General features: G+C 39.3%; 3 protein-coding genes across 6 annotated transcripts in view; all 3 read left to right on the top strand.

The window, feature by feature from the left end:
• ZFAND1 (zinc finger AN1-type containing 1) overlaps positions 1 to 4,694 on the top strand; it is an 18,888-nt gene extending 14,194 nt beyond the window's left edge. For 3 of the 4 annotated variants that reach the window (XM_033203580.1, XM_033203579.1, XM_033203577.1), the window contains exons 7-8: positions 3,231 to 3,386; positions 3,484 to 4,694. In XM_033203580.1, coding sequence (XP_033059471.1) covers positions 3,231 to 3,386; positions 3,484 to 3,654 — 327 coding nt within the window. In that variant the 3' untranslated portion in view covers positions 3,655 to 4,694. The remainder of the gene's footprint in view (positions 1 to 3,230; positions 3,387 to 3,483) is intronic. The other variant, XM_033203578.1, reaches the window with a different exon arrangement.
• A 7,326-nt stretch (positions 4,695 to 12,020) lies between these two features.
• SLC10A5 (solute carrier family 10 member 5) lies at positions 12,021 to 13,671 on the top strand. Its single transcript, XM_033203575.1, has one exon. The coding sequence runs from the start codon at positions 12,086 to 12,088 to the stop codon at positions 13,415 to 13,417; it is 1,332 nt and encodes a 443-aa protein (XP_033059466.1). The 5' UTR covers positions 12,021 to 12,085; the 3' UTR covers positions 13,418 to 13,671.
• A 4,647-nt stretch (positions 13,672 to 18,318) lies between these two features.
• IMPA1 (inositol monophosphatase 1) lies at positions 18,319 to 44,510 on the top strand. Its single transcript, XM_033203576.1, is given in 11 exon segments — positions 18,319 to 18,361; positions 18,364 to 18,429; positions 18,432 to 18,469; positions 21,163 to 21,249; positions 21,940 to 22,073; positions 22,960 to 23,064; positions 25,924 to 25,969; positions 28,261 to 28,369; positions 31,151 to 31,259; positions 41,323 to 41,474; positions 43,159 to 44,510. Coding segments are annotated over 11 exon segments (990 nt in total). The 5' UTR covers positions 18,319 to 18,333; the 3' UTR covers positions 43,275 to 44,510.
• Positions 44,511 to 72,089: the final 27,579 nt, after the last annotated feature.

The raw sequence follows: 72,089 nt of genomic DNA, 5'->3' as shown, positions 1-72,089 counted from the left end.
TTGGAAAATTGTACTCATTTTCTCTCTAAATAGTGCTACTTCATTTCTTCTTTTCTGAATCTCTCGTTGACATACTTTGGGGATCTATAATTGTTTTTGTTTTTTTTTTGAGACGGAGTCTCACTCTGTCACCCAGGCTAGAGTGCAGTGGCACAGTCTCAGCTCACTGCAGCCTCCACTTCCTGAGTTCAAGCAATTCTCACACCTCAGCCTCCTGAGTAGCTGGGACTACAGGCATGTGCCACCACACCTGGCTAATTTGTCTATTTTTAAGAGACAGGGTTTTGCCATGTTGGCGAGGCTGGCCTCAAGCTCCTGACCTCAAGTGATCTGCCCACCTCAGCCTCCCAAAGTGCTGGGATTACAGTTGTGAGCCACTGCACCCAGCCTATAATTGTTTCTATCTTGTATCTCTTTATGCGGTATTCTGGATGACTTCCTCGTATCCATCTTATAATACATTAGGCCTTTTTATTGAGGATTATAGAAGTTTATCTATAATAAATTTTCAGTGTTTTACTCCAGAAACTATTTTTTAATTTTCATTTTTTGACTTGGATCTTCATGTCTTTTATGTTTTATTTGTGCCTATTTTGGTTTTTTAACTTCCCAGTTTCCTTTTTTATCTAATTGTGCATCCTAAATACCTTTTTTTAATGTCTTTTTAAAGTTCAGCTGTCTTCATTTGCCCATAGTGAGTTAATCTTCAGTTTGTTTTGAAATTTCAGTTATTGAATTTAACATGTTCATCTTGAATATGAGGTTCTTCCTATATCTCTCCTTCCTCTCACTCACAGATCCCTGTCTAGCAATTTTATACTTCAGTCAGCATTCAGCAGTAACGTTAGCTGCCCTTCCTGGAGCAGAGGTCCCACACACTCTTCTGCTTCCGAGCAGGGAGCCTGACCCAGGAGCTTTATACATATCTCCCTGTGGTGCTGTTACTTCCCGCTTACCTATGAGCTGATCTCCTCCTCTTCTGGAGCCCTGAAAGCCTGTGACTCAGCCAGCCTATCACTTTGCATTTCCGTTTCACTTTTGATCCTCATACATATTTATCTTTAAAAAAAAGATAAGGCTATATCCTATTAATTTTCTCTTTCTGTATTTATCTTCTTGCTACTTTGTTTTTAGAGCAAGTAATATTTGATTATAGAGGTGGCTCATAGTTTGAATTTCCAGTGATTTCTTGTTTTTTCTTTTAATACTTGTTACCTGTAATAACACAACCCACTGTTGGATTTGTCTTCAACAAATCCAAATCCCTTAGTGCTGAGACGGGAATTGTGTTGAATTTATTATTTCTCAGAATAATTGTGATCTTTCCCCCACAAGTTAGAGATGCTCCAGTTATGCCAACATTTTTGTTTTAGCAAGAATTGACCTGTAAAGCCAGCACTTTTTTTTTTTTTTGAGATGGAGTCTCGCTCTGTCACCCAGGCTGGAGTGCAGTGGCGCCATCTCGGCTCACTGCAAGCTCCGCCTCCCGGGTTTACGCCATTCTCCTGCCTCAGCCTCCCGAGTAGCTGGGACTACAGGCGCCCGCCATCTCGCCCGGCTAATTTTTTGTATTTTTTTTTTTAGTAGAGACGGGGTTTCACCGTGTTAGCCAGGATGGTCTTGATCTCCTGACCTTGTGATCCACCCGTCTCGGCCTCCCAAAGTGCTGGGATTACAGGCTTGAGCCACCGCGCCCGGCCCAGCACTTTTAAAAAGCAGTTTTTAGGAATCAGTGAAGAACAAAAGGCCAAGACTTCTGCTCCTACTCATTCTTTCCTGCTTTTTTTTTTTTTTTTTTTTTGAAATAGGGTCTTACTCTGTTGCCCTGGCTGGAGAACAGTGGCACGTTCACCACTCATTGTGGCCTCGACCTTCTTGGGCTCAAGTGATCCTCCCACCTCAGCCTCCAAAGTAGCTGGGACTACCGGCACACACCACTATACCCAGCTAATTTTTTGTGCTTTTTGTAGAGATGGAGTTTTACCATGTTGCCTAGGCTGGTCTTGAACTCCTGGACTCAAGCAGTTTGCTTGCCTTGACCTCCCAAAGTGCTGGGATTATTGGCATGAGCCATCATGCTCAGCCATCCATTTGTTAATTAGGCAGGAAAATACAATATAAGGAGAGGGCAAATAGGATATAGAATACTAGAGAAATCCTTTCCAAGTCCTTTCTTTTATTGATAAGGTGCTTGGAGTTTGGAGGTCTTTTTCTATCTTTTTTCTTTTTCTTTTTCTTTTTTTTTTTAATGTTTCCTTGTTCCAAAAAGTCCTTCTGTCTAAATACGTAGTGAGGTCTTTCACACAAAAAGAAATGTTATATGTGTTAGAAATCTTTGAATTGCAAGTGACAGAAACTTGATTCCAACTAGGAAAATCAAAACAAACTTTTTCCCTCATGTAATGGGGAATAATGAATTGATCTGGTCTTAGGGGATGAATAAATTCAGGAACTCAGATTATGTTGAAAGAGTTCATCTGTTTTCTTGTTATTTCTCTTTCTCCATTGACCTCATTTTTTCCCATTTGAGGAAACTTTTTCCACATTGGTTCAGGAATGACTGTGAGGTGACAGGGTTCACTGCAGGCAACTCCAGGTTTAATTTGATAAAACTTAAAAAAATTAAGGAGAGGCTGGGTGTGGTGGCTCACGCCTATAATCCCAGCACTCTGAGAGGCCGAGGCAGGTGGATCACCTGAGGTCAGGAGTTCAAGACCAGCCTGACCAACATGGTGAAACCCCGTCTCTAGTAAAAGTACAAAAATTAACCAAGCGTGGTGGTGCGTGCCTGTAATCCCAGCTACTCAGAGGCTGAGGCTTGAGAATCACTTGAACCCTGGAGGCAGAGGTTGCAGTGAGCCAAGATTGCGCCATTGCACTCTAGCCTTGGCAACAAGAGTGAAACTCTGTCTCATAAATAAATAAATAAATAAATAAGACTGCTCTTTGTCTCCTAAGCTGTTGAACATAAAATCCCAGGAACAGACCCTGATTGGCCTAACTTAGGCCACATGCCTGTCTTTGCACAGATCACCCTGGCCAGGGTCTTTGTCCTATGCCCATGCATTTATGTGTCTTTTTGGCTACTGTGATTAGTATTCCAAATAGCAGATACCCTGTTAGAGGGTAATTCTGCTCTGACTAGAAGAGGAGAGGAAGGGTTGGTACCAGACAAAAACTGATGTCTATTTTGTCTATGTAATGGTTGTTTTAACTTTTTCTTTTTACAGACAGAAAGAATTTACTTTCAGGTTTTCTTACCTAAAGGGAGCAAAGAGAAGAGCAAACCAATGTTCTTTTGCCACCGATGGAGCATTGGAAAGGCCATAGACTTTGCCGCTTCTCTAGCCAGTCTTAAAAATGACAATAACAAATTAACAGCTAAGGTAACATCTCGTTATAATAATATTTCCATAAAGGTTTTATGATATTCCATTCAAGCGTGTTCATTGACTACAGTATGACTTATTTCTCCCTTCACAGAAATTAAGGCTGTGTCACATTGCTTCAGGAGAAGCCTTACCCTTGGATCATACTTTGGAAACCTGGATTGCTAAGGAGGATTGTCCTTTATATAATGGTGGAAATATAATCTTGGAATATCTTAATGATGAAGAACAATTCTGTAAAAATGTTGAATCTTACTTGGAATAGTCATTCAATGATTCAAGTCAGAAATCACAGGGAAAATTCTATTATATGTTTAAGTCCATTTCTTTTACTACAGATACCGTTTTTGTAATTTTTTAAAGTTACTTTTTAACTTATTTCTCCTTATGTCACATTTTAAATTATAAGTTTTCTATTAGAATTTTTTTGTTTTAAGTTTAAGTGTGTACTGATCCTCAATTATTAGCAAATTCTTATATTTAATTAGCTTTCATTAGGTTATGCTGTAGTGACAACAACAAAGATGTATTTCCTGGTGGGTGATGTCAGCTGTTAATTGGCTGTGGCACTCCTCTGTATCATCTTCTCACCACGATCAAAGGTGCAGGAAGGACTCTCTTTTGGGACACTGTCATTGTTTGAGCAGAGAGAGAAAGAGATTGAAATACACTTCAGTTTTCTCTTAAAAGATGCATGTATCATACTTGCTTTAAGCAAGTCATGTGGCCAAGCCTAGCATCATGGAGCCAGAAAGTATAGCCTTGCTGTCTATGTACATCATGATGTATAAATTGATATATGTACATCAATTATAGAAACTTAGAGATCATCTTTATTCAGTCTTATAATTTTTACATGAAGAATCTTAGACCTAGGAAAAGAAAATAATTTTCTTTCTATTACCCAACTAGATTGGGGCATATTTCTGATAAAGACTCACCTCTAGTGAGATTCATCTTTTTTGTTTGTGTGACTATATTACATATGAGAAGAAAGATGGGATAGCTCAACTTCATTATATACCAAAGCAAAACACATGCCAAATGATGACTACATTTTACCAACAAATTTAGATGAGTATTCTTGACTAGTATTTACTATCTATACCCCCAAAACTACTACTATATGGACAGAATAGAAATTATTTCTAGTTGTCCTTTTGTTTTTTTCTATTCTAATTGTCATGGACATATGTAGTGGCTATAGGTTTACTTAAAAGGAATAAACTTGGATTGCTCATTTGGTTTATTTGCTTTCTAATTCTTCATATTTTTATGTGAGGAATGGAGATAATTTCCAACTTTTATTATGTTCTTATACTTTCATTCATTAGCATAGTTATTTGAGTTCCCATGAAATGTAGAGATTTGTCTCTAATTGCCATGATTAATACAATAAGATGTGTATACATACAGGTATACCTTGGAAATATTGTGGGTTCAGTTTCAGACTACCACACAAAGCAAATATTACAGTATATTGAGCCCAATTTTTTTGTTTCCCAAGGCATATAAAAATTAAATTATGTTTACACTATACTATAGTCTGTTTAATGTGCAATAGCATTATGTCTAAAAAAATATGTACCTTAAATAAAAAATGCTTTATTGACACAAAATGCTAATAATCTGAGCCTTCAACCATTTGTAGTGTTTTTGCTGATGGAGGGTCTTGCCTAATTTCAATAGCTACTGACTGATTGGGGTGGTAATTACAGAAGACAGGGGTGGCTGTGACAACTTCTTAAGATAAGACCACAGTGAAGTTTGCCACATCGATTGACTCTTCCTTTCATTAAAATTTCTGTGTAGCATGCAATGCTTTTAATAACATTTTTTTTCCTGAGTAGAATTTCTTTCAAAATTGAAGTTAATCCTCTTAAACCCTACCACAGCTTTATCAACTAAGGTTATGGAATATCTACATCTTTTGTTATCATTTCAACAGTATTCATAGCATCTTCACTAGGAGGAGATTCCCTCATTTTTTTTTATTTATTTTATTTTATTTTTTTCTGAGATGGAGTTTTGCTCTTGTCACCCAGGTTGGAGTGCAATGGCGTGATCTTGGCTCACTGCAACCTCCGCCTCCCAGGTTCAAGCAATTCTCCTGCCTCAGCCTCCTGAGTAGCTGGGATTACAGGTATGCACCACCACGCCTGGCTAATTTTGTATTTGTAGTAGAGATAGGGTTTCTCCATGTTGGTCAGGCTGGTCTCGAACTCGTCACCTCAGGTGATCCGCCCACCTCAGCCCCCAAGAGTGCTGGGATTACAGGCATGAGCCACAATGTCTGTCCGAGATTCCCTCTTAAGAAACCACTCTTTGCTCATCCATAAGAAGCAACACCTCATCCATTCAGCTTTTGTTAAGAGATTGCAGCAATTCAATCACATCATCAAACTCTACTTCTACTTCTTGTTTTCTTGCCATTTCTACCACATCTACAAGTATAAGATCATGAATTGCAGATCACAATAACAGACGTAATCATAATGAAAAAGTTTGAAATATTGAGAGGATCGCCAGACTGTGAGACAGATACACAAAGTTAATGCATGCTATTAGAAAAATGGCTCTGGTAGGCCCGGCATGGTGGCTCACACCTGTAGTCCCAGCACCTTGGGAGGCCGAGGTGGGTGGGTCGCTTGAGGTCAGGAGTTCGAGACCAGCCTGGCCACCATGGTGAAACCCCGCCACTACTAAAAATACAAAAATTAGGTGGGCGTGGTGATGGGCACCGGTAATCCCAGATATTGGGGAGGCTGAGGCAGGAGAATCACTTGAACCTGGGAGGCGGAGGTTGCAGTGAGCCAAGATTGTGCCACTGCACTCCAGCCGGGGTGACAAAGCAAAATAGACTGCATTTGATTTATTCTGATGCAATATAAAATGAAGCGCCATAAAATGTGCTATGCTTGCACTTATATGCAAAGTAGTGTTGCAGATGCTAATTTAGTAGATAATAAGTATGGCTATGTTCCAATAACCCTTTTATCAGAAAGTATAACACTTGGCCAGGCGCGGTGGCTCAAGCCTGTAATCCCAGCAATTTGGAGGCCGAGACGGGCGGATCACGAGGTCAGGAGATTGGGACCATCCTGGCTAACACGGTGAAACCCCGTCTCTACTAAAAAATACAAAAAGCTAGCCGGGCGAGGTGGCGGGCGCCTATAGCCCCAGCTACTGGGGAGACTGAGGCAGGAGAATGGCATAAACCCGGGAGGCGGAGCTTGCAGTGAGCTGAGATCTGGCCACTGCACTCCAGCCTGGGCGACAGAGCGAGACTCCATCTCAAAAAAAAAAAAAGAAAGTATAACACTTAAATATATCCCCAGATATCAATAAGTTTTAATGACAACTAATACCGTAATGTTTATCACAATTACTTGCACATACGAGAAGATCAACACATGGTCATGCAGTTGACTAAAACTATGCCAGAAAAATAATAACAAAGTTGAGAAGTGGGGAAGTAAGGCTGACAGGACTTGAGTTAAACCTAAGGAGAATGAAGAAGTCCTATCAATGATTAGATAGTAAAAAGGCAAGGCAGTCTGGATGGAAGGACTCATATTATTAATATTAGCAGGCTTACTGGTGGTAAGTTAGGTGTGGTCCCAGATAGTGGAGCAAACTTGTCTGGTGGAGACAGGAGCTAGCATCCTTAGTACTGGGACTGGTGCCTGCAGCAGGAGCCATCTCCTAAAGAGAACAAGGTGTGGGAGAAAGAAAAGACTCAGTTTCTAGTGCTCTGTTTCTAAATTACTCAGCAGACAACTTTCTCAGGCTTTCTATTAGGGTTTTCAGTTGAGGATGCTTAGAAAAATTTTAAAGATTCACTCTCCGCACTCCACTCTAGCATCTTTCCACCTGCTTGCAGACAAAATTTTAAGTAGGAAATCCACAAAGAGAATAAAAGTGTTTTACATTTGCGTAAGTAGTGCAAATAACAATATAATACAAATGAGTTCTAGTTTAAAAAATCAGGCAGCAAATGCTAGGGAACTTCAAAAAGTTCATGGAAAAACTGAAAGATAAAAATAGACCAGGGCTGGGCACAGTGGCTCAAGCCTGTAATCCCAGCACTTTGGGAGGCTAAGGTAGGTGGATCACTTGAGGTCAGGAGTTGAAGACCAGCCTGGCCAATGTGGTGAAACCCCATCTCTACTAAAAATACAAAAAACTAGCCAGGTATGGTGGTGCACGCCTGTAATCCCAGCTACCTGGGAGGCTGAGACAAGAGAATCACATGAACCCGGGAAGCGGAGGTTGCAGTGAGCCAAGATCATACCATTGCACCCCAGCCTGGGTGACAGAGCGAGCCTTCGTCTCGGAAAAAAAAAAAAAAAAAGCCAAGTGTGGTGGCTCACACCTGTAATCCTGAAACTTTGGGAGGCCAAGGAAACAGGATCACTGGAGCCCAGGAGGTCGAGGCTACAGTGAGCCATGATCTTGCCACTGTACTCCAACCTGGGCAACAAAGTGAGACCCTTTCTCAAAAAAGAAAACAGATAAAAATACAAAACATAAACTTTATTTTTCAGCATAAGCTCCATCGAGTTTAAGACACTTTTGTAAGCAATGATACCATCTAGTTAGTCCATTCCACAATAAATGGTGGTCCTGGATATTTAATCATGTTATTGCAGTCTGTTTATTAACTAAAGAAAAATGGGTGCCCTTTGAAGTTATTTTTTTTTTAAAGATTAGGAAACAAGAAGTCAGAAGAAACCAAATTAGAATTCTAAAGTGGAAGTCTAATGATTTACCGTCAAAATTCAAAATTGCCCTTGTTTGATGAGAGGAATAAGCAGGAGCATTGTCCTAGCGGAGAAGCAATCTCTGGTGAAGCTTACCTGGGCATTTTTCTGCTAAAACTTTGCCTGTTTCTAAACACTCTCATAATTTTTTCTTTTTTTCTTTTTGTAGAGGTAGGTTTTGCTATGTTGCCCAGACTGGTCTTGAACTCCTGGCCTCAATGTATCCTCCTGCCTTGGCCTCCAAAAGTGCTGAGACTACAGGCATAAGCCACTGTACCCAGCCTCAAAACACCATTATAATAAGCAGGTTATTGTTATTTGGCTCTCCAGAAAGTCAACAAGAGCATCCCAAAAAACAGTTGCTATGACCTTTGCTTTTGACTAGTCCAGTCCACTTTTATTTTGACTGGACCACTTCCACTTCTTGGTAGCTATTGCTCTGTTTGTGCTTTATCTTCAGGATTATTTTGGTAAAGCCATGTTTCATCTCCTGTTACAATTCTTGGAAGAAATGCTTCAGGATCTTGATCCCACTTGTTTAAAATTTTTATTGAAAGGCAACTAAAAAAGTAGAAAACCCACAGAGAGAACAAAAGTACTCTTCTCTGTAGCTGATCTGGGTGCAATAGTTTCGGTACCCATCAAGTGGAAAGTTTGCTCAAGTTTAATTTTTCTGTCAGCATTGTGTAAGCTGAACCAACTGAGACATCTATGGTGTTGGATATTGTATTAGTCCATTCTTGCACTGCTATAAAGAACTACCTGAGGTCGGGCACAGTGGCTCATACCTGTAATCCCAGCACTTTGGGAGGCCAAGGCGGGTGGATCACCTGAGGTCAGGAGTTCGAGACAAACCTAGCCAACATGGTGACGCCCCGTTTCTACTAAAAATACAAAAACTTTCTGGGAGTGGTGGCAAACGCCTGTAATCCCAGGTACTCACGAGGCTTAGGCAGGAGAATCACTTGAACCTGGGAGGCAGAGGTTGCAGTGAACCGTGACAGCGCCACTGCACTCCAGTCTGGGCGACAAGAGCAAAACTCTGTCCAAAAAAAAAAAGAATTACCTGAGAGTGGGTATTGTATAAAGAAAAGAAGCTTGACTCACAGTTCCACAGGCTGTACGGGAAGCATGTCTGTGAGCCTCAGGAAACTTAAAATCATGGCAGAAGGGGAAGAAAGCACATCTTCACATGGCCAGCAGGAGACAGCATGTGAAGAGGAAGGTGCTACACACTTTCAAACAACCAGATCTCGTGAGAACTCTATCATGGGACAGCACTAGGGCAATGGTGCTAAACCATCAGAAACATGCACATGATCCATCCTCCTCCCTCGATGTCCCTCCTCCAACACTTCCTCTCATTACACTTCTACACGAGAGTTGGGTGAGGACACAGAGACAAACCATGTTAGATATTGTCTGTGCTATAATCGCTGGTTCTCTTCAATGAGGGCACAAACAAGATTGATTTTTTCTTCACAAATTGCTGTGAATGGTCTGCTGCTGTGGGCTTCATCTTCAACATTGTCTCATCTCTTAAAATGAGTTATCCATTTGTAAACTGCAAATCTCCTTGGGGTATTGTCCTCATAACCTTTATGTGAAGCATCAGTGATTTCACCATTCTTCCACCCAAACCTCACCATAAATTCGATGTGTGTTCTTGTTTCAATTTTAGCAGAATTCATGTTTCTCTGATAAAAGAGCTCTTTTCTAAATGTCTTATCTTTGTTAGTGTCTCTCACTAGATCCTGTTGAGACATGTTGTAAAAAGTCAGTTTATTCTGGTGCAAAAAAAAATTGAAATTCACACTTTTTTATAATATATATTTTCCTTGAAAATTTTGAAGAATCCTTATATAGATGAATGATAGATTATCAAAGTTTTCCTAAATTTGTCAGGCTTTATTCTTCACAGTTTTCAAATGAAAGGGCTTGGAGAAACCGAAGAACTAAAAGGGTTGCAGATAAGAGTCCTAAAGGGAAAGAAAAATTGATATACTTACATCTTCGACCTGGGCAACAAAAGTTATGAGTCAAGATATTTGGTCACATAACCATAAAGATAAATTAGGTTTTATGACATTTTTGTTTTTTGTTTTGTTTTTGTCATTTTAAAATAGGGAGGTTTTAACTGAAATATCAATGAACAGTCCCATTCCCTATTCTCACCATTGGTACAGTGGATCTTGTTTTTCTTAATGTGGTACATATTAATAAAATTTATGAGATCTAAGGTCTATTGCATTTGAAAGATTAACCAACATAAACAGTACACTTTTATAAAACTCGTTAAAATGACAAAAACGGTTTCAAGTTTTTGAGAAACAAAATGATCTAAAATACTTCATATGAACTGGCATTACCTTGAATACATTGCATCATGATTACATGAAAGAGCTGCTGAAACGGTCATGTGTTTGGAGACGACTACATCTGTAGGCTTTTTTTTTCTTTTTTTTTTATTTATTTATTTATTTTTTTTTTGAGATGGAGTCTCGCTCTGTCGCCCGGGCTGGAGTGCAGTGGCCGGTTCTCAGCTCACTGCAAGCTCCGCCTCCCGGGTTCAGGCCATTCTCCTGCCTCAGCCTCCGAGTAGCTGGGACTACAGGCGCCCGCCACCTCGCCCGGCTAGCTTTTTGTATTTTTTAGTAGAGACAGGGTTTCACCGTGTTAGCCAGGATGGTCTCGATCTCCTGACCTCGTGATCCGCCCGTCTCGGCCTCCCAAAGTGCTGGGATTATAGGCTTGAGCCACCGCGCCCGGCCCCATCTGTAGGCTTAATAGTAAACAGTTGTTTGGTTGGTTGGTTGGTTTGCTGCTTAGCATCAGGACACCCACTCCTTATGTGGGAAATATACAATTGTGTGAGTCTATGGGTTGAAACCCAAAAAGCCTGATGCTTTTTCTCATTCCTGGCAACCGAGGGATATGACCAAATTGGGTCAATTGAATGCCCTTGCCCCTAACTGTGAACAGAGACTAGTGTTACAAAGAAAAAATAAGAGATTGGAATCAATGCCAGTGTCTTTCCATTGCCCCATCGCGTCAGGGTCCAAGTGTCCAGGAGCTGTGGTCCCTTAACCAGCTTGTACCTTTGGCCATGGCACCAGCTACCTACTTTCCCTATGTTCCCAAGTTATCTGGTAACCATTCAGGAAATTATTTTCCTACTTAAGTAAACAAAAATCAGTATCAGTTTTTGTTTGACAGATTCAATCATTCTTCAGAGATGTAGGAAAACTATTAGCAGCCAAGCGATGCTGCCAAGGCCAGTGTCTGGACTCTGCAGTTTTCTAACTTGTGATATTGGGTCACCCCACTAAGTTACAGGAGAGCAGCAACTGCATCTGGCTTAATCATTATGGGATGGCCAGCTCCCAACTCCATGCCCTAGGCAAACAGACATTCAGTGAGTATTTATTTGACTTTGACTTGATTGAAGAAAATAGTAACACTTGAACTCTAGGTGTCCTCAGTATCGATTACAGATTTCTTGATCCTGACTGCTTTTAAATTTTTAATTTTTTAATTTTTTTTAGCAAGAAAACTAACGAATGATGACACTAAGCTTTAAATTCAAGTAAATAGGAGGCTGGGGTTTTTTGTTGTTGTTTGGGTTTTGTTTTGTTTTTTTGTTTTTTTTTGCATAAGCAGAAATGAGGAAATCAAGAGGAAGAGATTAGATTTCTGTTGTGATAAATCGAATCTGCTAAATGCCATGGCTTTTTAATTGTCTTAATCACAAGTTAAACCAGTTGTATTGCTGCCTAGATGGCTATATATTTGTTTAAAAGTACAACAGTCCCTCCTACTGGACTTTGATCCTGCAAAAACAACTGTTATCTAACTCACCCTCAGACTATCACTGGAACACCTGCGTGAAGAATGTTCTTTCATTTTTTAAAAAAGATTTTGCATATATGATTTATGTCAGCTTTCAAAATGATTAGAAAACTTTTTATTGTTCTACTTTTGCTGCCTGTGACTATAGAAGAAGCAAGGATGTCATCTCTCAGATTTCTGAATATAGAGAAGACGGAAATACTATTTTTCACAAAGACTGAAGAAACCATCATTGTAAGTTCAAGCTACGAAGATAAACAGCCTAATTCCAGCCACCTCTTTGTGAAAATAGAAGATCCTAAAATACAACAAATGGTGAATGTGGCCAAGAAGATCTCATCAGATGCTACAAACTTTACCATAAATCTGGTGACAGATGAAGAAGGAGAAACAAATGTGACTATTCAACTCTGGGATTCTGAAGGTAGGCAAGAAAGACTCATTGAAGAAATCAAGAACGTGAAAGTCAAAGTGCTCAAACAAAAGGACAGTCTTCTCCAGGCATCAATACATATTGATAGAAATATCCTAACGCTTATATTACCACTAATACTATTGAATAAGTGTGCATTTGGTTGCAAGATTGAATTACGGGTGTTTCAAACAGTATGGAAGAGACCTTTGCCAGTAATTCTGGGGGCAGTTACACAGTTTTTTCTGATGCCATTTTGTGGATTTCTTTTGTCTCAGATTGTGGCATTGCGTGAGGCACAAGCTTTTGGAGTTGTAATGACCTGCACGTGTCCAGGAGGGGGTGGGGGCTATCTCTTTGCTCTGCTTCTAGATGGAGATTTCACATTGGCCATTTTGATGACTTGCACATCAACATTTTTGGCTTTGATCATGATGCCTGTCAATTCTTATATATACAGTAAGATATTAGGGTTGTCAGGTACATTCCATATTCCTGTTTCTAAAATTGTGTCAACACTCCTTTTCATACTTGTACCGGTATCAATTGGAATAGTCATCAAGCGTAGAATACCTGAAAAAGCAAGCTTCTTAGAGAGAATAATTAGACTTCTGAGTTTTATTTTAATGTTCGTAGGAATTTATTTGACTTTCACAGTGGGATTAATGTTCTTAAAAACAGTTAACCTAGAGGTGATTCTGTTGGGTCTCTTAGTTCCTGCTTTGGGTTTGCTGTTTGGGTACTCCTTTGCTAAAGTTTGTATGCTGCCTCTTCCTGTTTGTAAAACTGTTGTTATCGAAAGTGGGATGTTAAATAGTTTCTTAGCCCTTGCCATTATTCAGCTGTCTTTTCCACAGTCCAAGGCCAATTTAGCTTCTGTGGCTCCTTTTACAGTAGCCATGTGTTCTGGATATGAAATATTACTGATCATTCTAGTTTACAAGGCTAAGAAAAGATGTATCTTTTTCTTACAAGATAAAAGGAAAAGAAATTCCCTAATCTAACAATTAAAGCATTACTGAATTCCTACTCTGGGTAGGGCACTGTGGGAGAGTAAAAGAATAACTACAATGATACCTGCTCTTAAGCCACTTATAATCTAATTAAAAATCTGACATGGGGGTAGAGAATACACACACACACACATATATATGTATATGTGGGTGTATTTGTGTATACACACACACACACACACACATATCCATACATGCTAAGTACTCAATGAGTGGTGGAGATGATAACATGAACGTTCAGAGGAAGGAGACAACTTTTTTTTTTTTTTTTGAGACAGAGTCTCACTCTATCGCCCAGGCTGGAGTGCAGTGGCGCGATCTCCGCTCACTGCAAGCTCCGCCTCCCAGGTTCACACCATTCTCCTGCCTCAGCCTCCCATGAAGCTGGGCCTACAGGCACCCGCCACCACGCCCAGCTAATTTTTTTTTTTTTTTTTTTTTTGTAGAGACGGGGTTTCACTGTCTTAGCCAGGATGATCTCGATCTCCTGACATGGTGATCCACCCACCTCAGCCTCCCGAAGTGCTGGGATTACAGGCATGAGCCACTGCACCTGGCCGGAAGGAGACAACTTTGCAACTGTGTTGGTTTGAGAATGTTTTGTAGGCTATGATGTGAATATGATACTTTCAGTGGTCTCCTATATGATCAATGTTAAATTTTAGGAAAATTAATCTGACAGTGAGTAGAGGGTGGAGAGAGAGGCCAGAAGCCAATTTAGAAAGGTTTAGGGAAGAAGCAATATAGTGCAAAAAAAAGTGATAGCACTGAGAATTGAGAAGAGCACTGGCAATTGAATTATAGGCTGTTTCTGTAGGAAATACATTCACTATAAAGAAAGAAAGAAGACAGAAGAGAAATGAGGTCGAAGAGCTGACCCTGTGTTGCAGGGTAAACAGTAATGCCTTTGGTAAGTTACACGGAAGACAAGAGAAAGCTCAGCTCTGAGGGCAGAGATGCCACATCTACTTTAAAACATACTCATTTTGACGTGCTACTGAGAGCTCCAAATGGAAATTTACAAATTCATTCACTGAGTGAGAATTTACCAAATGTCTGCTATATTCCTTCTTTAAATACTTAGGATATATCATAATCACTAAAGAAGTTTTCTATTGCTCCCTCCAAGAGGGAAGTCCCCTTAGGGAAGGTTGGAAGAGTGAGGAGCTGGACATCATGCCAGGAAGCAGAGTCTGTGTTGCTGTCCCCTGCTCCCCACAACCACCTGGGCACAGCAGATATTCTTAGGTTTGGGAGTAATGGCTGCAGATGGGACTGTAGTTTTAAAACTGCCCCTTTGGGAACTCAGGGGCCATGCATCCTGTACTGAGGTCTCTGCAGCCATGTGAACTACCTTCACAGCACCAGAGAAAATATCCTTTGGATTTGTGAGACCAGTTTCCAGCCCTGCTATATTCGAGCCTGAACACTAAGACTTCCCTGTGCACCAGCAGATTTTTACTTCCTTCACTTTCAGTAAGGCATTTGGAAGCCGAACAGCCTCTTTGGACTGAAAAATACTGAGTTACCTCAGAACAAATGTGAAGTAGACGTTGAAGTGAGGCCTCTTGGAAAAACTGGACTTCCTGCTCACCTGACATAGGAAGCTTGAAAGGTTTTAATTTGAAGGGATAAGATATTTGATATTTAGTTTATTTTACTTCAAACTGTTTATGCTGATTTTAGCAGTTTTTTCAAGTCACTGAAACCATATTCATTTACATAAACTTAGATGACTGATGACTTTTCTGCCAAAACTTGGGAAATATTAGTTGGTTACGAATGAACACTTGTCAGCATGCAGTTGGCAATATTTTTATTTTAAGAAGATTGGCAATGAAGAACCGAAAAACTAGCCTTGGAAGCCTTTTGTTTTTTTTTTAATTTAAGAAAATTAAAGTATCATTTGATAGGCATCCAAACCAGATACCTAAAGCATCACTCTTTTTTGATTAAAGACGTGTATTGGTCCTTGTGAGGTGTGAGAATTGAGTCCAGTCCAAATCACTCATCTCTAAGACATTTCATCTGAAACATATTGGTGACATTTTGTCTTTTGATTAAATAAAGAGAAACACTAACTTCCTAAGCGAAGAGCCAACTAACTAACTTACTTTCCTGGTCCAGTTGTAGCTAGGACATCTTATATCTGTGCGATGCTTTTTGCACTATGATGATGTATGGACCACGATGCCACTCTTTCTTTCTTTCTTTTTTGAGATGGAGTTTTCACTTTTGTTACCCAGGCTGTAGTGCAATGGTGCTATCTCAGCTCACTTCAACCTCCACCTGCTGGATTCAAGCGATGCTTCTGCCTCAGCCTCCTGCGTAGCTGGGATTATAGGCACCCACCACCATGCCGGGCTAATTTTTGTATTGTTAGTACGGACAGAGTTTCACCATGTTGACCAGGCTGGTCTTGAACTTCTGACCTCAGGTGATCCGCCTGCCTCGGCCTCCCAAAGTTAATGGGATTACAGGCGTAAGCCACTGCACCTGGCCAACTCTTTCAAGAAGAAGAAACATTTTAAGACCATAACTAGTCCTTGTACCTCATATAATGTGATCTGATTGTGCCATATATTCCCAGTGTGTAAACTTTTGTAGGGCCAAAGAAAAAACTTCCCTTTTGTCCTCTGAAGGTTTGCTGAACATCAACCAACAAAGGCAGATAAATAGAAGAAAAGGATTTTATTTGATCATAGTTTTATGTGACTTGGGAGCCTTCAGAATGAAGACTCAAAGGTATAAAGGGGCAGTCCATTTTATGCTTAGTTTCAACAATGTATGGACAGCTGTGTAGAATATGGTTGGACAAAGAGAGTATAATCTAATGCTATTAGACGGGGAAATCCAGTAAGACCTGTCTGCTTAGATTCTTCTTGGCCTCTCTCCATAGGACCCTCTTTGGAATGGGGGTCTTATGACCTAAACTCAGACAGGGTGAGTCATATAATTTCTTTGTGGTCAGATTTTACATAGAAACACAGGGAGAATGCTACAGTTTATATATATATATATTTTTTGAGATGGAGTCTTGCTCTGTCACCCAGGCTGGAGTGCAGTGGCGTGATCTCGGCTCACTGCAAGCTCCACCTACCGGGTTCATGCCATTCTCCTGCTTCAGCCTCCCGAGTAGCTGGGACTACAGGCGCTGGCCACCATGCCTGGCTAATTTTTTTGTTTTAGTAGAGATGCGGTTCCACCGTATTAGCCGGGATGGTCTCAATCTCCTGACTTCGTGGTCCGCCCACCTCAGCCTCCTAAAGTGCTGGGATTACAGGCGTGAGCCACCTTGCCTGGCCTAGAGTAGTATTTTAACGTTTTATGGCTGGCTTTATAAAAAAGGGGTCCTGATTTCTGGGACCTGATGTGGGAAAGAGGAATTCTAGTTTCTGTGACTAGTCTGGGGAAGAATGTGGGACCAGAGACAGGCGAGCAAAAGGAGTCAAAGAAAAATTTTTGCTTCTAAGGCTGCTTCTGAGGCCTTCATTGTGGGGTATCATTTTCTGAACCCCAAAACTTTGAACTCAGTGTGTTTCACTCTCTGCTCTTGCTGTGTGACCTGAGGACAAATCACTTAACTACCCTGAGCCTCAGTTTTCTCATCTGTCTGACAAAGCTAATCATACCTTTTTCAAGAAACTGTTAAAACTTTAAGGAAAATAACGCATATAAAAACACAATTCGGCCAGGCGTGGTTGCTCACGCCTGTAATCTTTGGGAGGCCGAGGCAGGCGGATCACTTGAGTCCAGGAGTTTGAGACCAGCTTGAGCAACATGGTGAAACCCCGTCTCTACAAAAGAAACAAAAATTAGGCGGGCGTTGTGGCAGGCGTCTGTAATCCCAGCTACTCAGGAGGCTGAGAGGCATAAGAATCGCTTGAAACCGCTAGGCGGACGTTGCAGTGAGCCGAGATCGCGCCATTGCACGACAACCCGGACGACAAAAGTGAAATTCCGTCTCAAAAAAACAAAAAAAAACCCCACACAATTGATTGAAGCATAGTAAGTCCTCAATAAACAGTATGTAAGTAAATTATCAATAATTGGGCAGATGGTCCTGGTGATCAGTTATTTTTATTATTCTTTTTTAATCTAGTATAGGTTTATCAGCTTTAGGTTAGCACCTAAAAGCTGCACAATCGGAATCATATCTGCAATCTGGGTTTTGTCAAAATAGTACTATAGAGTAAATGGGAGAAAGAAGAAAGAAAGCTAAATGGGAAACTGTGAATGAATGGAGGATGAAAGAAGAAAAAGGCAAAATAGAGAAGTAATTTTTAAAACTTGAGAGATGAAAAGGCAAGCAGGAGAAAAGAACCAGAAGCGATAAAGAAGAGGCAGTGTCTGATGCTCCAGCGCGGATCAGAACCTGGCCGGGCCTGGCAGAGGCTAGCAGGGAGCAGCTCGGGGCGGGGCCCAGCAAAGCAACCACGCCCCCTCAGGAACCGAGTTTTTAAAGGCGGAACTTCCTGTTGCGAGTAGCCCCTCTACCTCCGGAAGAGCCGAGCGTGATAACACCGGGCACAGAGCTAGCCGGACGTGCTCTTACCCAAGGTGAGACCATTATTTTCCTCACGCTCCCCTCGCCACACCCTCCGGGTTCAGCGGGCGCTCTGTGTTTCCAGGGCGGCCCCTTCCCTCTGCAGGGGCGGGGGCGAGCGCTGTGCGCGGTAGGCGCCTAGGGCGGAGGCCACCTTTGGGTGACCCCTGCCTGCCGCGTTATGCGGAGCTGCCCTGGGCGACCAGGAACAGTTCTGACATTGGAGTAGCGGTTCGCTCACGCGACCTCACTTAACCTCTGTGGCGGCTGCTATGGAATAATTGCCCCTTTTCATGTCCCCAACTCCGAAAAGCTCCGAGAAACTTGGTGTATCCCCAGGCCCAGGTAGTCACTCTAAGTGATGGGGCAGCGCCCAGGTCCTGTGCTGCCGCAGTCGCGCTGCTGGGACAGGTGGCCTGGCTCCCACGCTGGAAGGCTGTGACCAGGACTGAAACAGCACAAACAGTTCAGGTGTTTATGGCTTTGGGAAAATGAAAGTGAGTAAACTACGGACCCTGCCCATCAATAAATGTACTGTGATTTATATAGATATAACCATATATAAAAAGATATATAAAATGTACTTATATACTTTATACATAGTATATAAGTATTCTTATGTATAGTATATTTACTTATATATAGTATATAAATATATAGTGTGTGTATATATATATAAGTGTGTGTGTGTGTATATGGTTTTCATCCACCATTCCTGGCTTATAACTCCCATAGCCCTTGACAGGAATCTTGGCCCACCTTTCTGTCTTAGAACTGACCATGAAGAAATTCTCTGACCTACCTTGTCTGGTTGTAGATCTTAAGACCCCCATTTCAGTAGGGGTCTTGCCCCATATACAGGAGAAAGGAATGCTGGACAGAGGCCAAGATGAATCTGAAGACAGTCCTTGCTGGGTTTCCACAGTCAGTCTGTTCCATTTGGATCCTACTGATTTTGTGGGATCACATTTCTACGCAGTTGTCAATCATGCCTATCCAACCATGTCCAGACTCAGGACCTCAGTTGCTGTCTGCTCAAGTAACTTACATGTTTCTATCTGCAGGCCATACCTGTGAGCTCAGGATCCATGATTCAGCTGACATATTTTGATTTTACAGAGGCCTCTCATCTTCCGCTAATTAAACTCCTAATCTCTCAAACTCCTACCTATATCCCAAACTTGACTCTTTTTTTTTGTTGCTCCCTGTTTCACTAGACTGTGACTGTTATCCATACAGTTGCCAGAATGGGAAATCTGGACTCTTCCTGTCCCTGGTACTCTGTAGCCAATCTGTTACTCATTCCCTCAAAACAGGTATCTCTTGACTCTGTTAACTCTTGACTCTGTTACCAGCAAAACTTCCCTCCCAGGTTTCAGCCAATCATCAGGTGTCCTCCCACTACTGCATCCTGAATGTAAATCTGCTAACCCTCTATCCACACTCACTTTCTAGGCTTCTGTTCAGTAACCACAATGAAGTGATTCCTGAAGCCTCTTCAATCAGTGTCTTATCCCTAAGGCCCACCTGTAGGGGATGATCCCCACTACCTCCCCAGCTTTATTCCTCCTGTTTCCCTTAATCTGAGCTGTCACACTTAGGCCCTTCAGTTAGTCTTCATGCACCAGGCATCCTGCAGTTGAGTGAGTTCATGCGTGTTCACTTGTTGTTCTCCTCTTGGTTTAATCTTGTCTTCAGGGAAACCTGATCTGATGCCTAAGTCCAGGTGAAAGCTCCCTTTTAGATGCTTCTCATTGCACTTCTCCTTCTTAACTTTTATTATTCCAGTTGTTATTTTGCATGTAGTCTTTAGTTTTTTATTAATATTGAGTCCCTCCTAGAAAGTGTGAACAGGACCTGATTTTCCTCCCCATGGTGCAGTGTATAACATATAATAGGTATTCAGTAAACATCTCTTGAAGGGTGAAGGACATAGTGACTTCTGGGTGGAGAATCCCTAGAAGAGACAGTAGCTTTTGAAATGGGTCCTGAAGAATTTGTAGAGTTACATTAGTGCTGTTAGAAGGCGGGAGTGTGAGTGGCTTGAGCTGTTTCTGGCAGGAAAGCACGTACAGCTTGAGAACATCTAGTTCTGTTAAGACTAGTGGAGCAGAATGGGAGTAAGAGTGAAAAAAAAAGTTTGGAAAGAATTCGTGAAGCGCTTGAAGGAGTTGCTTATATGACTCACAGAGTGGCTTCCTTTAAAACAAAATTTTAAAAAATGCTTTTATCAGGAAGAAAAAGCAACAGGTAGAAATTCGGCATGTGGGTCTTTTGCCCTTCCTTCCACTCCTGTCCTCTTTCCTATAATGTGGGCCCCAAAATGAATAGTCTTCAAGATGTAACTCTGTGTCTATTATTTTCTATTGGAAAGGAGACAAAATCAGGGTTGCTTTTTAAATGGTGCTACAGTTTTTAGTCTGACAGCTTAAAAAGCTTTACTGTGCTAGATGCAGACTTCAGAGTGTGATCAAGCCAGTGGTGAGTTATTTTAGTCTTCAGAAGTCAGTGGAAAGCTGGACAGTTTGGAACACAAATATATGTTCTTTTTTTTTCCCCCCTCTCTGAAACTCAGGGAAATAAATTTGCTTTTTGACTGTTTTTTTTTTTTTTTTGTCCTGGAATTTTCTTTTCTCAGAATGTTATAATACAAAGAACAATGGACTTTAAAATCAGAATTGAGTTGAAGTTCTGTGTCAGTTGCCTGTAATTTTGGGCAAATTATTTCTCATCTCTGAGCGTTAAGTTCTTCATCTTTACACGTAATTTTTTCAAGTACCTTTTGCTGTTTCCCTTCAAGCTTCTTTTTTAGTATTCCCAGTGTTCTTTCTCTTGTTTTCACTTTATTCTCCTCCCAAATATTATGCTAACTTTTAAAGTATTTCTTGCGTTGTTTCTTATCTATTCTCCAAACGAATGTTTTGGTTTTTTTTTTTTAAAAAGTGTAATATGGTATGGACACACTGGGAAACAATTTCATAGAATAGTGTTTATTATGAAAATATTTTAATATAGAAATGAGGTAATTTAGGTGAGAAATTTTTTTACTGGGTATAGGCATAAATCTTGGGAAAAACTCTAGGGCAGGGGGTGAATCCTGAAATGACAGTCTGTTTCTAATTAAGATGCCTTTGTGAACTAACTATTCTATAATTAAGAGTACTAAGACAGTTGTAACTACTTTGTACAGATATTTGTCAAATATTTTCAGAAGATGGCTGATCCTTGGCAGGAATGCATGGATTATGCAGTAACTCTAGCAAGACGAGCTGGAGAGGTATGAGCTAAGATTTTGTCAGTTATAATGTGATTGGTGGGGACACTGTGTTGTTGCCTTGTTTTGTTTGTTTTGGTTTGGTTTCTTTTTTTGAAACGGTCTTGCTTGTCACCCAAGCTGGAATGTAGTGGCGGGATAATGGCTCACTCCAGTCTCAACTTCCCAGGCTTGGGCTCAAGCAATCCTCCCACTTCAGCCTCCTGAGTAGCTGGGACTGCAGCAGGCATGAGCCACCATGTCCAGCTACTTTTCATTTTTTAAATTTTTGCTTGGAGATGAGGATCCAGGCTGGTCTTGAATTCCTGGACCACCTTGGCCTCCCAAAGTGCTGGGATTACATGTGTGAACTACCACACCCAGCCTGCCTTGTTAAATAAAATACACACTTTGATCAATCTACATTTATTTTCATTTTACTAAATACTTTAAATAGAGCGTATACCCTGATTTTATATGATCAGCGTTTCTGTGATGACAGTTGTGAATCTAAAATAAGATGTAAGTTTATATAATTTTTGTTTTTAGAAAGACGTAACTATTAAAGGCTTATTTTATAGATGTAAGATATTTTTAAGAATGTCTTTAAAGAATATTATTTAAGACAGATTGAATGACTTAAACCATTTATGTATTTTATCTCTTTGTTTAAAATTATGCCTTTTCTATTTGCTTACCAAAACCTCTTTTTAGGTAGTTTGTGAAGCTCTAAAAAATGAAATGAATATTATGCTGAAAAGTTCTCCAGTTGATTTGGTAACTGCTACAGACCAAAAAGTTGAAAAAATGCTTCTCTCTTCCATAAAGGGAAAGTATCCATCTCACAGGTATTTTGATTTACTCTGTATAGGAAATGTTTATCATCTCACCATTGGGGTTCTGCATATGAGAGTAGCTTGACTACATGGTTCTTGCCAAGGTCTTCCATGAAGTTACAGTCGAAGTGTTGGTCAGGGCTGCAGTCAACTGAAGGTTGTACTGGAGCTCAAGGATCCATTCAGTCATGTGATTGTTGGCAGATGTCAGTTCCTGGGGGAGTTGTCTGCTGGTAGCTTCTCTCAGTTCCTTACTATGTAGCCTCTTTACAGAGTAACTCACAACGTGGAAGCTGACATCTAGTCCGGTGCAGGTGGCACAGGGAGGGAGAAACAGTCTGAATCAGATGCAAATTAGAGGGACATTTTGTGAACTAGTCTCCAAAGTTTTGTATACTGTCACTTACACTTTATTGGTTAGAAACAAGTATCTGTGCTTAGCTCACACTCAAGGAAGGGATATTAGGCTCTGCCTCTTGAAGGGAGGAGAGTATTAGAGAGTGTCTGGACCTTTTTTTAGACAGAGTCTCACTCTGTCACGCAGGCTGGAATGCAGTGGCGCGATCTCAGCTCCCTGCAACCTCCACCTCCCAGGCTAAAGCTATTCTCCTGCCTCAACCTTCCAAGTTGCTGGGATTACAGGTGCCTGCCACCATGCCTGGCTAATTTTTGTATTTTTAGTAGAGACGGGGTTTCACCACGTTGGCCGGGCTGGTCTTGAACTTCTGCCTCAGGTGATCTGCCCACCCCAGCCTCCCAAAGTGCTGAGATTACAGGCGTGAACCCCCACGCCTGGCCTGCTGTGTTTTATAGTATTCTGTGTAGCTAAGGAAATGTTATGATTTGGAAATTGTTGAAATCAATGTAAAGATTAAGAGTTTGTCCCACTTGCTTTTAGTTTCATTGGTGAGGAATCTGTGGCAGCCGGGGAAAAAAGTATCTTAACCGACAACCCCACATGGATCATTGACCCTATTGATGGAACAACTAACTTCGTACATAGGTATGTTTTAAAATTTCTAATATAATTACTCTTTACGTATTAACTGGATTGACCTGTAGATACTCTGTTTAGGAACATGTACACTTTAGAAAATTGTATACTTTGTTTATGCTTCTTTACTCTAATAAAGTGCATATAAAATGTAATAGTGGAGCAAAATGTATTATGCAGACTTATCAGATATGGAGGAGGTAAAGAAATATTAATGTGATCTTGTCCTGTGGTGTCAAGTGCCCTGTTCACCATTCTTTTTCCCACTGTTGGCGCTATCTAAAAAGGGAAGCAAACAGCATTGCAGCTTTGAGAGTGGGAAGGGCACTTTGCCCTGAATGCCATTTTCTGTTCTTTGAGTGGCACATACCATAGATTTATATGGATCTACTAATATGGATCTATTAGTAGTAACTATGTAAAAATATGTTTTGCTTCTGTTTTTGTTTTTTGAGATGGAGTTTTGCTCTTGTTGGCCAGGCTGGCATGCAATGGCAGTCTCGGCTCACTGCAACCTCCACCTCCCAGGTTCAAGCGGTTCTTCTGCCTCAGCCTCCCAAGTAGGTGGGATTACAGGCACCTGCCACCACGCCCGACTAATTTTTCTACTTTTAGTAGAGGCGGGGTTTCACCAGATTGCCCAGGCTGGTCTTGAACTCCTGACCTCAGGTGATCGCCTGCCGCAGCCTCCCAAAGTGCTGGGATTACAGGCGTGAGCCACTGCACCTGGCCAAAAATATGTTTTCAAAAAATAAAAATAAATTTAAAAAATTTAAACTATGTTAAAAAAATGTATTTTAGTAAAACTAATGCAGTCACTCTCGGAGAGTGTTGTCAATATAGAATGAGTTCAGTCCAGGAGTGAAAAACAGGGTTAAAAAGTGCAGGGGAGGCCCCTCCCCTCAGCCCTTAGGGGGATGGGGATGGGGCCGGGGCCGGCAAAAAAAAAAAAAAAAAAAAAAAATTGCTGGGGTGTTAGGATTGATAGACTTGCATTCTGGTGCGTTTTTGCTGGCTTTTTCACCTTAGGCAAGTTAGTTAACCTTTCTAGGCCACAGTATCAAAAAAAATTTATAAAAAGGCCATATTAATAGTACTTGCCTCATAGAATTGTAACTCAACTCTATGAGTAGTACATTCGTATAAGAACTTAGTATAGTGCCTGGCACAGAGTAAGTATATGATATTACTAGAAGAAAGCCTGATGAAATTGCCCATGACAGTTAAAATTAGTAGCTGCTTCTGGTGGGATTACATATAGATGTCATATTTGAAGTTCCCATGTAGTCATACACATCTGTACTATATATCCAATCCTTGAAGTCTACAAAGCTAAGGTTTAGAATCTATATGTGATAGAATGTTGTATCTTTTAAATGTGGAGAGATGCTAATATATTTTCACAGAAGAGAAGACTGTACAATACACTGTGTATAGTATCTTATTTTTGTTAAAAACTTTATTACATATTTAAAAGATTTTACTTTCAATAGCTTTAGTTTCAAGAGTTGAACCTTGATCTTGTCTGTTTCCTTGATCTTAATTCTCTTGTGAGTCAGCAGTTACAACCTGTGTTCAGACTGTCATGCAGCTCTGGAAAAATTTTGGCTCAAAGTCTACTTTTCAGAGGCCAAGCCTAAAGTTTGCTGTTGGAGTAGAGACAAGTGACAGTCATTTATTTTGTCCAGTGCGGTATTTGTGTTTATCATGATCTAGGATATAGGAAAAAAAAAATCACAGGCCAGGCGCGGTGGCTCATGTCTGTAATCCCAGCACTTTGGAAAGCTGAGGCGGGCAGATCACCTGAGGTCGGGAGTTCGAGACCAGCCTGACCAATATGGAGAAACCCCATCTCTACTAAAAATACAAAATTAGCTGGGTATGGTGGCACGTGCTTGCAATCCCAGCTACTTGGGAGGCTGAGGCAGGAGAATTACTTGAACCTGGGAGGTGGAGGTTGCAGTGAGCTGAGATCATGCCATTACACTCCAGCCTGGGCAACAAGAGCTAAACTTCATCTCCAAAAAAAAGATAAAAGAAAGAAAGAAAAAGAAAAAATCACTAAAATATATGCTTTTTGACCAAATCGATTTAAAAGTTTTTACAGTTTTCTTTATTAACCAAATTGATTTAAAAGTTTTTACAATTTTGACTTTTTTTTTTTTAAAGAGGGACAGCGTCTCTGTCACCCAGGCTGGCGTGCAGTGGCATGATTACGGCTCACTGCAGCCTTGACCTTCTCGGCTCAAGGGATCCTTCTGCCTCAGCCTAACGGGGAAGCTTGGACTATAGGCGTGCACCACCACACTCAGATAATTTTGTAATTTTTTTTTTGTAGAAACAGGATCTTGCCATGTTGCCCAGCCAGGCTAGTCTCAAACTCCTGGGCTCAAATGATCCTCCTGCCTTGGCCTCCTAAATTAGTGCTGGGAGGAGTGAGCCACTGTGTGCGGCCATGAGAAAATATTTTTACATAGCTACTATATTCATAGAATTTGACCTTCAAAAGATAGAAGACGCAGTGCAAAATGCCCTTCGCACTTCTATTTCGGGTTTCCCAGGATCCACCTCTGGAGATGACCATTGTTACGAGTTTCTTGTGAATCCTTTCAGAGATGTTTCATGTCTGTAGAAGCATCCTGTGTGAACGTGTGTGTGTGGGTATGTGTGTATAATACCTCCACTTTGTCCTATTTACAAAGGGTTGTATACCATACAAACTGTTCTGCATCTTAGATTTTGTGGGGAGTGGAGATGAGACTTTTTATAGGAAAAATTTTAAGAACACTTGTATTATGAAAAGATTAATTTTATTAGCAAAAGTTCTATGTTGGTTAATTTGTGTTTTGTCCTTTTTTTTAAAAAAAGATTTCCTTTTGTAGCTGTTTCAATTGGCTTTGCTGTAAATAAAAAGGTATGTTTTTTTAAACATATATTTGATTATATGCCTTGCTCTCATTTTCTGAGAAAAAGTATATGTGTTTTCATAATTCAGGTTTGTCTGTATATTTGATTTATATAACTGCATTATTTTGAATATAAGCTACAGGACTGTTAAAATTTTCATGGTACATTTCCATTGAATAAAATTTAATGTATTCTGAGAAGCAGAAGTTGTAAGGAGAAAATGTACACAAGTAACTGAAATACAGCTCAGTATTTAGTAACCATTATATATGTGATAGAGTCAGATGGGATAGCAGTTGATACGTGATCTAAAATGCTTCATGGAAGAGGTGAGATTTGAGCTGGGAATGCTTTAGTAGGTGTTAGTGAAGAAATACGTTTAGAAACCAGCAAGTAGCAGGGGCCAAAGCATAGCTGGAAAATACAGACTCTCCTTAGGAACCTACACATAGTTCAGGTTATGTCTTATGTCCAAATACTTATGTCTAAAGTCTGGCAGAATAAAACACATAGCTATAGCATTTCCTTGCTGTTTGGCTACTTAGCTGGTCAAACAGTGAAGAGTGGTTACTAACATTTTACCTACCTATCTTCAAGGAACTTTTCATAATGTAAAATCAACATGTATAAAATCTGTTATAACATTTCTGAACGTAAAACACAAATTAGACAAATGACAGCTTAGCCCCAGGGTTGTATTAATCAGTGAGAATGTCCAGAAGAAGCTAAGTGAGCATTCAGTATATAATCAGCTCTAGGCTTTGTGCTGTTCCTGCCATTGAACTCACAGCTCAGCACAAAGTTAGATGTGTGAACAGGTAAGATGATATGTGGTGGAACCATGAAAAAAAATACTGTGGGAACATATAATGTCACCAGTTCTTCTGAGAGTGGGTTGGTAAAATCTTCATAACAGCAGGGATCTTAGAAGTTGGTCATGTGAGTTGGCCCTTAGAAAACTAGGGGTTTTCCAGATTGGCGGCAAGGGGGTGGGGGTGGGTGGGAAGAGAAAAGCGTTTTAATCAGAAAGAACAGCTTAGAGAAATTGAAGACCATGATATGTGTGGGGAATGGTGAGATGTTCATGATGAGGGAAGTGCTCCAAGTGGCCAGGACAGAGGTTAGTTTGGCCTTACTGTGAGGCACTGTGGCCAGTCCATGCAAGAAAATTGTTTTTGTTTCTAGGTAGTTGGGAACCAGTAGAGGTTTTGAAGTGGAAAGTGACAGATAATTCTAGCAATGTAGAGATTATACTGGGGCGTGGGTGATTCCGAACTAAGTAGAGGCAGTGAGAATAGCCAAGGAAATGCAAAATTGGGAAGTATTTTTAAGATTAAATATGAAAGAGATTTATGGGGAAGAAATGGGAGGTGATCAGGCAATTAGTGATTTTTCTTTGAAATTCTGCAAGACTAGGTTTGGAACCATAGGTTCTTCCCCCGATTATGAGGTTCATGGGAGCCAAAATGAATTTGTGGACTGGAAAGAACCAACCTGTGTGAATATGGAGAGCTAAAAGGGAAATTGAAGCAATGGGAGAAGGAAGAAAAAAGCCTGAGGTGCCTAACTTTTCAGGGTGAGGCAGAAAAGAATGTTCTAAAGTCATAACTGAGACAAATTAGTAGGTGAGGTAGAACTAAGAGAATAATGCTGGGAACATGGAGGTAGTAAATTAAGTATTGAATAAGTGTTGAGCCAGCAGGCTCCAATTCTTCAGACAAGGCATTTGAGGCAACAAACAACGTTTGTTTATATTCTCTTTGTGGGACTTTCAGAAGAATGAGTGATCAGGGCAGAAGCCACATTGTAATATATTAAGAGGAGAATAAGAGATGCAAAGTTACTCATTGGCAGTGAAGGGAAAAGGGTAGAATAACATTTCAAAGGTTTTGTAAGGAGGAGAGAAATTTAAAGAGAAGGTATAAGAAGAAAAATCCAAGAGACGAGGGAATCAGCTGATGGAGCAGTTTTTGAGAGAATGTATGTGAGGGTAGGAGTCCTAACACCGGAGAAGTGTTCACTTAGAAAATAGGAAAGCCCTGTCTTCTGAGGCAGGAGGAAGAGAGGTAAGGTGGGTGTTCTTAGATCTGGACCTGGATGGGAGGAGAGTCAAGGATATCAGTTCTGGTGACCTCTTTCTCTTAATTAGTCTGGAAATTAACATTTTAAGTATCCCACAGTTTAGCCATTTCAGTCCATTGTTGTTAGTCAGTATACCAGCTTGTCTTGTTATTTTCTTAGAAAAAAGTATATGAAAAATACTTAGGTTTGGTAAAGGAAACTTGATTTCCTCTGCAGATAGAATTTGGAGTTGTGTACAGCTGTGTGGAAGACAAGATGTACACTGCCAGAAAAGGAAAAGGTGCCTTTTGTAATGGTCAAAAACTACAAGTTTCACAACAAGAAGGTAGGGTTAATTGCAATTTTTGGTGCTATTCATATTGTGTACTCAATATTTTATTGTTTTTTAATGTTCACCTGTGGAATTCTCCAAGTGTTAACTGATTCATAAATTGTGTTTATTATCTCTTTATTCTTTTTGACTTCAGTTTTGAATGTGGAGTGGAAGTAGGGAAAGAAATGTAATTGAGCAAACACTTCAGGCTCAACATTGTATTTTGTGATAGAGATAGGAAGATGATTAAGACTGGCTTCCGATTGTGAACCCTAAATATCTGAGACAGGTCTCAATCAGTTTAGAAGTTTATTTTGCCAAGGTTAAGGATGCATTCGTGACACAGCCTCAGGAGGTCCTGACGACATGTGCCCAAGGTGGTTGGGGTACAGTTTGCTTTTATAGTCATGAAACATCAATATGTGTAAGATGTACATAAAGACAAGACAACTAGAAGTGGGGAAGGGGGCGGTATTCAGGTTATAGGTAGATAAATGACAAATGATTATATTCTTTTAAGTCTGTAATCAGCCTTTAAATACACAGTTGAGTCTGGCTCAGTGAATCTGCATTTTTACATAAACAATAGGGCAGAGGAAGCAATCAGATATGAATTTGTCTCAGGTGAGTAGAGGGATGACTTTCTGTCCCACACCTGTGAAGATAAGCTATCAATCTACATTGCCAGGGCAAAATTCAGCCAGAACTGTTTTAGGGTAAAGATCTTGAGGTCCACAAGGAATTTCCTTTTGGGGAAATTGTAAGGGAGGTATGTAGCTCTTTTGTCTTTGTAGGTGTCTTATTTAGGAATTAAATGGGAGACAGGATTGCCTGACACAGTTCCCGGCTTGACTTTTCCCCTGGCTCAGTGATTTTTGGGTCCTCAGATTTATTTTCCTTTCACACTGTCCTTGTGGAGTTCATGGTTTATGTTTTATCTACTGCATCTAAAATTCTTTATAGAATTCCTCTGATCTGATGCCCCTAGGACCAATTACTACAAAGTAAATGGGGGGGGGGAAGCCCATTAAAGCTGGGAATCACTGAAAATGAGACATATATTTTATATAAGCCAAATGGCAATTTAAGTTCTTCCTTCTCTATTACATCTGTCGGCCTCAAAAAAGGAAGCACAGGCAAAATTAATGTAGAGAGTTTATTTGGGCCAAAGTTGAGGACTGCAGCCCAGGACACACTTCTAGATTACCTTGGAGTGTGCTTCAGAGAACTTAGCAGAGGCTCAGGTTTTTAAAGAAAAAGGGACACACTGGGAGAGGGGATGATTAGAAAAGTTGTACTTCAGGAATTCTCATTGGTTTACAGAAATAACATTGCTTAGTGATTGGCTATACACTGTTGAATTATAAGATATATGGCATTTTATGGCTGCTTGGCATCAGTGAGTCTAGAGCCCACATAGCAAGCGGCTTCAAGTGGTAATTATTTAACTCCAGGGGAGTGAGACTCTGTGTTGGTATATTTTAAATGCCTCTTTGGGCTTTATAATTTAAAGGTACTGGCATTCTGCAGATTAAAACTTTTCTTTTTCTTTCTCCCAGCTTATTGAAGTTTTGAGTTACTGTTCTTCCATAAACCACATCAAACATTTCCCACAGTTTGCACTTTGAGATTCTTTTCAGTGCAGCAAGAACTTAGAAGTACTTGCAAAACAATTTGAGTTTAGAATCTTTCTAGGCTTTTATAATTTTTCCCCTCAATCAAACACTTAATTTAAGAGCAGATTTTTAGGCTATTTCCTTTTTATTAAAATCTAAGACCCCATGAAATGGAGGATGCATTCTTATTTTTCTAGATGTCAACATGTGAGAAAATACAAATCTTAGACCTGAAGGAATATGGTAGTTTTCATAGAAACAACTCTTTTCCTTTGCATAGTCGTTCTTCACTTTACAAAGTACTAAATTATGTAACCTTTTTTTTTTTTTTTTCCCCAAGACAGAGTTGCTCTGTCACCCAGGCTGGAGTGCAGTGGCGTGATCTCGGATCACTGCAACCTCCGCCTCCTGGGTTTAAGCTATTCTCCTGCCTCAGCCGCTGGAGTAGCTGGGAGTACAGGTACGCACCACCATGCCCAACTAATTTTTTGTATTTTTAGTAGAGACGGGGTTTCACCATGTTGGACAGGCTGGTCTCGAACTCCTGACCTCGTGATCTGCCCACCTCCGCCTCCCAAAGTGCTGGGATTACAGGTGTGAACCACCATACCCAGCCCTAAATTATGTAACTATTAAAAGTAGTACAACAGTTACAGAAATGCTCAAACACAGCTGGTGAACATACATCTCAACTGCTGAGAGGAGGTGAGATGTGGGGTGTTGGGTGTGTCCTGAGCTTCAAATGGAAAATCTTGGATAACCTGTCAGTCTTGTAAATGGATGTCAGAGATTTTTACTTTTGTTGTAAAAGTAAAATTTTTACTTTTACTGTAATTTGTTTTCTTTCAAATCTATACATAAATCCCTTATTGAATTTAATCTCTCCTTTTTCCTTTTTAAATATTTAAGGCATTTGCTGTTTCCCACTAAAGGTATTATGTATGCAGGCAAACTGGTTACATTATATACTTTTTCAGGAAGGGCCTAAGCAGCTGGACTCTGATGCTTATAGAAAGGATCGCTTGGGGATAATTAATTTATCAGTATTTTATTATTTAAACGCTTATAAAGAAACATGATAAAACAAGGAAGAGGGATACAAATGCCCTCTTCTGAATTATAAGTGTCAGATATTTTCTAGAATTCTAAATATTGAAACCTAACTCTTTCTTTCTAGATATTACCAAATCACTCTTGGTGACTGAGTTGGGCTCTTCCAGAACACCAGAGACTGTAAGAATTGTTCTTTCTAATATGGAAAAGCTTTTTTGCATTCCTGTTCATGGGTAAGCTCTTTACCATTATTCTCTCTCTCTCTCTATACATGTGTATGTGCATACACACACCTTTTTTTTTCCTGTACCATTTTAGAATGAATTACATACATCATGGTTTCTGAAGAATAGGGAGATTCTGTTCCATAACCATGAAAACATTGATTTCATAAATACACTTTTTAATCTAATTTGTCATCCATATTCAGTTTTGTCAGTTAATCTGCTAATGTTCTTTATAGATTTGCCTTCCAACAGAGTAGGATTCAGTCTAGAGTCAGCATTATTACTTTTAGTTGTCGTGTCTCCTTAGCCTTATTTGATCTGGAACATTTCCACAGCCTATGAAATTACTTCCTTTAAGTTTTCAAATTCTTTGCATAGAAGTCTGTAAGATAGACTCTTATAATTAATTTCTGGCTTCTCTATATCAGTGGTTATTTCCCCTTTGTCACCTATTTTGTCTATTTGTGCTTTTTTCCTTGTTCTTTTTTCTCAAAGAATCAGGATTTTAACTTTAGATGGTTTTTTCTTTTCTGCACAATTATTTTCATCCGCATGCTTTCTTTTGATTTACTTTGTTTCCTTTTTTTTTCCTTTTTGATTAGAAAATTTATTTTAATTCCTTTATGTTTATTGATGTAGGTATTTAGGCTATGAATTTTCATCTGATCACTGTTTTCATTATATCCCATAAATACTGATACTTACTGTTTTCATTATAATTATTTTTCATGAATTCTGTAATTTGCTTGTATTTCCTCTTTTACTGAAGAGTTATATTAAATTTTCACAACTAGGGTCTGTCTTAGTCCATTTTCTGTTGCTCACAATACCTGAAACTGGGTAATGTATACGTATAAAGAAAAGGAATTTATTTCTTACAGTTATAGAGGCTCAGAGGTCCGAGGTCAAGGGGCTGCATCTGATGAGGGCCTTCTTGCTGGTGGGGATTCTTTGTAGAGTCCTGAGACAGCACAGAATGTGACATGGTGGGGCTGAGCATACTAGCTCAGGTTTCTGTTCTTCTTATGAAGCCACCCGTCCTAGTCCTATGATAACTCATTAATCTGTTAACCCATGAGTGGATTAATCCATTCATGAGGGCATAGCCCTCTTAGGGACCCCACCTCTCAGTACTGCTAGATTGGGGGTTAAGTTTCAACGTAAGTTTTGGAGGGAACAAACATTCAAACCACAGCATTCTACCCCTGACACTCCCCAGATTTGTCTTTTTCCATACAAATACACTCATTCCATCCCAGTGTCCCAAAGTCTTCACTTGTTCTATCACAAACGTAAAAGTTTAAAGTCCAGAGTCTCATTTGTGAGCCTGTGAAATCAAAACAAGCTATCTGCTTCAAAGATACAATAATGACACAAGCATAAGACAAACATTCCCATTCTGAAAGGGAAAATTAGGCAAAAAGAAAGAACAGGCTCTATGCAAGTCCAGAACCCAGCAGGGCAGACATGAAATCTTAAAGCCGAAGAATAATCACTTTTGATTGCATGTACCACCTCGTGGAGACACTGGGGGTCGAGGGCTGGGTAAAGGCCTCTGGCAGCCCTGCCCCTGTGGCTTTGCAGGGTATAGCCCATATGGCTACTGGCATGGGTTGGAGTCCAGTGCCTGAAACTTTCCAAGGTGTACCTTGCATGCTGCTGGTGACTCCATAGTTCTGAAGCCCAGGTGGTGGTCCTGCTTTCATGGCTCCACTAGTCAGGCATTACCCTGTTGGGGGCTCTCTGTGGTGGCCTTACTTCCTGGGCTCTACTAGGCTTTACCTTGGTGGAGAGTCTCTGCTACCAGTAACCCCACAGTTCCACTGTGGCTCTGCCCTTCAGACAAGTCTCTTCCTGGGCTCCCAGGCTTCTGAGGACAATCTTTGAGGCCAAGTGGAGGCTGGAAAGCCTCCACAGCTCTTCCTTTATGCAAGCTTGCAGAATTGGTATCTTGCTGCCAACATTTACAACTTATACCTTGTAGAGATGTAGTATAAGCCACACCTAGGGTCACTTGACCTTGGCTGGGGTGCAGGGAGCACCGTCTAGGGTGGCCCTGGGCAACCAGCATTGGAGAGTATCCCAGGCCTATGCCGTGAAACCATTCTGCGCTCCTCTGGGCCTGTAAAGGGAGGCAGCCTTGAAGATCTCTTAAATGCCTTCAGGTCCTTTCTTTCATTGTCTTTAGAAATAACACCTGGCTCCCGTGTAGCTGTGCTAATCTGTTTAGCAAATGGTTCCTGGCTAACTCTTGGTTTCCTCCTTTGAACACACCTTTTCACTCTTTACTTGGCCAGGCTAAGAGTTTTCCAAATTTTTTTGCTCTGCTTCCTTTCTTTTTGGTTGGTTGTTTGTTTGCTTTGCTTTTTGGAGATGGGATCTCACTCTGTTGCCCAGGCTGGATTGCAGTGGTGCAGTTATAGCTCACTGCAGACTCACCTCCTGGGCTCAAGCAGTCCTCCCACTTCAGCCTCCCAAGTAGCTGGGACCACAGATTTGCATCACCACATCCAGTTAATTTTTGTATTTTTGGTATTTTGTGTAGATATGGGGTTTTGCCATGCTGCCCAGCCTGATCTCCAACTCCTGAGCTCAAGCAATGTGCCCAAGTTGGCTTCCCAAAATGCTGGGATGATAGGTGTAAGCCACTGCTTCTGGCCACTCTGCTTCCCCTTTAGTTATAAATTTGTCTTTAAATTACTCCTTTGCTTGCAAATCTCAGCAAAGTGGCCAAAAGCAACCATGCAGCTACTTCTATAATTTGTTTAGAAATTTCTTCTGCCAGATACCCTAATTCATTACTCTCAAGTTTAGGCTTTCAAGAAACTCTCAGTCGGCTGGCCGCGGTAGCTCACGCCTGTAATCCCAGCACTTTGGGAGGTCGAGGCGGGTGGATCACGAGATCAGGAGATTGAGACCATCCTGGCTAACATGGTGAAACCCTGTCTCTACTAAAAATACAAAAAATTAGCCAGGCGTGGTGGCGGGCGCCTGTAGTCCCAGCCACTCGGGAGTTGGAGGCAGGAGGATGGCGTGAACCTGGGAGGCAAAGCTTGCAGTGAGCCAAGATCATGCCACTGCACTCCAGCCTGGGCGACAGAGCGAGACTCCGTCTCAAAAAAAAAGAAACCCTCAGTCGTGGACACAGTTCAGACAAGTTCTTTGCCAGTTTATAACCAGGATGGCCTTTCCTCCAGGATCCGATACCTTGTTCCTCAGTTTTATCTGAGACCGCATCAGAATACTGTTCCTATTTCTATCAGCATTCTGGTCAGACCCACTTAACCCAATCTCTAAGGCATTCCAAACTTTCCCTGGCCTTGTCTTCTAAGCCCTCACCAAAATTTTCCTTAATGCTTCATTCACGGAAATGCAGGCATTTTCTAGCCTGCTCCTTTGAATTCTTCTATCTTCTACCTATTACTCATTTCAAAGTCGTTTCTGCATTTTCAAGTATTTGTTATCAGCATCACCCCACCCTTAATCTGTAAGCCATGAACCTAGAAGGCAAAGCCCTTATAACCTAATACCTCTTAAAAGGCACCCCCGCCAATACCGCCACACTGGGGATTAAATTTCAACATGTAAGTTTTGGAGGGGACAAACATTCAACCATAGCAGACACCTTTTTGGTTTTTTAAAAATTTCATCTTTAATCTCTGGTTTTATTACATTATAACAATTCTGCTTTCTGAAACCTGATGTTTTCTTTGTGCCCTATTCTGTGATCAATTTTTATAAGTTTCATATGCACTGAAAAATAGTAAAATTCCTTATTTCCAGGGTATAACATTCAATATATAGCCAAAAGATTTACCTAATTAATTTTTTTTTTTTATCTATTTGCCCTGTCTTATACTGAGAGTCTCTGATGTATCAGTCTTTTATTATTAGTGTGTTTCTCTGTATTTCTCCTTGCAACTCTTTTATTTTATGTAGGTGGAAGCTATGTTATTTGATGTCTTTTCATAATAGTTACATACTTAGTTTATTGTATACTTTTTATGTATTCTTTGTCTTGTTTCATGCTTTTGTGCTTGAATTTTACTTTGACATCAGAATTGCAATTCCTGCCTTTTTTTTTTTTTGGAGACAGAGTCTCGCTCTGTCACCCAGGCTGGGGTGCAATGGTATGATCTCGGCTCACTGCAACCTCCGCATCCCAAGTTCAAGCAATTCTCCTACCTCAGCCTCCTGAGTAGCTGGAATTACAGGTATGCATCACCATGCCCGGCTTTTGTATTTTTAGTAAAGACGGGGTTTCGCCATGTTGGCCAGGCTGGTCTGGAACTCCTGACCTCAAGTGATCCACCCACCTCTGCCTCCCAAAGTGCTGGGATTACAGGCATTAGCCACTGTGCCCGGCCCCTGCTTTCTTACTTTTCCTGTTTGCCCGATAAATCTTTGTCCACCCTTTTATTTTTAGTCCTTTGAACCACTGCATTTGAAGTTGTATACAGCATTGCGTGAAATTTCACTTTATAAGTCAATTTGAAATCTTTTTAACAGATAGGTTAGGCCTATTAATTTATTGATATGACTGCTTTCGTCTCAATTCTGTTGTATTGTTGTGTGTTATAATTACTGTCTGTATGATGTTATAGTTACTGTGTTCATTTGATGTGCCTTCTCTGCCTCTTTTAAAATTTCTTTTTGTGTTTATAAAGATTACGTTTTATTCCAGCAGGTTTCTTTTGTAATAAAACTTTTATAGTACCTTTAATATTCTTTTCTTACTTAACTATTTACTATCTAGAATGTTTTGGCTTCACCTACTGCCTATGTAACAGTCTCCCAGTCCCCTTTTCTCTCTCTTTATCCCAGTGTTAAAGTTGCATTCTGTCTACTTTGCCAGAAGATATTATATTTACATATTCTTCAACCCATGACCCCACTCTTTGATCCTAGTTCTTCATTTGACATTATAAAATGCTCGCAGTCCTTTTGTGAAGTGTTCCAGCCACCTTTTTAATTGGATGAAGTTCATCCTTCAGTAGATTCCTTGGGGGATATGTGCACAGTTTTCCCTGAGTTTGGGTATTTTCCAAAATGCTTTTCTGTGGCCTTGAGACTTGAAGGACAGCTTGGCTGGATATAGTATCCTTAATGAAAGTATAAATTTCTTGAAAATGTTCTTTCACTGTTGCCTTGCTTTGTATATTGTTTTTGAGAAATCTGATGCAAATCTAATTTTTCTTGGCTTTTACATTATTTTATCTTTTAATTGGAGGCTGTTTTTTTTTTCCACCTTAATTGTTGGCTAACAATTTTTAAAGGATGTATCTTAGAATTGCTCATTCTGGGTCAGTTATCTGTTTCAGTATATAGGCTCATGTCTTTTTAATTTCTGGGAAGTTTCCTTAAGATATAGTTTAAGTACTAGTGCACTTCTGTTATTTTTTTCTTTAAAGACACCAGTAAGAATGCTCCATCTCCTTTGTGTCTTCATTTCAGCCATTTTCTCTGTTTCTTTTTACTTCTTTTATTGCTTTTCCTAATTTCTCTTTATTACGTTTTCTTTTCATCTATTCTTTTATTGGCACCTTGTAATTTATTCTTCATTCCTGACATTATTTTGTCTTTTATTCCCCCCCCCCCATTTCTTTCCTGAGTTCAGCCATCTTGTTTTATGTATGTATTTTGGTCCATTTCTGCTCTTAGTTTCTATATCGCTGATGTAACTTTTTTTTCAGTATTCACAAGTTTTTGTTTGAAAGTATTTAATTCGGACTGGATTGATATTCATTTTATTCCCCTTCATTGTTGGTTTTGGGGGAGAGACTTTACAACAAACAGAAAAAACAAAACCATTTTATTAACAGCGTCTGATGTTTTGCAGTAGTTTTGTGTGAATGTGGTCTACTTTTTTCTACTTTCACTTCATTTTGTGATCAGGGTTCCTGCTTTCCGAATTTCTTATTTTGCCAGTTATGCCCTTCTATGCATTTTCTTTTATGAATATCTACTGGTTGTAGATAGAGTTGGCTTGTCTTTTGTTTATCATTCATTTCTGCAGGATCCTTAAGTTTTCACTCTTAGTTCCTACTTTTCCTTCACTTGTTTCCAAGGAGTACCGTCTCTGCTATCTTATCTGATTCTCCTTCAGAATCACAGCTTCTCTGAGGCTGCCTGGTCAGATTCTGCATGTTTTCTAGCCCGTTACCTGTAGCCAGGACTATGAATTACCAAGTGCTGATCTGTGCTCGGTGTTTCTGTTTTTGTGTTTATTGTCTCACTGACTCTTTTCTGAGGGGTGGTTTTGTCTTTGTTCCCTGTGGGTCCTCTGCTCCTCCCTGTTCTTCCTCACAAAGTCTTTTCTGCCTTCTCTCCCCTACTCTGTGTATGTTCAGGCCTCTGGTGCTCTGTTAGAATTTATATGTTTGTTTTTCTTCTACTTAGATGTAGTTTGAGAGTTTGTGTTTCTTGATTTCTAGCTGATGGAATGGGTCCTATGGGTTTTATTTTTCCTCCTGGTTGATTTCATTTTATTATATTCCAGGAGGATGTATAGGGAGTTCCAAATTGGCATGTCATTATTATTCTCCAGACCTCAGAGTCCCTCTATAATGACAGTTTCATAAATGAAGAAATTAAAAGGAAATATTTATCCTTACTTTTATCCTTAAATCTTCAAGAAAAGCTAGAGGTTTGAGGTCCATCACTTTAGTGTAGTTAATACTATATCTTATTTTTTATTTTTATTTTTTTTCTGAGACAGAGTGTCGCTCTGTCACCAGGCTGGAGTGCAGTGGCGCAAGCTTGGCTCACTGCAACCTCTGCCTCGGGGGTTCAAGTGATTCTTCTGCCTCAGTCTCCGGAGTAGCTGGGACTACAGGTGCCCACCACCACGCCCAGCTAATTTTTTTGTATTTTTAGTAGAGACGGGGTTTCATCATGTTAGTCAGGATGGTCTCGATCTCTTGACCTTGTAAGTCACTTGCCTTGGCCTCCAAAAGTGCTGGGATTACAGGCTTGAGCCACCGCAGCCGGCCATTAAATATTATTTCTTTGACCATAGTTGTTTATATGAAAAATCATAAAAATCCTTTATTGAACAAAATATGGTGATTGTGAATAACAACAGGTAATATTTTCACCACCTAATATTTCTATATTTTTCTTTGTGAAAATATCACTGAGTTATAAGAGTCTTAGAACTGATCAAAGATCACCTAATAATCCAGCCTTATTTTGTAGATGAGTTGACTGAGGTTCAAGTAGGTGATGTGGCTGCTTGAGATGGCACAGCTGGATGGAAGTGTGACTAGAATCCTGGCTCCCACATCATTTCTCTTTCTTCAATATTGCACTTCTCTTAGGAGTCAGACCCTTCAAAATACAGTTTGACTATGTACAAACTAATTATGTACTATGCGTATGTGGTCTATATAGTAAAGAGTAAAGTAAAAGAGAGTCTCTGTCAAATAGCTACAGAACCTCCCAGAATGATGCCCTTGAGGGAAGGGCAATAAACTTGCTGCTACACTGTGCTGTCCTGAAGCAAGGACTGTAACCACGGGCTATAAAAAGGTTATGTTACTCATAAAAAAACTGCAAGAGGTTTACAACTTTAACCTTTAATTTTGCTGTTGGCTGAAATAAAAACTAATTTTTACTTCAGATTTTTTTCAAAAGTATAACCAGGAAAATATTACTAAGAAGTACTAACTTACTGATTGCTTTTATAATCTTTTGCATTCAGCTGATTCTTCAGTTTTACAATGGGATTTCAGAATTACTTATACAAAACAATTAAACTAAAGAGAGTTATAATCTGAATGAATGCTTTAAACAAGCAGAAACAGTCTAATAAGTTCCTAAGAACCAACATTTATGAGGCAAAGTACATTATTCTGAATCCATTTCCTTTGTTTAATTTTCAGGAATTCATGCAGATGAAACCCACTATGTATGGTATATGATATTTTCTGACATTATGGTTTAGAGAATAATTTTATCATAAAATTAGCTATTTTTATTATGGACATTTTATATGCTAGGCACTCTGCTAGGTGCTTTACAGATATTAGCTGTAGTCATTACTACATTTGTCTAAAATAAATTGGAATCTTTATTTGATAACATGACATGGGAGCAAACTCAAATCTTTGTGACATCAAATGTAATCCTTTTTACAATATAGCATGTTACCTATATAGGTGGACCACAGCTGTATAGGAGGACCACATAAGATAAGATTCGGAACACATAGTGCAGAATCTACACCGTAGTCTTAATTACCTGGTAGTTAAGTAATCTATTTGGTAATCCTTTCATAATATTTTCCATGAAAGAATATTCTCTTGCTGATTGCAAGACCGCTTGCTTGAGATCCCATGATGCTCATTAGAAGTGACGGAAGCACCGCAAGTAGGTATCACTGTTGTTCGGCTAGCCTAGGATTCTATATCTGAATAGAATACCAGGGAATTAATTATGAAAGACCTTGGTATTTGCATTCTATGATATGAGATATCAAATATCACATATCTCGTGAGAAGTGGGGAAATGCACTTTTCTTTATAACTAAAAAACTGCCACTAAAGTTAATTTGATTTTATTTATCTGGGAAACAAACATCTGTGGAAATTTGGTGCACTTACTAGTACTTTCTCAGATTTGATGTGCTTCAAAAACATATGATGGAAAACATGTCAAATCAATGACATCATGTTATTCTAATCCTTTTTAAAATTTCTTTGGCGTAAAGGATGTACTTAGGTGCAATTTTTTTGTTTTTATTTTTGAGATATAAAACAAATGCCACATTAGTCATCAGTTTCCCATGTTTTTAAATAAGTAAACTGTGAAAGATCTCATTGAACAGAACTCACTCCCTTATTACCATCGCTTTAAACAGTTGCAGAAGGAATTTGTGTAAAAACCACTTGAAAGTAACTAGCAGACATGATGACGTTTGTCTTCTAAATACACATTTCAGTGTGTATGTCTTTAATAAAAGGGACATTGTGTAACATAGCCACAGTACAATGATAAAAGAGAATTAACATGGATACATAATCTAATATAAAGACTTTATTCAAATTTTGAAAGTTTTAATCCAACGTTCAGTCTAGAGTCATGGATTGCATTTAGTTGTCATTTCTCATCAATTTCCTTTAATTTAGAACTTGCTTAGTCTTTGTCTTTTATGACCTTGACATTTTTCAGAAGTATAGGCCAGTTATTTTGCAGTCTGTCTCTTGAATTTGAATTTGTCTAGTTTCCTCATGATTATGTTTGGATCATCGATTTTTGGCAGGAATGCCACAAAAGTAATGTTCTGTCCTTCTCAGTGCATTTTATCAGGCACATTTCTTTTTGTCCCATTTTGAGTGATATTAACTTGGATCACTTGGTAATGGTAGACCATTGTAAAGATGCTATTTTTCTATTGTACTTCTGTATCTTGTGGAGAGACACTTTGACACTCTATAAATATCAGACTTTCACCCATTAATTTTAACATTGATGATTCTTTACTGAATAAGTTATTGCTACAATTGCTATCAAGTGTAGTCATATTCAACTTAACTTGGATTCAAGGAAGAGGTGCTATGAGAGGGCAAACCTACAGTAATTTTCCACGGCAGGCTTAGGTCTGTGCAGAGCCTGGCATGCTGTTGTTGCTTTAGGCACATGTATGACGCACACCCAGTTGAGAATGACCCATACCATAATATTTTACACCTTCTAGAGACTGTTTGCATTGTGGGTATGTGTATATGTGTGTAAAATAATATAAGCTTTAGTAACTGGATTTAGACAAATATTAATATACTTGCATTTCATTGTTGTAGAATTAACCATTATCTTTATTTTTATGAAAAAATATTGTTTTAATGTTTATCTTATTAAAGTATTGCTTTGTGAGGGTTTTGTGATTTATATACCATGATAATTAGATTTATACATATTTTTATTTTACAATTAGATATCACCTCTTAAAATCTTTATCCTCTAGACTGTTCCAAGTTTCTTCAGTTGACACTTAAAGTGAAGTTAAGGAGGAATATCTTACTTGAATGGATTATTTTTTCCAATTTTATTTCTCAATTCTATTTGTTAGGATCCGGAGTGTTGGAACAGCAGCTGTTAATATGTGCCTTGTGGCAACTGGTGGAGCAGATGCATATTATGAAATGGGAATTCACTGTTGGGATGTTGCAGGAGCTGGCATTATTGTGACTGAAGCTGGTGGCGTACTAATGGATGTTACAGGTAGAATTATGGAGAGTGAAGCAGATCTCCACACATCTGTTGGACTTTTCTCCATATGTAAAATTTTAAAAACTTTTTGATATACGTTATACTGCATCTTTTGAAGCAGAAACAAGCTATGTAATTGTGTGTAAAATCAAAATAAGCTTTAGGAGATAGAGGTAAGGATAAGAGGTAATGGTAATGTGAGACTTAAACAATGATAAATGGCTAATCCTTTTCTAGTGTGAGTTTCAGGGACTCCTGAAAGGCTGTAGAAAAAGCCTAGACCAAGTTTGTCCAACCTGCAGCCCATGGGCCACATGTGGCTCAAGATGGCTTTGAATGCGGCCCAACACAACTTTGTAAACTTTCTTAAAACATAATGAGTTTTCTTGCGATTTAAAATTTATTTTTAGCTCATCAGGCATCATTAGTGCTAGTGAATGTTATGTGTGACTCAAGACAATTCTTATTCTTCCAGTGTGGCCCAGGGAAACCAAAATATTGGACACCCTTGGCCCAGACAGTCACTGAGTCTGAGGCTTATAGCTAGAGCTCTTTGAATGGTGACAATGGTGATAGTTGATGATGGACTTCCTCCACCATCACTGTGTTGAGACTAGAGAAATTAAATAATTGGTTTCAACTGATCGTGAAAGTTTTAAACTAAAGTGTGAATCCGAGTTGAAAGAAAGAATTGACCAGTGATCTGGGAGAAAGGCAACAAAGAAATAAGGAATTGGGAAGGACAGTGGTAGGAAAATCATTGGATTCACACTTTCTGTCCATAGATTCTTTTTTCTGAGATGGAGTCTCGCTGTGTCACGCAGGCTGGAGTGCAGTGGTGCAATCTCGGCTCACTGCAAGCTCTGCCTCCCGGGTTCACGCCATTCTCCTGCCTCAGCCTCCCTAGTAGCTGGGACTACAGGTGCCTGCCACCACACCCAGCTAATTTTATTTTTTGTATTTTTAGTGGAGACGGGGTTGCACCATGTTAGCCAGGATGGTCTCGATCTCCTGACCTCGTGATCCACCCACCTCGGCCTCCCAAAGTACTGGGATTATAGGCATGAGCCACTGCGCCCAGCCCTGTCCATAGATTCTTAAACAATAAAGAGGTAATAAGAATGTACAAAAATAGAAATAGAGAAAATAAGACATTTTCTAACTGGTATGACTTCATTATTTACTCAAACATTATGCTTGGAAACTTAGTTATATATTGTCTAAGCTTATATGTTGTAGAAATGTAACAGAGTAGATTTTTGTTTAAGAAAACTGAAAGTGGCCGGGCGCAGTGGCTCAAGCCTGTAATCCCAGCACTTTGGGAGGCCAAGGCGGGTGGATCACGAGGTCAGGAGATCAAGACCATCCTCGCTAACATGGTGAAACCCCGTCTCTACTAAAAATACAAAAAACTAGCCGGGCGTGGTGGCGGACGCCTGTAGTCCCAGCTACTCGGAGGCTGAGGTGGGAGAATGGCGTGAACCTGGGAGGCGGAGCTTGCAGTGAGCCGAGATCGCGCCACTGCACTCCAGCCTGGGGGACACAGCAAGACTCCGTCTCAAAAAAAAAAAAAAAAAAAAAAGAAAAACTGAAAGTATTAAAATGTTATGTGACCATAGTACATATTGCTATACTCGTTTTATGTGAATTATTTTTGTACCAGATAAAACTATTTTTCATACTTGTTTGCTCTTAGGTGGACCATTTGATTTGATGTCACGAAGAGTAATTGCTGCAAATAATAGAATATTAGCAGAAAGGATAGCCAAAGAAATTCAGGTTATACCTTTGCAACGAGATGATGAAGATTAATTACGGCAGTCTCATAGTCAATCCCAGTTGCTTTTCCCCAGATTTGGTGACTCATCGATGGATATGTGTTTTGGATGTATGATATGCTTGGTTTAGATTCTTTGTCCAGGTTAAAAATTCGGAACTTGTTCCTTATTTTACTATGACTAGGTTTGCAAGAATTGACATAATGTTTGTTTCACTGATTTAAAACATTTTGCATGTAAGGATGTATTTTAGAAGACATACCCAGGAAGTACAGTTGATAAATATAACATCAACTGAAATAGTCAATTAGCAATTTTGTGTTTCTAAATATCTATGGTCCCCTGAAATTTTGACTTACTATATAGGTGCAGAGACACCCACTTAGAAAGTTAACTGTTTGGAAAAACATTTCTCTTTAGTTTCAGAAACCATATATAATTAAATTTGTAAGGACATACTAAGTACCCTAGGCCAACGTTTTTTTCTTTGCAGAGAAAACACACCTTTTGTGTTTTATTCTTCAGTGTTCATATAGCACCTGGCCCATTACATGTCTGGGCAACTAAAAACAAACATTGTGAGAATGAATATTTAAGGTAGTAATTCCTAGTTATAATAGATACATAAAGTAATGAACTCAGCATTCTGTATTTTTGCTTCAGGTTTGAAATAAAAATTACCTAGTTAAATTTTTTATGTTTCACATTACCATGCCATCAGATAACATAGCTTATTGTGGGCATTTCTGCAGTGAATACATTTTCCAAAACAGTTAAGTTGTCAGTTTGGATTTGCTTTAAAGTCCTGTGTAAGAGAGAAGAAACTATTTCTATAATACAAAGCACTCTCATCAGATATCTGACATAATTAGATACAATATAACATTTTACTAAGTTCAGTAGGTGTTTATACTGATTTGATTGTGCTGGCAAATATACTGTATTGTTAATATTGAACTATTTATTTTTCTCTTAGTCTTGTTAGTTAATTAACTTCATTGCCGCTGGATTCTCTTCAGCCTTTAAAAATATTTCTTAGTTGTCATTGCTCTGCAGAACTCAAATAGAAAATTGTACTGGTTCATAGACATTTTTAAAGGGTTAATTTATTGTTCAGCCTTATCCGTTGGCATGTGAACAGACTACTAGACTTATTGTAGGTTCATATGAGCTTTGTGTTGTAAAATGAAAAGTGCTTCTATAAAGTTTTCAAGGTAGGGAGTGATTTCATTGTTGTTTATATCTAATATATTAAAGATGTGTGATACTAAGGTTTAAGTGCTATAATTACTGTATTTGTACTGTTGATCACATGTACTTAAAACATCTGATACTGTATTCTCAGCCGGACGTGGTGGCTCACGCCTATAATCCCAGCACTTTGGGAGGTCGAGGCAGGTGGATCACAAGGTCAGGAGATCGAGACCATCCTGGCTAACATGGTGAAACCCTGTCTCTACTAAAAATACAAAAAATTAGCTGGACATGGAGGCGGGCGCTTGTAGTCCCAGCTACTTGGGAAGCTGAGGCAGGAGAATGCCATGAACCTGGGAGGTAGAGCTTGCAGTGAGCTGAGATCGTGCCACTCCAGCCTCAGCAACAGAGTGAGACTCCGTCTCAAAAAAAAAAAAAAAAAAAATCTGATACTGTGTTCTAAGGTTGCAGGTTGTTTTTGCAATTAAATTTATTTTAATTAAGAAGATGATCATGAATAAAACTTTAAATTAATTTGTATTATTGTTGCATTGTTATTATTATTTTTAGATTCAGGATCTCACTCTGTTGCCCAGGGTCTCACTCTGACTGCTGTGGTGCAGTCATAGTTCACTGTATCCTCAAATTCCTGGGCTAAAGTGATCCTCCTCTTTCAGTCTCCTGAGTAGCTGGGACTATAAGTTCATGCCACAATGCCCTGCTAATGTTTTAATTTTATTTTTATAAAGATGAAGTCTTCCTATGTTTTCCAGGCTCCTTGGCCTCCCAGAGTGCTGGGATTACAGATGTGAGCCACCAAGCCAGGCCATGATATTTACATTATTAAAGTTAATAGTTCAAACTACTTTTAGAGGCTTTGTTTTGTTTTTGTTTTTTGAAGACAGTGTCTTGCTCTTCTGCTCAAACAGGAATGCAGTGGCATGATCACCACTCATTGCAGTCTCAATCATCTATGCTCAAGCAGTCCTCCCACCTCAGCCTCCCTAGTAACTGGAACCACAGGCACATACCACCATGCCTGGCTAATTTTTTATTTTTTATAGAGACAGAATCTTCCTATGTTGCTAAGGCTGGTCTCATTGGGCTCAAGTGATCCTCCTGCCTCAGCCTTCCAAAGTGCTGGAATTACAGAGGTAAGCCATTGTGCCCAACATACTTTTAGAGGTTTTTGTGTTAAGTTACAAATATTTGAAACTTGCAAATATTATTTAATATACGTTCTTATTTTTTGCCTGTAATATTTCCAACTTTTCTAAAACCCTACCTTTTTTTCTATAATAGCTTTTACATCTATTTATTCTAAATGCAATTGCATATTTTGTGTCTGAAATTTCTTTAGATGCTGAAAAAGGATGATTGACAAGTGAATTATCTAATAATATTTGAAAATATTTCTTTGAGTAACAGGACTTCTTAGACTTCACATGTATGTTGTAGTCAGGGTATATTATCTTTCTGCATGTGTATACATACACAGATACATAAAATATATGTACTTGAACACATAAAATATATGTACTTGCCTTTTAACTTAATTGTGTTTATTCTATCCTATACTTGTGAAGCATTATTTGGCTTTATTATGAATTACCAGCCTTTCTTAGAATTGGTTTACAATGCTAAATCAGAAGTTTTCCTGGGATATGTATTATTTCCACTCATTTGTCTTTAATTTTAAGATCTAGTCTAGAGCCTAAAATACCATGTTTAAAGAAAACAAAAATAATTATTTTAAACTTTCCTTTTACCTCAGTTCCTTATGTTTACCCTGCCTCATTTAGAAAAATATATGTTCTTTTTATTAATATTTAGTCACACACACAGTTTAAAATTTCAAATACTGCTACACAGTTCAGAATGAAAACCAGCATTTTCCTGTTCCATTCTATCCCACCCGAGTTCATCTCCTTAAACTCTTTTAGCAGTTGTTGCTGATATTTACCTCCATCTTTGAAAAGGATAGATATGTTCTGCTAAATCATTATTTATTGGCTTCACTTCATCTCAGTTAACTTGGTATTATGGAAGCAGACCCCATGAGTTACTTTTTTATCCTTTCCATCCTTCTACAATAGTGATATATAAATTTTTTTGTTAAAATTATATCTATTGTTTAACTTATGACTTTTATTGTTTGGTTAGCTAAGTAGTGTTTTATGACTACAGTTTCTTTCCTCTGCAACTTTTTATACTTTCTGAAATTAACAAATTTCTCCCAGGATTGTAAAACTACTTTATTTTCTATTTGTTCACCATACTCAAGTATTCTGTTCTGTGAGAACTATTTTTTTTCTCTCTGGAGATAGCCCTTTTGGGGCCCTTTTCGTTTTCTTCTGTTTCAACTGGTGGCTGGCCAAGTGTGCTGCACCATCCTTCAGGGCTTGCCTCTGCTTCTGTGCTGAATTTTCATACCCTGGGTCTTTCTTAACTCATTTTGATGAGCCCATCTTCCAAATACTTCCTGTGAAAGTACTTGGGAGGTAAAATCTTGTGATCTCTGGTATCAGCAGATGTCTATTCCTGCTTGCTGCATTCATAGTTTTCCTAGGTCTAGAACTCTAGGTTGCAGCAATGTTTCCCGCAGAATTTTTTTTTTTTTTTTTTTTTTTTGAGTCGGAGTCTGGCTCTGTCGCCCAGGCTGGAGTGCGGTGGCCTGATCTCAGCTCACTGCAAGCTCCGCCTCCCAGGTTTACGCCATTCTCCTGCCTCCGCCTCCCAAGTAGCTGGGACTACAGGCGCCCGCCACCTCATCCAGCTAGTTTTTTGTATTTTTTAGTAGAGACGGGGTTTCACCGTATTAGCCAGGATGGTCTTGATCTCCTGACCTTGTGATCCGCCCGTCTCGGCCTCCCAAAGTGCTGGGATTACAGGCTTGAGCCACCGCGCCCGGCCTCCCTCAGAATTTTTAAAGCATTGCTTCACTCTCAGAGCTTTCAGCATTGCTGATGAGACACTATTCTGACGGTCACTCCATCAGTGTCACAGTACACTGTGTGTACTCTTTTCTGTTGAAGATCTTAGGATTTTCTCTTATCTGGAGTTTTCTGATTTCCCTGTGATGATCACTGTTCATTCCTTGTGTTAATTATTCATGTCTTTTTATGCTGGAAATTCATCCAGTCTTTAGTGTTTTGTTTCTGTGGTAACTTCCCCCTTCCTTAGTCTCTTCTCTTTCTAGAATTTCTGTTTTTCAGTTGTTGAACCCTCTACATTTATCAGCTTATTTCCTCTGTTTAACATCTTTTTGTGGCTGGGCGCAGTGACTTGCGCCTATAATCCCAGTACTTTGGGAGGCTGAGGCGGGTGGATCACCTGAGGTCAGGAGTTTTGAGACCAGCCTGGCTAACTGGCAAAACGTCATCTCTACTAAAACTACAAAAATTAGCTGGGCGTGGTGGCGGGTGCCTGTAATCCCAGCTACTCAGGAGGCTGAGGCAGGAGAATCGCTTGAACTCCGGAGGTGGAGGTTGCAGTGAGCCGAGATCAAGCCACTGCACTCCAGCCTGGGCAATAAGAGTGAAACTCCATCTCAAAACAAACAAACAAAAAATATCTCTTTACTTTAGCTTCTAGGAGATTTCCATAACTTTATCTTCCAACCTGTTAACTTTTAAAAAATCACTCAATTCTTATTTCATTGACTAAATACGTTATCTTTCTCATGATATTCCTTTATATATTTTAAAACATATTCTAGGTCCTGCATTGTCCCTTTCAAGTTCCTCAATTTTTAGTTGCTTTTTGTTCTTTGGTTGTCTTTTTTATTTGTTCTCTTTCATTTTTTAGCATCCTCAACTATCTAATGGTCCTTTGTTTTATAAATGTACTAAAATGTATGAGATACTGGCAAAAGTACTGCTCATAGGCAGATCTATAACCTTAGCTGGAAATTAGGGAAATAGAGGGATTGATTGTTAGAAATAAAAATATTTCATAGTCCATGTGATTGTCCACTTAGAAAATCCAAAAAAAATCTGCAGATAAACCATTAGAATTAGTGTCTTTAGTGATATCACTAGAGATAAGGTCAGTGTACAAAAATCAACTGCATTTGTATAAGCTAGCAATACTTAAGATAGAATTTGGTGAAGATAGTATTTACAGTAATGTTTTTTAAAGCCATCGGATACCTAGATATTGTTCTGTTCTGACAGACATGCAAAAGCTCCGCACAAGAAAAACTACAAAACCAAAATATTGCTGTGAAAAATGTAAAAGATCATAGTAAATGGCATAATATACTATGTTTATGGTTTGGAACACTCAGTATTGCTCAGATGGCAATCCTTCCCAAATTTATCTGCAGATTCCAGAAAATCCCAATAATGCTTGGGGGAGGGAGTAAAGAGGGAGGACTGAAATGCATATGAAACATAGCCCAAAATAGCTAAAACCATTTTAAAGCTGAAGAGCTATGTTAGAAGACTAGACCATTAGATACCAAGACTTGTAAAGATCTGTAATTACAACAGTGATATTAGCACAAGGCTAGACAAATAGACCAGTGGGACAGAGTGTCCAGAAATGAACCCAAACGTATAGAACTACCTAGTTTTATACGTTTATACAAACATATAAAAATGATATCATTGCAATGTGGTAAGGAAATGATCGTCTTTTCAGTAAGTGGTATGGAAGCAGTTGGATATCCATATTAAAGGAGAACATAAAATATTGGTCCCATCATGCCATGCACACAAATCAATTCCAGATGATCCTAGACCTAAAAAATAAAAGGTAAAAGAAAGCTTCTAGAAGATACCTTGGTAGGCAAAGACAGGGTACAAAAAACAGGATACAAAAAAGCCCTAACCCTAAAGAAAGACTGATAAATTGGGCTGCATTAATAGGTTTATCATTAAAATACACCATTAAGAGAGTCAGAAGGGCAACCCACAGAGTTTGCAATACATCTTATCTGAGAAATTATATTGAGGCTATAAATAACTCCTATGTAGTAAAAAAAAAAAAAAAAAAAATCCAATTACAAAATAGGCAAATAATTTTACTACATACTCCACAAAATTATATATTCAAACAATAAACAAATGTAAAAGTGTTCAATGTTATTAGTCATCAAAAAATGTAAATTAAAACAATCTTATACCACTACATACATCAGAATGGCTAGAGCAAATAATAAATCCAGTGAACACGTAAACTAAATAATAAACCCCCAACATCATATGCTATTGCCAGGGATGTTCATTGATATAACTACTTTAGGAAACTCTGGTGATATCTACTAAAGCGAATCATCTGTTTGTCATAGGATCCAGCAGCTTCATTCCTCTGCACCTATTCAGCATACATGCACACACATATCACCAAAAGGCACATACAACTATTTTCATAGTAGCATTCTCTTAGCCCTAAACAGTAAACAATGCAAAAGTCTACCAGTAACAGATGGATTTTCTTTTTCTTTTTTTTTTTTTTTTCTTTTTGAAATGGAGTCTCACTGTGTTGCCCAGACTGGGGCGCAGTGGCTTGATCATGGCTCACTGCAACCTTGAATTCCTGGGTTCCAGCATTCCTCCCACCTCAGCCTCCTGAGTAGCTGGACCTACAGGCAGGTGCCACCATACTCAGCTAATTTAAACAAAATCTGTTTTTGTAGAGATGGGGTGTCGCTTTGTTGCCTCTTAATTTGAGAGGCTGGTCTCAAATTCCTGGGCTCAAGGATCCTCCCCACTTGGCCTCCCAAGTGCTGGATTACAAAGCCTGCGCTACCAGGCTGGGCTGGTGGTTTCTCTTCTATCAAGTCACTCTAGGGAAACTCATGCATGCCCCATGACTTCTATCATCCCATCCATTCTACTGACTCCCAAATATTGACCTACAGCCCATAATTTCTTTCTGAATTTCACCCCTTCCCTGCCACCGCCTCTCCAGCTCCTTCCTGGATGCCCCCTTCTGACCACCCTCTTCTTGATTTCAATATGTCTCAAATAAAACAAATGAATTTTTGCTCAGAATTTTCTGCTACTCAACTGTTTTCATTTTCCTCTGCCCTTTCAAGTTAGCATTTGATATATTTGATGTTTCTCCTTCCATAGTCCTCACATCCAATTTTTCATAGCCAAGTTTTTTTTATCATTTGGCCCCACCTAACATTCCCACTGAATACTCCTGCCAGACTGAACCAGTAGCTCTTCACTGGCCTCCTCTGAACCTTTTCAGGTGATATTCCTTCTCCCCAGAACAACTTACGGTAATAGTAGGTTAATTTTTTTTATAATTGTGAAGATAAAGTCACAGTGATTCTCCTTTCTCTGGGAAATGCTCCCAACAAAAGGCCGTGCTTACTGTTACCATGTCTGTAGTTGGTGTGACTCTGTTCTCTGTTTACTTCAGAAGAGGATATCTGACTCAAGAAGACACATGAAATTTGCTAGGGTATTGGAAATTTTGAACTCAAAGACAGAGATTGGAAATAATTGGGAATCACTTTAGGTCAGCACTGGATAAGAAGTAACATGCATCTCAGGAGGCACCCTTCAGATTGAGCTGGGTATCAGCATTCAATCCCACAAGGCTACCTGTTTAAGAAGAATGAGAATATTTCATAGGTAATATGTTCTAAATTCTAATATGTCATATGTAATATGTTCATATCCCTTAGGTAGTTTCTTCCTCCAAATAGCTCTTAAAATATTTTCCTTGATAGTAAATGTCATTTATGATATTTAGCATTTGTTGAATGCACTGTACCATGCCTTGTGTTAAGCACTAAATATTCATGATGATAATTAAACCTCACAATAACACCAGGAGATGTTATCTTCATTGTACCGAAGCACATGTTTAGCCCAATTTCCCTGCTAAGGTGACACAGGTAAGTGGTGACACTCTTGGAGTGACACAGCTAGGGTCTGCAATCTTAACCCCCTTGCCAAGGGATCCTCCCCCTTCAGCTGCACATGGGAACCACCTGGGGAGCACACAGACCATCCACTGCTGGGGTCCCTCCTGAGTGGATCTGACTGACCAGGTTTGGAGGGTCGCCTGGCCATCTGTGTATTTTTTTCAGGTTTTCGGGTAACAATATCAGGAAGCCAGGATTGATAATTATTTTGTTTTCCAAGAGTAACTGATTTCTTAGAAGTAGCCAACTCACCCACTCACCCACCTCAGCAAACCTCACAGAGTCTTAGAGTATGACTTGATACCTTTACATGGAAATGTTGCTGTGAGCCATGCCTTTGCCACCTGATGAGCCTGCTTGGAAATTATTGTACCTGCCTTTTTTATTTCCACAAATTAACACTAGATGGCAAACTACACACAGGGAATCATATGAAGCATTTCCATTTCTGAAACACTTTATTTTTTCTTCAAATAACCTCATTAGCCAATACTTGAGTTTAGTAATATAGTATTAAAACCAAGATAATTCTTCATAAATTTAATTACTCCAGGTCATGGGTTAGCTAGCATTCCCTTCAGCAGAGCCATAGGCGCCCTGGATACACTATGGCCTGGATTTCAGTTGTCTTAAAGGTTCAACTGTTAAAAGATGTTTATTAATCATAAACATATAGAAAACAAAATTCCTATCACTCCTGAGAACACTTTTCTGCCAATATATGTCAATATCCCTATTAAATAATTGACTCACTAATAAAAACGTTTACAAATACCTGCTTACCTTTCAGGGAGCTTGTCGTATCTCTAGGGATACAAGGCAGGGGGCGCTTCGATGCTACTGTATGCCCACTTTCCTGTTCTTTTTCCTCAGAAACTGTTTGCTTGGATGATGAAGTAATGGAGGTGGGGTATGTGAGAAACAGTATGAGAGAAGTATGCATTACTTACATTGAGGAACAGTGTAATAACATTGTCATTGATTTAGTCTCTCATAACTGGTAAAATACCTTCATATCCCTGACCTCAAAGTGGCAGTACTCGTCCAGCTACCTCAGAGTTGGCAACATCACTCCTTTGAGCTTACACATAAAGATGAGGTGTGAGGGATTTGTTTTTTTTTTTTTAAAGTACTTTGTGTGTATGAATGAATGAATGACTGTCTTGCTCTGTTGCTCAGGCTGGAGTGCAGTGGTGCCATCATAGCTCACTGTAACCTCTAATTGATAGACTCAGTTGACCTATTGACCTTCCCCTCTCAGTCTCCCAAATAGCTGGGACTATAGGCATATGCCACAACATCTGGCTAATTTTTAAATTTTTTGTAGAGACTGGGTCTTGCGGTGTTCCCCAGGCTGATCTCAAACTCCTAGTCTCAAACAATCCTCCTGCCTTAGCCTGAAAAGTCCTGGGGTTACAGGCATGAGCTACCGGGCCTGGCCAGGTTTGAGGGATGTAGAGGTTCAAGTAATCTTTTTAAATGCAAATACATGATCACCAGCCTAATGGTTTCTCAGTTTTCTTGGGATAAAGTCTAAATTCCTTAATTTAGATTAGAAGGCCATTCACGATCTGGTCCCCGCTCCTTGTCTCTGATCCTTTTCACCTCCAACCTCACATACATAGAGGTCAGATTGGATTTTTTTTCAGCTTCCACAGCATGCCTTCTTCTAGCTTATGAACCTTCACAACAAGCTGGCTCATTTTGCTTTATTTTGTTTATCATAATACTGTCTCTTACCTTCCCCTTTGAACCTCATCTTAACTCAGGCTTAACCTACCTTTACATGTTTAATATCTATTTACGTATTACCCACATATTTGGTTTTAGCTTTCTTTTAGTTTCCTGCAAAATCCTTTGACCACTGAAGTGTGGATGTATTTCCTCTCCTGAGTGCTCTGCATTTCTTCATTCAGACAGCTTACCTGCTTTGTTATAACTGCCTCTTGTAGGTAAAGATGGTCCTGTGAACACCATGGAGGATGGAGGCGTTCCTTTGCTCATTCTTATATTCTCAACATCCGGTGCAGTGCTTGGTTAATAACAAACCCTCTATAAATATTTGTGGAATACTTGAGGTGTCAATACCTAACGACACCTCTCTTACGACATCTTGTACCCAGGTTTGACAACCATAATTTATGCATGCCGGCAAATAATAGATTGCCTAGAACCACCCCAATTTTTCCCTTTCCCAGAAAAGCTAAAGACCAGCCCATCTAGTACTTGATTTGTTTTTTTTTAAGCCAAACTATGAAGAACCCCAAAGTCTTGCAGATTCACTTCAGATTCAAAGGGACAGATATGAGATATGAAAAATATAATAAAATTTCTGTCCGTTCTGTTCTAAAATCAAAATGGATGTAACTTTACGTAACCATGCAAAATTCAGGTATACCGAGAACTTCACCATATTGAGAATGTATCAGGGGTGTCCAATCTTTTGGCCTCCCTGGGCCACATTGGAAGAAGAATTGTCTTGGGCCACACATAACATACACTAACACTAACACAAATGATAGTTGATGAACTTAAACAAAAAAAGCAAAAAAGTCTTAATGTTTTAAGAAAGTTTACAAATTTGTGTTGGTCCACATTCAAAGCTATCCTGGGCCACATGCAGCCTATGGGCGGCAGGATAGCCAAGCTTGCTTTAGATGATTTGGGCCCGCTAAAAACAGGCTTAGGTCTTCACAAAGAGCAATTGCCATAGTGGTGATGAACTCAGTCCCTTCCATTCCCGCTGTCTCTGCCTCCTCCCTCCATCACAATTCAAACTCTGAGGGAGAATAAACTTTAAAGATATGATTAACTAGATTACATTCTTCCAACACTATATTATAGTTTGTAGATAAACAGTGCTGCCAAGGCCCTGTAGCTTGTATGCCTTGCTATCACATTTACTAAGGGGTTCTTAAGTTTATACTTGGTAGAAAGATAATGAGATTAAATAAAGTCCTTTTTAGTTCCTACCTTGGGTCAAGACAAACTGGTAAAAATAAAATAAAATAAAAAACTTCATGTAAAACATATCTTTTGTCTTGGCCCCACTTTCACCAAATCTCAACATAATCACTTTTAAATAGCTCTGTAAAAGTCTCTATTGAAAGTTATTGTTTATTGTAAGCAACAGCCCATGACCTCTGAAACTCATCTCTATGTTTGTTCATTGTGTCTTACAAGGTTCTCTTTGTCACTTCCTAGAAGAAAATCCTATATGATTTTAATATCAGAAATAACTGTTGTTGTCCTGAGTGATTCATTTGTTAGTACCGGAAAGATCAGTGGGAACTTGAGGAAATTATAAGTTCCAGCATCGCATCCTAGATCTACAGAATTTGAAATTCTGTAAGTGGGGCCTAGTGATTCTAGTTTTATAAACTCTTCAGGTGATTCTGATGCACACAAAATTTGGGAATCCCTCTTATAGAGAGGAATTATATAATTGACTAGGCTTCTCTTCAAACTTGGCCACTGGAAAGCTTAGAGGCAAATTTGTGGTTCACTGGTAGCAGATGTGTGGAACATTATGATTTTTAGTTATTTCTCTGTCTGCTGTGGGTTTACCTTTGGTTTATTTTTATTTCTATTTTCATTTCACTTCTAATTTAAGTTCTTGTCATATGACCTATCCACATAAGCCATCTTAAGTCTTTTTTGAGGCATAGCCAGAAACAGGCAGGTAGATAGCCAAATAGAAAAATAGTTATTATACTCAGCTTCTGTAGAGAACAAGGTATTCTTGGCAACTGGTGCAGAGTAAGCACCCTTGGCAAGCCTGGAGAAGGTCGTGTGTGTGTGTATGTGTGTGCGTATGTGTGTGTGTGTGTGCATGTATTGTGTGTATGTATGTGTTGTTTGAGGAAGTAGGTGAGAGGAAGTCATACATGTGAATTAGAAAACTATTGTGTTTGTTGACTAGTGAATGGCTTTTTACTTTTCCATCAAAAGGCAACTGTTGGTTGGGTTCAGTGGTTCCTGCCTGTAATGCCAGCACTTTAGGAGGCTGAGGCAGAAAGGTCACTTGAGGCCAGGATTTTGAGACCAGCTTGGGCAACATAGCAAGACCCCATCTATATGAAATTTTAAAAATTAGATGAGTGTGGTAGCATGCACCTGTAGTCCTAGCTAAGGAGTCTGAGGAAAGAACATGCTTGAGCCCAGGAGTTGGAGGTTACAGTGATTTATATGGCACCACTGCACTCAAGCCTGAGTGGCAGAGTGAGACACTGTCCCAAAAACCTTGTTTCTACTAAAAAGACAAAAAAAAAAAAAAATTAGCCAGGCATGGTGGCGGGCACCTATAGTCCCAGCTACTTGGAGGCTGAGGCAGGAGAATGGCGTGAACCAGGGAGGAGGATCTTGCAGTGAGCCGAGATTGTGCCATTGCACTCCAGCCTGGGCAACAGAGCGAGACTCCGTCTCAAATAAAATAAAATATAAATAAAAGAAACAACTGTATTTCCTTGTTGCTCTTCATTCAATTCATGGTACATGTACTTGCTAGAAAGCTCATGTGAAACAGTAATGTGGATGATAAAACAAATCCTTACCTTCTTTTGTGCCCTTTCTTGCTTGGCCACAAACCTTTCCACCTTAGTTGTCTTTGTTACCTACTAGCTAATGCCTACGAAGGCATTAATTTACAACAGCTTTAGAGAGTAATTCTGAGAATTCCTGAGAGTGAAGGCCTCCCCTAGATTGTTTTGATATGTTTCCATAAAAGGAAATTCACTTTCCATTTTTCTATCTGTACTACAACCACCCTGCCTGTGAGAATCACCATAATGGGGTTGAGCCTGAGAATTACACTGGTAACAGTAGAGGGTGTCCAGGTTCTTGGCATCTTGAACAAAGAATTGGACAAAATGCACAAACAAAGCAAGTAAAGAATGGAGGGTTTTAGTTAAAAATGAAAGTATACTCCACAGTGTGGGAGCAGGCCTGAGCACAGGGGCTCAAAGGCCCTGTTACAGAGTTTTTGGGAGTTTAAATACCCCCGAGATAATTCCCTTTGTAACTTGCCATAAGCCCTTTGTAAAAAGAGAGGAGGAAGTAAACTTACAAAGTCATTTAGGCATATGCCCTAAGGAGAGGATATTTCCTGTTATAGCTGAAGTGTGAACTGGCCTTACATTCCCTCCCTCCAGCCCCTATTTTCCTGCCTCAATACCACATAGAAAAACTATTTGATGTATCTATCTGACAAGTGGTCATGTGTTACGGCCAGGCCAGGCAAACCAGATCTTCTTATCTTGTATTACTCTCCGCAGTCATTACCATGAAGAAGCTCCAGTGAGATCAAAATTTGAGACCTCTCAGCTGACCTCAGGGAGACATTAGGGGATGTAGCCCGATGCCACTTTCTGCCTTAGGAATTTAGGATTGAAAAGGTTGGGTATCACTGCATTTGCTGGGTTTTCACTTTTTTGGATACTTGCTTGTAACATGGTTACATGCGTTCTGAAACACTGTTGGCTGTGCTTCACCATACCAAGAACAGCTTTATAATAATTGGGTAAGAATTGGGCTATTTTGGTCCAGCTGAAAGCCTAGAGCCTGATTAATCTAACGGGGGATATCCTTTAGTGTTCTGTCAGTCAGCACAGTGCTTGTCAAACTGCTTCTAAATTCTGAGATAAGTATTAAGCAAAGGGACCTACATAAAGACAAGGTCCTTCAGTTCAACCAAACTTCAGAGCACCTGTTTTCTGGAGGTATGGGCAAGGGCACTGAAGGGGTCTGGAGATGGGAAGGCTGAGTGCTCTCTTTTTAGATAATGATAGTTAATAAGAGCAGCATTTAGTGAGCACCTGGCAGTTAATATACATGATTTAATATAATTAGCTACAATACTAAGAAGAAGAATATAAGGAAAGTTTGATGGAATAAGACCAATTATGTGCTATAAAGATTTGGAGATGCCAGTGTGGTGGTTCATACCTGTAATCCCAGCACTTTGAGAGGCAGAGGTAGGAGGATTGATTGAGCCCAGGAGTTTAAGACTAGCCTGGGCAACACAGGGAGACACCTGTTTCTACAAATAGTTTAAAAATTAACCAGGTGTGGTGGTATGTGCCTGTGGTCCCAGCTACTCAGGATGCTAAGCAGGAGAATTGCCTGAGACTGCGAAGTGGAGGCTGCAGTGAGCTGTGATCTCACCACTGTAGTCCAGCCTGGGCAACAGAGTGAGACCCTGTCTCAAAACAAGACAAAACAAAAAAGATTTGTAAGGAAAACTTTCAGGAGGAATTGGAAATACTTCATGGAAAAGTTGGTTTTTGAATTTAAGGCCGTAAAGAATGGATGAAATCTGGAAAGCTGGAGGGGGATTGGCATACCATGAAGGGGAAACACCAGGAGAAAACCCTGGGAGACAGAGAAGGATTGGTTAGTTTAGGGAAGGGTGAGAACTCCGATTTAAGGGACATGCACGGTAAATCTAAGCAACTCTCAGGAGGGACCTGTTGTGCAAGGTCTTGGATGCCAGGCTGGGCTGAGGAGTTTCTAATTTGCCAAGGGACTGTTCAAGGTTTTGGAGCAGTGGAAAGATTGATGGCAGCTAGCACACAGGATTTAGAGGTTGTTGAATAGCAGCATGCAGACAGGAGTATATTTGGAAATGACTGAAGCCAGTTAAAAGACTTACGATAGTCCAAGAAAGAATGAGTGACGGAAACCTGACTGTAGGCAGCAGAAACTCACAGGATGGGGACAGATCCAAAACTCTTGGTGGAGATATCATCCATGGGATTTTGGCAAAGATTAGGGAGACAGTGACACAGAAGCAGATTTGGGGATGAGTTCTTTTGGGGGCATGTTGAGCTTCAAGCAACAGTAGGAAGTCCAATTAGAGATGCCCAGAGGGCAGCTGGAATCGCCACCTGAGTTTGGGAAGGGAGAATTGGGAAGAATGAGATTTTCTGCTGAGGTGATAGTTGACACTATGGGAAAAGAGGCGATTGCAGAAATGCAAAAGGATGAGATCAGAGGTAAAAATCCTCCTTAGAGGATCTTAGTGTGGATCCATCTGCTTGAAGAAAGGCTTGTCAAGGAAGTTGTTATGTATAAAATAAAAATAGTGACTGAGGCTGGGCACGGTGGCTCATTCCTATAATCCCAGCACTTTGGGAGGCCGAGGTGGACAGATTACCTGAGGTCAGGAGTTCCAGACCCGGCCTACATGGTGAAACCCCATCTCTACTAAAAATACAAAAAATTAGCTGACCATGGTGGCAGGTGCCTATAATCCCAGCTACTCAGGAGCCTGAGGCAGGAAAATTGCTTGAACTGGGAGGTGGACGTTGCAGTGAACCGAGATCCCACCTCTGCACTCTAACCTGAGCAACAGAGACTCCATCACACACACACACAGACACACACACACACACACACAAAGTGAGTGAAAGATATCAGGACCTGATATCTTGACCTAAGATGCTAGTTATCAGTTAAGAGCACAATTGGACTATGGAGAAAACAATCAGGTGACATGAAGGAAGAACTGCAAGGAATCAGTTGGCAAATTTATCTTTCAAAACTCCTCATACAGAAAAGACTTAACAAGGAGAGGAGAACCACCCCTGTGAATAAAGTTTGGATGACAGGCTAGGCCTCCCGATTTGTGATATTTGGGGTCACCCTGTTTGATTTTATTTTTATAACTATTGTCCTGAAATAACCTCTGTTCTGTTTCCTCCTTTTAGTTTGTTTTACTCTGTCCAGTGTAATAGGAGTAGGCATAGATAATTCCCCATTAAAATATAAACCTAAATAATAGGTTAAGCGAGATCCACCATAAAACTCATTCCTGCACCTAGTAATTTTTCCTACTTGTTCCAGCACTGGAAGTTGATCCTGTATTTTTACCTGGTGATTACCTGGGTAGGGCTACAACCTGAACAAACATTTATTCTAGCCAGAAAACACTTCAAATGGCAAGATGACTCTTTCAATTTTTACTAATCTGCTATTAGCTTAAGCCAGTACACTCCTAATGACTTTCAAACATACAAAGAAAAGTTAATAAATCTGAATGACAGCTATCATACTCTTAAGTCACTAGGTTACTGGCAAATAATGGTATAGAGCATATCATGATTGAGGAAATAACTACTATAAAATACATAGCAAAATATTACCATGGAAATGAACTGATTTATACTGGCCTGAGAGTCTACTCACAGCCGGCTTCTCAGCAAGTGAAAGGGAAGCTCAATTCTGTCCCGCTCCACTCTCCAGCCCGAGAGCATGAATGGCCTTTAAGGGGAATACGTTCCTTCATGGGTGAAGGCACTTTGGCTTCTTCCTGTTTTCTCTAGTGGTAAAACTCTGGAGAATTGGCAAAGGAGATTCTGCTTAAAGATTTTTCTTTTTTCTTTTTTTTTGAGACGGAGTTTCACCCTTGTTGCCCAGGCTGGAGTGCAATGGTGCAATCTTGGCTCACTGCAACCTCTGCCTCCCGGGTTCAAGCGATTCTCCTCCCTCATCCTCCCAAGTAGCTGGGATTACAGGCATGCACCCCTACGCCCAGCTAATTTTGTATTTTTAGTAGAGAAGGAGTTTCTCCATGTTGGTCAGGCTGGTCTCCAACTCCTGACCTCAGGTGATCCACCCACCTCGGCCTCCCAAAGTGCTAGGATTATAGGCATGAGCCACCAGGCCTGGCCAAAGATTTTTAAATCTTCTAAAGAACCAGATTTTGCTCATTTTAGACTCATTTTCTTTGCCTACCGACATACAGCTCTGAAATAATTCAATCGAGCCATCCAGTAAGGGGTTGCTTCCTGTTTTCTGGACACTAATGCAGGCAGTAGAGACATTGGTGAGAAGGGTTTTGGTGTCAGTTAATCCAGAGTTCAACTCTCTGCTCATTTATTTCATTATCCTTAAGTCATTTAACCAGGTATTTCTGGAGAACCCAGTGGCAGGCTTCAGGTCCCAGTGTTATGGTGATGAACAAGTAGACACCATCCCTGCCCTCGTAGAGCATACATTTTAGCTGCAGGGGAAAATTTTTAAAATACCATAATAAAAATCAAAACAAAGCTACAAGGCTCAGATTTTCTGTGTGATCTTTGGCAAATGTCTTGGCCCCTCGGTTTTCTTCCTCTTCCTCCTCCTCCTCCTCCTTCTCCTCTTCTTTCTCCTCCTCCTCCTCTTCTTTTTTTATTTTCTGAGACAGAGTTTTGCTCCTGTGGCCCAGGCTGGAGTGCAATGATGCAATCTCAGCTCACTGCAACCTCTGCCTCCTGAGTTCAAGTGATTCTCCCACTTCAGCCTCCCTAGTAGCCAGGATTACAGGCACCCACCACCACGCCCAGCAAATTTTTGTATTTTTAGTAAAGACGGGGTTTCACCATGTTAGCCAGGCTGGTCTCGAACTCCTGACCTCAGATGACCCGCCTGTCTCAGCCTCCCCAAATGCAGGGATTACAGGCATGAGCCGCGGTGTCCAGCCTAAGCTCCTCAGTTTTCAAACAGGGTTCTTGGGCATTCAGTTCAATAATAATTGTAAATTAAGTATGTGGTCTGGTATGTAGGAACCACACAATGATCATTATCTGATATTTAAATTTTACAATTACAGGATTTTGAATTGTTTTCTTCACTCACTGCTACATCCCAAATGCGTAGATCTATGCCTGACACATGGCAGGCATCCAATAAATATGTGTTGGCTGACTGACTTTAAAGATGAAGAGAACCATGATGGCACAAAAAGACAACAATGGAGTTGAAATTAAACCACAAGGAAAATCCATACACTCCTTGATGGAGCCTTTGTAAATTTAACTTCACAAAGTGTTTCTTCTTCTTCTTTTCTCCTTCTTCTTCTTCTTCCTCTTCCTCTTCCTCTTCCTCTTCTTCTTTCTTCTTCTTCTCTTCCTCTTCCTCTTCCTCTTCTTCTCCTTCTCCTTCTTCTTTGAGATTGTGGTCTCACTCTGTAGCCCAGGCTGGAGTGTAGTGAGTGAGAGGATCATGGCTCACTGCAGCCTCAACCTTCTGGGCTCAAGCAATCCTCTTGTCTCAGCCTCCCAAGTAGCTGGGACTACTGGCGTGTGCCACCACACCTGGCTAATTTTTAAATTTTTGGTATAGATAGGGTCTCGCTATGTTGCACAGGCTGGTCTGGAACTCCTAACCTCAAGCGATTCTCCTGCCTCAGACTTTCTTTTTTTTTTTTTTTTTTTTTTTGTATTTTTTAGTAGAGACGGGGTTTCACCGTGTTAGCCAGGATGGTCTCGATCTCCTGACCTTGTGATCCGCCCGTTTCGGCCTCCCAAAGTGCTGGGATTACAGGCTTGAGCCACCGCGCCTGGCCCTCAGACTTTCAAAGTACTGAGATTACAGGCATCAGCCACCATGCCTTGCCTCAAAGTGTTACATTTTTTGGGAAATCCAAGCTAGAAAACAGAATTAGTGCTCAGAAATTGAACTCACTAGCCCGAAGACTCAAATACGTTCTTCTCCATCTTCATCCACTAGAGGGCGTATATTACTTAACAAGTCAGCCTTTCCCAAGCACGGCTGAAGCTGCTTTAAAATGATGATTAATGAAACAACGTGTAGACCTAATGACCTATCCTGTACATTTTGATTTAGGCAGATGATTAAATGGTCTCAGATAAAAAATAAATAGTATCGAAAAGAAATGATCAAAATGTGATTCTTATAGTTCCTCAAACTTTGTAATAGAAGAATAAGCATTAAAGAAATTACATCAATTTCTTTTTCAAACGTTTGTCAAAGTCATTTTGTTTATATCCTAACTCAAGATAATTCAGTTAAAATGTGCTTAAGAACAAAATCATGAATAATATTAACATATTTGAGGACATTACACCAGTAACATGCCAGCAAGAGTATAGTTTTTCATTTGAAAGAAGCTTAACAGGTGCCAAATAATAATCAAAAATTAATTGCATCAAAATGACATTTGTTTTAAGGGGATCGTTATGTGATGATTTTACTTGGATCATATTTGTCAATCTAAACATTTGTGATGTGGCCGGAAAAAAAAAACCACAGAAATAAAAAAGTCCAAAATACCTATTTTTAGCTTGAAACTTGTTTCCAGAGATTATTTTTTACCCTATTTTGGTAGTGGATCTTTAATCATTTAAACCATAAAATACCTCCTCTTTAGTCAGGCAGTTGTTTTATTCACTTCTGTGGGAGGAGGAAACAATAAAATTAAAGGTGTAAATCGACTGAGATAACATTTGTTTCTTTCAAATTTCATTGGGGAACACTTTAGACTGAAAGGATTCTTCTCCTCTACTAAATATTTTACATCCTTAAAACTGAAATTGTGACTAGTCACCAAAACAGACACTTGAATTGAGTTAAGTGTGTCAGAATCTATATTGAATGTTAAATAATTATTTTGTCTCAGGCAAATGCTCATTTATATTCTGTGTAAACCGCTGTGACTTGCTATATATTACCTGTTATTTCCCAAGAACCTGCAAACTACTTGAAATGAGGACTTTAGCCTACTTTTCTATAAGCATGGAATGATTACCATAGGGCTAGAATATAATTCATGCTCAATAATTACTTGTTGAATTATGTTTTTAATACTATAAGCCAATATTTCCCTAAATATGTTCTGTTGAGTATTAGGCTCTCTAGACGGAAGCTGGTAAAACGTTACCTACATGGTCAAATAAATTTGAGGAACTACCTGTTGTATTCCTTTTTTTTTTATTTCATTCAACAAACATTTATTTAGCTTTGACAGTGTTGGGTGCTATATTGGTCTTTGCACAAACAAGAGAGTATGGCAGAGAAACAAAGAAAGGCCATCTGGAAAAGTGACATCTGCTGCTAGTGTAATATTGTGAAAATAACTCATATATTATTATAATAAATTTTTTCTGGATTTATCATATTTCTCATTTTGAAATGTTTAAATTTTTTTAATTTTTAATTTTTATGGGTATATAGTACATATACACATGTACAGGGTACAGGAAATGTTTTGATGCAGGCATACAATGCATAATAATCACACCAGGGTAAGTGGGACATTTATTACCTCACTTATCATTTCTTTGTGTTAAGAACATTCCAGTGATACACTTTTAGTTATTTGAAAATGTACTATAAATTATTGTTGACTGAAGTAATTATATTGTGATATCAAATATTAGATCTTATTTACTCTATCAAACTATATTTTTGTACCATTAACCATCCCCACTCCCCCTGCCTCCCCTCTACCCTTTCCAGCCATCATTCTGCTCTCTATCTCCGTGAGTTCAATTATTTTAATTATTAGTGCCTGCAAATGAGTAAGAACATGTGAAGTTTGTCTTTCTGTGCCTGGCTTATTTCACTTAACATAATGTCCTCCAGTTCCATCCATGTCCTCTAGTTCCTACAAATGACAGGATCTTATTCTTTTTTATGGCTGAATCATACTCCATTGTGTTTTTGTACTGCATTTTCTTTATCCATTTGTCTGTTGATGGACACATAATTTGCTTCCAAATTTCAATAAATCTAAGAGTGAAGATATTGCTTCAATATGCTGATTTCCTCTCTTTTGGGTATATGCCTAGCAGATTGCTGGATCATTTGGTAGCTCTATTTTAGTGTTTTGGGGAAGATCCATACCGTTCACCACAGTGGCTGTATTAATAATTTACATTCCCACCAACACTGTACAGGGTTGCCTTTTCTCCACATCCTTGCCAGCATTTGTTATTGGCTGTCTTTTGGATGAAAGTATACAACTGGGTGAAGATGGTATCCTATTGTAGTTTTGATTTGCATTTGTTTGATAATCAATGATATTGAGCACCTTTTATATACCTGGTTGCCATTTGTACATCTTCTTTTGGAAAATGTCTTTTCAGATCTTTTGCCCATTTAAAAATAGGATTATTAGATTTTCTTTTCCTCTTGAGTTGTTTGAACTTCTTATATATTCAGGTTATTAATCCCTTGTCAGGCGAATAGTTTGCAAATATTTTCTCCCATTCTGTGTGCTGTCTCTTCACTTTGTTGATTGCTTCCTTTGCTGGGCAGAAGCTTTCTAACTTGATGTGATCCCATTTGTCAATTTTTGTTTTAGTTGCCTGTGCTTATAGGGTATTACTCAAAAAATCATTGCCCAAACCAATTTCCTAGAGAGTCCTCCCAATGTTTTCTGTTATCAGTTTCATAGCTTGAGGTCTCAGATTTACATCTTTTTTTTTTTTTTTTTTTTTTGAGACGGAGTCTCGCTCTGTCGCCCAGGCTGGAGTGCAGTGGCCGGATCTCAGCTCACTGCAAGCTCCGCCTCCGGGTTCACGCCATTCTCCTGCCTCAGCCTCCCGAGCAGCTGGGACTACAGGCGCCCACCACCACGCCCGGCTAGTTTTTTGTATTTTTTAGTAGAGACGGGGTTTCGCTGTGTTAGCCAGGATGGTCTCGATCTCCTGACCTCGTGATCCGCCCGTCTCGGCCTCCCAAAGTGCTGGGATTACAGGCTTGAGCCACCGCGCCCGGCCAGATTTACATCTTTAATCCATTTTGTTTTGATTTTGTTTTTCTTTTTTTAGGCAGGGTCTTGTTCTGTTGCCCAGACTGGAGGGTAGTGGTGCAATCTCGACTCACTGCAGCCTCTGCTTCCTGGGTTCAAGTGATTCTCCTGCCTAAGCCACCCCATTCATTGGGATTACAGTGGCACACAAACACACCTGGTTAATTTTTTTGTATTTTTAGTTGAGATGGGGTTTCACCATGTTGGCCAGGCTAGTTTCAAACTCCTGGCCTTTTGTGATCCATCCACTTCGGCATCCTGAAGTGTTGGAATTACAGGCATAAGCCACCGTGCCTGGCCTGATTTGATTTTTGTATGTGGAAAGAGATAGGGATCTAGTTTCATTCTTCTGAATATGGATATAGTTTTCCAGGCACCGTTTATTGACGAGACTGTTCTTTCCCTAATATGTATTTTTGGCACCTTTCTCGAAAATGAGTTCTATGTAGATATATGGATTTATTTCTTGGCTCCTTTCTGTTGTATTGCTCTATGTGTGTGTTTTTATGCCAGTACCATGCTGTTTTGGTTACTATAGCTCTGTAGTTAATTTGCAGGTAAAGTGATTACCTAGTTTTGTTATTTTTGCAAAGGATTGCTTTGGCTATTCTGGGTCTTTTGTGGTTCTGTACTAATTTTAGAATTTTTTTTTCTATTTCTGTGAAGAATGTTATTGATATTTTGATAGGGATTGCACTGAATTTGTAGATTGTTCTGTGTAGCATGGACATTTTAATAATATTGTTTCTTCCAATTCATGAACATGGAATATTTTTCCGTTTTTTGTGTCCTCTTCAATTTATTTCTTTGATAGTTTTCATGGAGAGATTGTCCTCAACTTTGGTTATATTTGTCCTCATCTTTGATTATATTTATTTTTATTTTATTTGTAGCTATTATACATGGAATCACTTTCTTGATTTCTTTTTCAGATTGTTTGGTATTGTCATATAGGAATGCTACTGATTATTGTATATTGATTTTGTATCCTCAAACTTTACTGAATTTGCCTATCAGTTCGAATAGTTTTTTGGTGGAGTCTTTAGGTTTTTCCAAATATAAGTTCATATCATCTGCAAATAAAGATAATTTGACATCTTTCTTTCCAATTTGGATACCCTTTATTTGTTTCTCTTGTCTGATTGGTCTAGCTAGGACTTCCAGTAGTATATTGAATAATAGTGGTGAAAGTGGGCATCCTTGTTTCAGATCTCCTCATTCAGACTGATACTAGCTGTGGGTCTGTTGTACATGACTTTTCTTGTGTTGAGGTATGTTCCTTGTGTACCTAGCTTTTGAGGGTTTTTATCATGAACTAGCTTTTCTACTTCTTTAAGATGCATTCTTAGGCTGTTTATTGGAAGTTTTTTCACTTTTTTGATGTAGGTGCCTATTGTTGAGTTTTATAAAATGCCTTTCAGCATCAATTAAAATGATCATATGATTTTTGTCCTTCATTGTGTTGATATGATTTATCACATTGAATGATGTGTGTACACTGAACCATCCTTGCATCCTTATGATAAATCCTACTTGGTCATGATGAATAATCCTTTTAATATGTTGTTGAATTCAGTTTGCTAGTATTTTGTTGAGGATTTTTGCATCAATATTAATCAGAGATATTGACCTATTGTTTTCTTTTTCTGATGTGTCTTTGTCTGGTTTTGATATAATGGTTAATATTGGCCATTTTTGGAATAGTTTGAGTAGGATTGGTATTAGTTCTTCTTTAAATGTTTGGTAACATTCATCAGTGAAGCCATCAGGTCCTGGGGCTTTTCTTTGATGGGAGACTTTTTATTATGACTTCAATCTCATTACTTGTCATAGGTCTTATTCAGGTTTTGGATTTCTTCATGGTTTAATCTTGGTAGGTTATATGCAACTAGGAGTTTACCCATTTCTTCCAGGTTTTCCAATTTATTGGCATATCGTTGCTTGTAGTAGTCTCTAACAATCCTTTGAATTTCTGAGAATCTGTTGTAATGTCTCCTTTTACATCTAGGATTTTATTTATTTGGATTTTCTCTCTTTTTTTTCTTAGTGTGGCTGAAGGTTTATTGATTTTGTTGCCAAAAAGCAACTTTTTGTTTCATTAATCTTTTGTATTGCTTTCTTCATTTTAATTTCATTTATTTCTGCTCTGATCTTTATTATTTCTTTTCTTCTACTAATTTTGGGTTGGTTTACACTTGCTTTTCTAGTTTTTAAGATGGGTTAGGTTGTGTGTGTGTGTGTTTTTTTTTTTTTTTTTTTTTGAAGTTCTTCTACTTTTTGATGTAGGCACTTATAGTTCTAAACTTTCCTCTTTTAGTGCTTTTACTGTATCCCACAAGGTTATTATGTTGTGCTTCCATTATCATTTGTGTCAGGAAATTTTTAAATTTCCTTCTTAATCTCTTTATTGACCCACTGGTCATCCAGGAGCATATTGTTTCATTTCTGTGTGTTTCTATAGTTTCCAAAATTTTTCTTGTTATTGATTTCTAGTTTTATTCCATTGTGGTCAGAGCAGATACTTGACATAATTTTAATTAAAAAAATTTTAAGACTTCTTTTGTTAGCTAACGTATGATCTAACCTTGAGAATGATCCATGTGCTGAGGGGAAGAATGTGTATTCTGCAGCTGTTTAATGAAACGTCCTGTAAATATCTATTAGTTCTATAGTACAGATTAAGTCCAATTGGAGTTTCTGATTTTCTCTCAGGAAGATATGTCCAGTGCTGCTAGTGGGGTGTTGAAATCTCCAGTTATTATTGTTGGAGTCTATCTCTCCCTGTCAATCTAGTTATATATATATATAAATATATACCCTCAGTGTGTGGTGCATATATGTTTAGAATTGTTATATCCTCTTGCTAAATTGTTCCCTTTATCATTATATAATGACCTTCCTTATCTCTCTGTTTTTTTTTTTTTTTAGAAATCTATTTTATCTGATATAAGTATGGGTACTCCTGTTCCTTTTTTGGTTTCCATTTGAATGGAATATTTTTTTCCATCTTTTCATTTTCAGCGTATTTATGTCTTTATAGGTGAAGTGTGCTTCTTACACGCAATAGACTACTGAGGCTTTTTTTTTTTTTTTTTGAGATGGAATTTTGCTCTTGTTGCCTAGACTGGAGTACAATGATGTGATCTCAGCTCACCGCAACCTCTGCCTCCTGCGTTCAAGCTATTCTCCTGCCTCAGCCTCCCAAGTACCTGGGATTACAGGCATGTGCTACCATGCCTGGCAAATTTTGTATTTTTAGTAGAGACAGGGTTTCTCCATGTTGGTTAGGCTGGTCTCAAACTCCCGACCTCAGGTGATCTACCTGACTTGGCCTCCCAAAGTGCTGGGATTATAGGTGTGAGCCACTGCGTCTGGTCAAGGCTTGTTTTTTAAATCCATTTAGCCAGTCTCTGTGTTTTGGTTGGAGAATTTAGTCCATTTATATTCCATGTTATTATTGATAGGTAAGGATTTAATACTGTCAGTTTCTTATTTATTTTCTGGTTGTTTTGTGGTCTTCTCTTTATTACTTCATTCTTTCCTGTCTTCCTTTCTATGAAAGTGATTTTCTTTGGTGGATATTTTAATTTGTTGCTTTTTATTTTTTGTGTAACTGTTGTAGTTTTTTGTTTTAATTTAATTACTGTGAGGCTTGCAAATAATAACATCTTTTTTTTTTTTTTTTGAGATAGAGTTTCTCTCTTGTTGCCCGGGTTGGAGTGCAGTGGTGCGATCTTAGATAACTGCAACCTCTGTCTCCCAGGTTCAAGCAATTCTCCTGCCTCAGCCTCCCAAGTAGCTGAGATTACAGGCGCCCACCATCAAACCTAGCTAATTTTTTGTATTTTTAGTAGAGACGGGATTTCACTATGTTGGCCAGGCTGGTCTTGAACTCCTGACCTCAGGTGATCCATGCCCCTCGGCCTCCCAACCGGGATTACAGACGTGAGCCACCACATCTGGCCTCAAATGACATCTTATAACCCATTATCTTAAGCTGATGACCACATAACTCCAATTGCAAAAACAATCAAACTAACAAGCAAAGAGAAAACTAATAAAAACTCTACACTTTATCTCCCCATTTTCTTTTTATTTTCTATTTCTATTATACTGTATATGTCTTGAGAAGTTTCTGTACTTACTATTTTTGATAGATTCATGTCTTAGTCTTCCTGCTCATCGTATGAGTAGTTTACACACAACAATTAGTGTTATGGTATCCTGTAGTTGTCTGTGTATTTACTATTACCATTGAGTTAGGTACCTTCAATGATTTATTTCTCATTAGTATCCTTTTCTTTCATACTGAAGAACTCTCTTTAGCATTTCTTGTAGGACAGGTCTGGTATTGGTGAAATCCCTCAGCTTTCTCTTTCTGAGAAAGCCTTTATTTCTTTTTTATGTTTGAATGATATTTTTGTTGGATATAATTTTCTAGTATAAAAGTTTTTTTCCTTCAGCACTTCACATATGTCATTGTTCTCTCTCCTGGACTGTAAGGTTTTCACTAGAAGTCTATTACCAGATATATTGGAGCTGCATTATATGTTATTTGTTTCTTTCCTCTTACTGCTTTTTGGATCCTTTTGTTATCGTTCACCATTGGGAATCTGATTATTAAATGCCTTCGGGTAGTCTTACTTAGTTTAAATCTGCTTGGTGTTCTAAAACTTTATTGTACTTGAATATTGATACCTCTCTAGGTTTAAAAAGTTCTCTGTTATTATCCCTTTGAGTAAACTTTCTACCCTGATCTCTCTACCTCCTCTTTAAGCCTAATAACTCTTAGTTTCACACTTCTGAGGGCATTTTCTAGATCTTGCAGGTATGTTTCCTTCTTTTTTATTCTTTTTTCTGTCTCTTCTGCCTGCATATTTTCAAATAGCCAGTCTTCAAGCTCACTAATTCTTCCTTCTTCTTGATCCATTTTGCTGTTGAGAGACTATAATGCATTCTTCAATTTGTCATTTGAATTTTTCAGCTCCAGAATTTCTACTTGATTTTTTTTTCTTTTTTTTATTTATTTATTATACTTTAAGTTCTAGGGTACATGTGCATAACGTTTATATCATGTATAACTCCCCAATGCAATCCCTCCCTCCTCCCCCCTCCCCATGATAGGCCCCAGTGTGTGATGTTCCCCTTCCCGAGTCCAAGTGATCTCATTGTTCAGTTCCCACCTATGAGTGAGAACATGCGGTGTTTGGTTTCTCTTCTTGTGATAGTTTGCTAAGAATGATGGTTTCCAGCTGCATCCATGTCCCTACAAAGGACGCAAACTCATCCTTTTTGATGGCTGCATAGTATTCCATGGTGTATATGTGCCACATTTTCTTAATCCAGTCTGTCACAAATGGACATTTGGGTTGATTCCAAGTCTTTGCTATTGTGAATAGTGCCGCAATAAACATACGTGTGCATGTGTCTTTGTAGTAGAGTAATTTATAATCCTTTGGGTATATACCCAGTAGTGGGATGGCTGGGTCATATGGTACATCTAGTTCTAGATCCTTGAGGAATTGCCATACTGATTTCCATAATGGTTGAACTAGTTTACAATCCCACCAACAGTGTAAAAGTGTTCCTATTTCTCCACATCCTCTCCAACACCTGTTGTTTCCTGACTTCTTAATGATTGCCATTCTAACTGGTGTGAGATGGTATCTCATTGTGGTTTTGATTTGCATTTCTCTGATGGCGAGTGATGATGAGCATTTTTTCATGTGTCTGTTGGCTGTATGGATGTCTTCTTTTGAGAAATGTCTGTTCATATCCTTTCCCCACTTTTTGATGGGGTTGTTTGTTTTTTTCTTGTATATTTGTTTGAGTTCTTTGTAGATTCTGGATATTAGCCCTTTGTCAGATGAGTAGGTTGCAAAAATTTTCTCCCATTCTGTAGGTTGCCTGTTCACTCTGATGGTAGTTTCTTTTGCTGTGCAAAAGCTCTTTAGTTTAATGAGATCCCATTTGTCAATTTTGGCTTTTGCTGCCGTTGCTTTTGGTGTTTTAGACATGAAGTCCTTGCCCATGCCTATGTCCTGAATGGTACTACCTAGATTTTCTTCTAGGGTTTTTATGGTATTAGGTCTAACATTTAAGTCTCTAATCCATCTTGAATTAATTTTCGTGTAAGGGGTAAGGAAAGGATCCAGTTTCAGCTTTCTACTTATGGCTAGCCAATTTTCCCAGCACCATTTATTAAATAGGGAGTCCTTTCCCCATTTCTTGTTTCTCTCAGGTTTGTCAAAGATCAGATGGCTGTAGATGTGTGGTATTATTTCTGAGGACTCTGTTCTGTTCCATTGGTCTATATCTCTGTTGTGGTACCAGTACCATGCTGTTTTGGTTACTGTAGCCTTGTAGTATAGTTTGAAGTCAGGTAGCGTGACGCCTCCAGCTTTGTCCTTTTGACTTAGGATTGTCTTGGCAATGCGGGCTCTTTTTTGGTTCCATATGAACTTTAAAGCAGTTTTTTCCAATTCTGTGAAGAAACTCATTGGTAGCTTGATGGGGATGGCATTGAATCTATAAATCACCTTGGGCAGTATGGCCATTTTCACGATATTGATTCTTCCTATCCATGAGCATGGTATGTTCTTCCATTTGTTTGTGTCCTCTTTGATTTCACTGAGCAGTGGTTTGTAGTTCTCCTTGAAGAGGTCCTTTACATCCCTTGTAAGCTGGATTCCTAGGTATCTTATTCTCTTTGAAGCAATTGTGAATGGAAGTTCATTCCTGATTTGGCTCTCTGCTTCTCTGTTACTGGTGTATAAGAATGCTTGTGATTTTTGCACATTAATTTTGTATCCTGAGACTTTGCTGAAGTTGCTTATCAGCTTAAGGAGATTTTGGGCTGAGACGATGGGGTTTTCTAAATATACATCATGTCATCTGCAAACAGGGACAATTTGACTTCTTCTTTTCCTAACTGGATACCCTTGATTTCTTTCTCTTGCCTGATTGCCCTAGCCAGAACTTCCAACACTATGTTGAATAGGTGGTGAGAGAGGGCATCCCTGTCTTGTGCCAGTTTTCAAAGGGAATTTTTCCAGTTTTTGCCCATTCAGTATGATATTAGCTGTGGGTTTGTCATAAATAGCTCTTATGATTTTGAGGTACGTTCCATCAATACCGAATTTATTGAGCGTTTTTAGCATAAAGGGCTGTTGAATTTTGTCAAAAGCCTTTTCTGCATCTATTGAGATAATCATGTGGTTCTTGTCTTTGGT

The sequence above is a fragment of the Trachypithecus francoisi genome, unplaced genomic scaffold (assembly GCF_009764315.1).
Source record: "Trachypithecus francoisi isolate TF-2019V2 unplaced genomic scaffold, Tfra_2.0 Lachesis_group7, whole genome shotgun sequence".
NCBI lineage: Eukaryota > Metazoa > Chordata > Mammalia > Primates > Cercopithecidae > Trachypithecus > Trachypithecus francoisi.
The sequence above is the reverse complement of the archived record's forward strand: the minus strand, read 5'-3'. Positions and strand labels throughout refer to the sequence as shown.

Excerpts from the sequence above, each read along its gene's own strand:
- SLC10A5 (XM_033203575.1), top strand. The coding sequence starts at position 12,086 with ATGTCAGCTTTCAAAATGATTAGAAAACTTTTTATTGTTCTACTTTTG.